General features: G+C 51.1%; 1 non-coding gene across 1 annotated transcript; it reads left to right on the top strand.

Moving 5' to 3' along the window:
* The first annotated feature begins 44,560 nt into the window (after positions 1-44,560).
* On the top strand, positions 44,561-44,631 carry TRNAA-UGC (transfer RNA alanine (anticodon UGC)). Its single transcript has one exon. It is a non-coding gene; the product is annotated as a tRNA-Ala (tRNA).
* Positions 44,632-71,003: the final 26,372 nt, after the last annotated feature.

Below are 71,003 nucleotides of genomic sequence, written 5' to 3'. Positions count from 1 at the left end.
GCACCCCAGGGCCCTCCGTGTGCCCTTGAGTGCGCCCCAGGGCTCCTGAAGGGTTTACATGGCATCAGAGCCACCTGCACATTTTCTCTTCCTTCCCGTAATCAGCGATTGCAATTTTCTGCTCTGAAACAGTGTAGCTAAAAGGTGGAGACTTCAATAATATACAAGTACTTCTGCTTTTATATTTTATTATTATTATTATTATTCAGCTTTCAGAATAAGTGAAGGCAACATTCTCCAATTGATATCAATCCAGCGTGTCTCCTGATGAAGTCTGAACATGTAGGAAAAGCAGTGTCCCAGAGGTCAGGCACTGTATGGACAATCTTCCTCCCCATCTCCCCAACCCTGCCATTTTTCTCACCAGCCACCTGGGACTTATATCACTCTGGTTAAAAGCTACCCTTATTCCACTGACGTCTGAATGTTACAGCTCATCTGCCCCAATTCCCACCTGCTGTACTTAGAAAACTAGCTGCAAACAGACACAGAAGGATTTTCTTTTAGCTTCAAAGAAACAAAAAATAAAGCCTGATATAGTTTCATAAAAAAGAATTACATTCTTTGACTGTATGCTAAGTCCAAGCTGCCTCCAATGAGGTCCACTTTCTGCAAGGGACAGCCTTACTAGAAATCTTTTTGAGAGACAGGAAAGGCTAGATGTAAAGAGAATTAAGGACTTGGCTAAAGGGACACACTACTGAAAGACGGAGCAAGCTTTGAACTCCCTGAAGTGCAAACCAGCAGCTGGGAATGTGAGTGAACAAAGAGTAATGGGAGGAATCACAAAGTCACAAAGTCACAATGTTACAATGTCCAGAGAGTGTGCTGTAAAGGTGATGTTAAAAATTGTCAAATTAGTCAGGGCATATGGAAATGGAAGAGCCATACAGCTCCCGGGGATCCCAGGCTGTGCAGGGGCCATGTTGCTCTCGGGGATCACGGACCAGGCTGTGCTTCTGTACAAAGCATGCAAAAGCCTTGATGGAAGCCCCTAGAGAAGAGGGATTTTCCTAAGTGTTCAGAGCAACCCAGGCACGACTCACGGCATGTCACAAGAAACCCATCCCATCCACATCAAACCCACTGCTCTCCCCGGAGACCTTCCTGGATCCTCAGGTTGGGAGCAGGAGGGGACATGGGGGCACAGCCACATCCCAGACTTGCCTCCATCAGGCCTGCAGCTCCACAACGTGTCATAGCTTCAAGTGAGCTCCCTAAAGCAACACTTCCCATGCCCCTGGTGCGTAGAGAAGGCTTTGGGTGGACATACAGGAGACAGGGGAGAGAAAGGGCAGAGACCCCAGGGTGCAGAACTGGGACTCACAGTGTCTTAGATGGGCTGCCACAGGCTGAATAAGCAACCCAAAGAATTAAACGAGTCCTTCCTTTTGCAGTGACTTGGAAAGCCACATCTCTGACAGTATTCAAGGGGGATGGAGTCTCTCTCTTCTGCAAGATTTGCAGAGCTGCGAGCTGGTCATCTCACAAACTTCTGAACAAGCCAAAATGCAGGTCCTGAGACATTCCACTGTCTTATAGGCTCCACACTGGAACCCAGACAGCAGCACTGCAGTGTTTGGGCATGTCCTGAGAAGCCCAGGGTCAAAAATGTGGGAGATCCAGGGTGCCAGGGCTGCACAGTCCCTGGGGAGAGCCAGGGTCCCAGGAGTATCCAGGGTGCCAGGGACTGTTCCCAGGGGAGAAACACTGCTCTGAGGTGACACTGAAAAGCACAAGGACCAACTGAAGCCCAGAGATGAGAAATGGCTTTCCCAAGCCTCAGTCAGATGGAAAGCTGGGCAAATTTCATGGGAAATGGGAAAAATTCCCCAGGTTTGCTATCAAGCCTGATGCACAGTATTGGAGGCTGGCGGGAACCAGGGTCCTGGAGAAAGCCCTCTGGATGACGTGTGTTAAGGGCATGTACGCTCTTTTCTGGCAGATCATCCCTATCTCAAGCATCACAGACCAAGAAACCTTGCTGAGGGCTTTTAAAAGCAAAGAGCCTGCTTCGGAGCCTAAAGGAGCAAATCTCCATCCTGACCCATATTGTCCTACATCCAACTTCTACAAAAAGAGTGACCCACAGGAGAAATCTGTTTCGAAGATCACCAAAGCATTTCTCAGCCTGTGGCCACATTTTGCACTGTTTCATCCCACATGACTTGGATCCTGTAAAAATGCCAACCCCCAAACCAACCCCCAAACCCCAGATTCCTGCACAGGTCTGCCCAGTGCAGAGACCTGTCGGTGCAGGGGTACAGAAGTGACTTCTCCAGTGCCCCATTTGAGATATTTCACTGCCTTTGACACCATCTGGAGACATTCCTGAAGGATTTATCAGAGAATTATGGAAAATAACTGGGGTGAAGGGAGGTGACTGCTTTCCAGGATGTGAAGAGAAATCTCTCTGCTCTCTCCCTGGCTGTGCCATCTCCATGGCAGTGACCTACTGAGTCCCCAGATGACACCAGCTGAGGTCACAGTGGGATGTGCCACATCACAGGGACGTCTACCTGGTGTTGTGGCGGGTGGCCCTCACTTCCCTGTGAGGCCCGGGTGCTGCTGGGCACTCCTCACATGCTCCCCGCCGCTGCCCTTTGGAGTCATCTGTGGCAAGGAGGGGGGACGGGAGCCATGTTGGGGCCCCTTGCCTACAGGCAGAGGAGCAGCGGTACATCGGAGAGGAGTTTTGGATGACAAGATGGGAAGACAGTCCTTCCTCCTCCCCAGCTGGAGAGGTGAGCTGAGGGTAAGGCGACAAGCGAGATGGAGGAATGATGGACCCATACCATCTGCTCAGACCACAGTTCCTTGTTCCCAGCGCTCCTGCAGCTCTCCACCAAGGGTAAGGGCTTTGGGAGATCCCTCCTGAGGTGTCGCACAGAGACTGTTAACTGCAAAAACTGCTGTGGATCCTGGGCTGTGGCGGTGGCTGGTCAGGGCTGAGGGCTGCAGCAAGAGTCCTGCCTCAGGGTCCCCTCTGGCTTGGGGGACAATGTGGCAGCCAGGACTCCTTTTTCCTATGACTGGGGCTGCCTTGAGCCCCAAGGCTCCTGTTGGGCCAGCTCCATCCCCTTGTGGGGGTGTGTGGGGGGGGGAGGGGGAGGACAGGAGGGGGGAATCCATAGTCAGGTTTTCCTGGGATTGGGTTCTCCACTTTGATCTGGCTCTGAGAGGAAAGCAGTCCTGCATCCCAGAGGCTGGGGTGTCATGCAGCTCCAGAGGGGTTCTCAGGAGCCTGATGGAAATGTCCATATATGATAATGAAACCTTCAGCTTGTAATAACCTCAAGTATTCCATGTTTGGGAAAACCTCTGTTCCTTCTCCCTGCATCCTTTTATGCTTCCAGCTTGGCAGAGCATATTTTGGGCTCACAAATACCATCATCAGATGGCCACAGCCCCTGTCCTCCTGATAATTGGGCTCATATATCTACACCCAAAAGACAGCATGTTTGGGAAAGCATCTTGGAAACAGGTGGGGGACACCATCCCCACTGCACAAGTCCTGGCTGACCCCAAGGATTTTTCTCTGAGCTGTGGTGGGCAGTGCTGGGGTGAGCCCAACACAGCCATCTAACCCAGCCCCCTCATGACCCCACACCACCGCTCCCTAGCCGAGCCCCGGGGCTGCCTTGGGCAGGGGGCCGGGCAGGAGGGGCGAGAGGACACTGCCCTGCCCTGCCCTGCCCTGCCCTGCCCTGGGGGCAGCAGGACGCTGCCCACGGGCTCCAGTGCCCCAGCCAGCCGCAGGGCCCCCACACCGGCACCACGGATGCCACCAGCACACACCCCAGAGCTGCCCCCCCCCTCACCCTGCACGGCCCCCGGGGCGCAGGGCAGCCAGCAGCCCCGCGGGGACCCTGCTGCACAGCCCAGCCACGCCAGGGCAGCGGCCGCACCACGGGGCCCCGCACTGCCCGCCCACACGGCGCCGCGCTACCCCCAGGCCCCGCCGCGCCTCGCGCTGCCACCCACAACATGGCGCCCGACCACAGGGGAGGGGGCGGAGCTGGCCACCAGGGCAGGAGGGCCCAACGTTGCCATGGCATCGCCCCAGTTCAGCCCTCCTATTGGCTGTCAGGAGGAGGGGGGACGGGGACCGATTTCATTGCTGGATCTGTCAGCCAATTGCAGTCCGACATGGGGGGAGGGGGGGAAAAGACGTTGAAAGAGGAGCGGGAGCAAAGCAGGCGAGAAGGGATCGGGAGAGAGAGCAGGTGCGAGTGGGTTTGGTGGGCCTGCGGGCGCATTCAAATGGCGGCGGGTGCCCTCCCACCGGGGCGGGGGCAGCGGTGCTGGCGCCGGGGCTGCTTTGCTGCAGGAGCTGCAGCAGGGGCTGGTGGGGCTGTGAGCAGGGGCCAGAGCAACATGGGCCAGAGGGGGAAGCTGCCCTGCAGCCAGACGTGGCGGCCTGCCCCGAGCAGCTGGGCCGGGGCGGCTCGGTGGGGTTTGGGGGCAGGAACCTTTGCCCCTGCCTTGCGTCAGTCAGGGGTAGTGAGGTCACCACTGTCTATGAGAGCTATGCCAGAAAATCACCAGTGTCAAATCAAGTCTTTGTAAGTAGCTGATAGGCCAGCAGGAGGCACATGGCTCGGCTGTTGATGATGAGGTCACTTCTGCCTGAGTGGTTGATAGGGCAGCAGCAGATCCATGTCTGGGATCTGTGTTTCTGAGATCATTTCTGCCTGAGGAGCAGCTGATAAGGCAGGATTTCTCTCATGGCTGGGGAACTTATAGTGAGGTAATTTCTGTCTCAGAGGCTTCTAGGCCAGTGACAGAGACCTGGCCGTGAAGGTGAGTGTGAGGTGATGTCTTTCTGAGTCCCTGCTAGGCCAGCAGCAGGCAGTTAGGCATGGGCGTTGCTTGTGAGGTCTCTTTTGTCAGAGTAGCTGCTAGGCCAGCAGTAGTTGATGGCTGGGGAAGTTATTTGGAGGAAAGTTCTGTCTCTGAAGCCTGTAGGCCAGCAGCAGGCACCTGGCGGCTTTATGCACTTGTGAGGTCACCTCTATGTGAGCAGCTGAGAGGTGAGGAGAAGACAGATGTCTTGGCTGTTGGTGGTGAGGTCACTTTTCGGTTTGTTGCGTGTGCTCAGAGGAGGGATTGACGACTGCAGAGCTCTACAGCGATACAGAAATGCAATTACTTAATCAAGCAGAAGTCGATGTTCCACACCATCTGACACACATTTTATTCCACTTTGTCATCATGAATTAGTATCACTACATTTCAAATGTGGATGATGTTCTGTGGTGAACATGGAGATGGAGTATGCCTTTCCACTTGTTGCTAAGTAGAAGCTTGCAGCCTCCTCCCAGTCATCTAGGGAGTCCACCTAGACTTTTGTGGCTGCTAAATGAATGTAGTGCTGGTGTGAGCAGTGGTGTTAGTAATCTCTTACTCCCAGCATGTGTGTGCTTTAGAAATTGCCCCTGTCAAAACAGCAGGGAGCTTGTGAGATTTTCCTGCAAGGTCCGAATGCTGTCTCTGTCTTTGAGGTGTCCACCTGCTTTTATGACACATTTGGAGATGTAACCCGTTTGAGGTCTCTGATTTTTCCATTCACGTATGCAGTCATTGTAGAATGGGTGCAAAGGCTGTTGGAGGAGACAGAAGGAATGTCACCCCCCCAAAAAAAAAGGTATGGTCCACATTTTCAAAGAGATTTCTTGTTCAGAGAAGTTGAGGCACAAGCGAGAGGCAGGAGCTGGCCCGATCAGCCCCTGTGAGAGCACTTGCTTTCTGCGTCCTTGAGGTGGGAAGTGAGCAGGCCTCGGGCTGTGAGTGGCTGTTTAGAGGCATTGCCTGTTGCAAGGCTTTGGAGGCCTAGAAGGGAATAGAAGGGCTGGAGAGTTGGGCTTTGTGTGTTTTGGGGCACTTGTGGGTGCCCTGTGTGCTGCCGTGTGTGGTGCTGTGCCCTGTGTGTCGCTGATGCAGAGGCACATGTTCGCTGCCAACCCTCTGTGAGGTGCGGGGGTAGCAGCATGTTTACAGTGCGAGATGCCCTATGGTGGAGCCAGATGTTGGCGCCAGTGTTTTGCTGCTCAGCCTGGGAGTAGGTGGGTGGAGAGAGCAGTGCTCTGCTCCCAGAGCCCAGCCTGCCATCAAAGAGTCCTTCTGGGAGACCTGGATGAGGACTGTTGGTGACCATGTTCCCTCCTTGGAGCATCGTGGTGCGAGGCAGGGATGCTTGCAGTGTGATGGTTTCTGTCAGCTGAGGTTCAGGCTTGCAGTTTGGGAAGGACTTGATGCTTCCGTGAGTCTTTGGGCTTTTACTGACTGCCCTGGAGAAAGTTATCTTCTCCTTCCTTAAAGGCTTTCTATTGAAGCTGGACCCTCATTGCATCTTCCCATCTCAGACGCTAATCCATTCCGATCCCTCAGAGAGATAATCAAAGCAGTCATTGCCATTTCTCGACTTTGTTCCTACGCAGACCCTTGCAGAGAGGGGAGGTGCCCCCTCACAAGAAGTGAGGCCTCTGAGGGCGATGGGTGGCTCTGAGACACCTGTCCTTGGTCAGTGGTGGAGGTGGCATTTCCAAAGCCACTGGTCCCTTTGGCAAGAGTCTCAGAATAGCAGATTCCTTGAGACTGCAATGGGGGAGACATCTGGAGGTAGGGCTCCAACACCCTGCTCAAGGCAGGTGCCAGTAGAGGAGGTATCTTGTGGCCTTTTCCAGTGGAGTTTTGATTATCTCCAAGGATGGAGATGTGAGAACCTCTCTGGATCCCTGTGACACAGCTCGGCCACCCTCACGGAGAAAAAGGTTTCTTCTTAACATCTAAGAAGCATTTCCCATTGTCCAATATGTCCCTGTTTCCTCTCTTGCTCTTAGTGTTCACCTCCAAGAAAATCTGGCTCCATCTTCTCTGTGCCCTCCATAAGGTAGCTGTGCACAGCATGAAGATGCCCCTTGGCCTTCTCTTGTCTAGGCTGAACAAAGCCAGCTCTCCCAGCCTCTCCTTATATGCCCCACAGTCCAGGCCCTGACCATCTTGGTGTCCCTGTGCTGGACTCCCTGCTGTGTGTTAGTGCCTTTGCAGAACTGGAGAGCCCAAACAGGATCCGGAATACAGACATGATCTCACGTTTCCCAAAAAGAGGGGTAGAAGGTCTTGGTGGCCCTGCTGGCTGTGTTCTCACCAATACAGCTCAGCATAGAGGGGAGACATTGGCCCCTGACTGTTGTGACTATGTAAGGCCAGCAGAACTGCCAGTAACACTCCGATTCTTTCTTTCTTTCTTTCTTTCTAGGTTGCTCCATTCATGTATGGATGCAAAGGCTTCCATAAATGTGCCTGGCTTCCGTGGGTGACTTGGGGTGTGGGTTCACCTCCTGATACCTCTGCTGTGCTGCAAATTCCTCCTCCCACAAATGCTGTTACTGCCAGCCCACATGGCAAATGCTATTGTGCCCCCTCCTTTTCCTCGAAGTTTGTGATGCCATATAGGATGAGTCCAAGACCCTTATAATAAATGCCAGCTTGTCTTGAGTGCCTTTGTGTGAGGCCCCAAAGTATCCATAGCTTGACCTGAGGAAGTCTCAGAGTTCTTGGGCTGCTGGCTCTGCGAGGGGTGAAGATGTGCCCAGGGCCAGGTCGCTCAGCCCTCAGTGCTCTGTGAAGACAGCTGTGGCACCTGGACTGCTGGTGCAGAGCCTGCGCAGCCAGGAGAGCTGTCATTTCAGCAGCCGTCCAGTGTGGGGCTGTCTCACTGCTTGGGCTTCACGTTAAAGCCTCTGCACCCTTTTTCCCTCCCCCGGGGCTCCTTGTCCAAGTAACTAAAGGAAAGGAAGCGAGGTTCCTTTGGGCTCGGGAGGCCTTCAGGACTCTCAAATGTTTCTGCATTTTATCTGTAACTTTTGTATTACTACAGAAAATCCCCATGCCCCCATCCCCAGCTGGAGGTTCGTGAGGGGATGGGGGTGGAAAGCAGCAGCCTGCTGTGCCCAAAGAAAGCAGGATCCTTCCCTCTGAAAAGAGCAGCATCACCCAAGGAGGCAGCTCTGTGCCTGATCTTGTGCTGCTCATTTGCACAGGCCTTGTGAGCCTAGAGTGCCTTGGCCACCTTGTGGTGTTACCGCAAGAGCTTGGCTGTGTGTCTGTGCTGAGGAGCCAAGGGAAGGCAGCGAGCAGAGCAGTGGCTGGGGAGTGTGCAAGTGGCGAGTGTCCTGCATGCATCTCTTCTTGCTGGCACTTGGTTGTATTGAGGAGAAGAGCCAGATCTGTGGAGCAGAGACAGTGTGTTTGTAGAGTAGGTGGCAGAGCAGAGGTCTGGCATCAGGTTGATGGCTGGTGCAGTGCAGAGCTGATGTGACAGTGTTGGAAACCCTTTGCAGTGCAGCTGCTGCCTCAGCTGATCTCTGTCCCTAGAAATGCACTAGAAATGGAAGTGGCATGCTGCTGTCATTGTGTAGGTGCTGCAGTGCAAAGGTTGCCAGCTGGGACTTGATGCTACTAAAGGAAAAGCAAGACCAATTGTTCCTTTTGTGATTTGTGCGCAGGGTGCCAGAGTGGAGCTGTCCGATGAGCTGGAGAGAGTCTTGCCAGGAGATGAAAGCCGTTTGCAGAAGACTGTTCTGTATGGAGTGATAACAGCGTAATCGAGGGACATGAGAGTGTCCCAGGCGAGCTTCTCCTCTGTGAAGGTTTGCACTTTTCAGATCCCTTGTGACTCAGTGCCAGATAGGGCAGCAGCAGGCAGGTTGATGCCATTTGTGCTTGTGAGGTGAGTTGTGCCTCTGAAGCTGGTAGGCCAACAGCATGGCCATAGCCTTGGTGATGATGGTGAGGTCTCTTGTGTCTCAACACCTCATAAAAGGGGAGCAGACCCATTGCTGCTGTTTGTGCTTTTGTGGTCAGTTGTGCATCAGTATGTGACTGGCGATCAGCATGCACATTGCTGCTGTTTGTGCTGGTTTAGGGCAATTGTGCCTCAGTGCCTAAGAGGCCAGGAACAGCTATATGGCTTCATGGCTGCCGGTGAGGTCACTTCAGCCTCAGCACCTGACAGTCCAGCTCGCTGCATATTCCTGCTCTTTGTGTTTGTGGAGTCATTTGACCTCACTGTCTGCTAGGCGACCAGCAGCCACATTGCTCTTTTTTGTACTTGTGAGGTGTCTTTTGCTTCAGTATCTGATTAGACAGCATCAAGCACAGTGCTGCTTTTGTGCTTGTGAGGTCACTTGTGGCTCAGTGCCTGATAGGCCAGTGCTGGTCACGTGGCTGCTGTTTGTGGTTGTGAGGTCACTTGTGTCTCAGTGCCTGATAGCCCAGTGCTACTTGCATGGCTGCAGTTTGTGGTTACGAGGTTGTTGGTGCCTCAGTGCCTGATCGGCCAGTGGTGGTCCCAAGGTTGCTGTTTGTTAGAGAATATTGAACTGAAGCTGTCTATAATTAATTGCTTAGCATAACTTACTTAGCAGTGGTAGCTAAATTTGCTGTAGCCTTAGGCCTCAGGCTGTGAACTTTTACTTAGAGAAGTAAAAGGGGGCCCCAGAGCCGGTTCAAGCTGGAGGGATAAAGAAGTTACACGGACAGCAGGAGTAGCCAACCTTGAAGATCAGAAGCAGCCTGCCTAGAGTCAATGAAGGGGCCCAGTGAAGAAGGGGAAGAACCGAGACCTAACTATTACTATTGGTCCAAACTATCGCTTAAGGGGTGGGGCATTTCGATTGTAAGGGTATAATTGCCCAGGGATTTCTTTGTTCAGGGTCCCTCTTTGGAGGCACCCAGCTCGAGCTGTAATTACCGCACGTGTATCATTAAATTTTGTTTCTCTCCAATCTGACTTTGAACTTCTGCCTCAGCAGGAACCTACGGTCGGACCCTGTTATGGAGGTCGGCGAGCCTGATTTTCCATAACAGTTTGGCACCCCAGATGGGACCCTAGGCGACCACCGTCGGGGCCTCTCGTCTCCAAACGATCATCTGGCGCCATCGGGTGAGTTCACCTGGGATCTTTGGCAACGGGAGGCACTAAGAGGGTGAGTCTTAAATTCCTGCCTAAATTCTAAATTCTGGTTTGGTAACAAAGTGCACTGTAAGGGGTACGCAGGCTGATCACCGTAAGGCGTACCAGGTCAGGGAGAGTGGGTTCGAGTCCCACTCCCAGGTTTGGGGTGGGTTCAAGTGCCACTCCCAGGGTTGGAGGGGGTTCGAGTCCCACATCAAGGATTTGAGAGGGTTCGAGTCCCATCTCACTCTGGCCGGAAGGGGGGAGTGCGCAGCCTGATCAGCGTAAGGTGCACCGCAAGACTAACTTAGAGTTACTGTGACTAGTCGAGTGTGGATACCGGTACTGTGACTGGTGTGTGTGTGTGTGTGACCTGGGAACCGAAAGGGGCACCCGTCGGCTGACAGAGCCGCCCACTGCGAAGGGACGGCAGTCCTAGCAGTCAAAGACTCGGGTGGTGTGAGTGCGGTTCCCAGAGAGAGAGAAAGAGAGAGAGAGTGTAAACATGCTGGCTGCAGGGGGTAATGAAAATTTAAATTCTGGTGTTGCTGAGGAAAAAAAAAAAAAAAGTATAAGGAAGTGTGCTGCCTGATCAGCATAAGACGCACTTTTCAGGAACTCAATATGGGAAATAAGTTCGGCATAGAAAAGGGGGAGTTTTAGGGAGATTATATCAAATGCTAGGAACTCATAGAGAACAGAACTATTAAAAACAAGTTAGCACGGGTATGTACACAGGCAAGTCTCAAATGGCCTAATCCCTTAAACTTAGTGCTGTGGGAAATTAGAACAACCCCTAGACAACCGGTAGGATTATGCCCAGCAGAAGTCTTATTTGGGCATCAGTTGGCTATACCAGGAACTTATATCCCGGCTAAGAGCAGCCTGTTGGACAGAGATGAACGGCTAACCCAGTATGTTCTAGGTATGCAAAAAAGGTTTGAAAATCCTAAAAAATATATATTTATTTGTGAGAGTAACACTATCAAAGCTGAAGACATTTGTCTTGACACTGAACAAAATGTCATTTTGAAATACATCCCGATGAAACCCCTGAATGTGTACTTGTATATAGTGGAAAAGGATGTGTTTGTATGAGAACCTTCTGTGATCTTACATTCGTAGATATTCATACTGTAGATACAAGTACTGTAGATACAGGTAATCACTCAAATATGTGTGTTTTGTGATTTGAGTGTTTGTAATTCTACTAAAATTATGGAGAATGTTAGTACGCCTCGAAAGACATCGGGAACCCTGCTTAGCATATTAGCAGGGATGCTTAATAAAAACAAAGGGAGGACTGTTAGAGAATATTGGACTGAAGCTGTCTAGAATTAATCTCCTAGCATAACTTGCTTAGCATTAATAGCTAAATTTGCTGAAGCTTTAGGCCGCAAGCTGTGAACATTCACCTACATATTAAGTAAAAGAAGGCCCCAGAGCCAGTTCAAGTTGGAGAGATAAGGGGGGTGGAGGGGGCTGGAGAGAGAAATAAGCAGTTTAGCATTGATGAGCACAGAAGAAAGAAACAAAGGAACCACAAGACGGATTCCAGAGGGACAAGAAAGGGTGTAAAAGGGCCATCGACACCTATGCAGAAGTGTCATAAGACATAAAGAACACACCTGGAAACTACAGAAAGGACCAACTGGGAGCTGGAAGACCCCGAACTCTAATATTATGATTGGTTCAGAAGTATGGGGTGGATACTAGACTGGAAGGGTATAATTACCCAGGGATTTGTTCAAACGGGGTCCCTCTTCGGAGGCACCCAGCTCAAACTGTAATTACCGCATGTGTGTCATTAAATTTTATTTTGCTCCAATCTGACTTTGAACTTCTGTCTCAGTGGGAACCCAGGGTCAGACCCTGTAATGGTGGCCAGTGAGCCTAATTGTCCATAACAGTAAGGCAGCAGTTGCCATTGTAATGTGACATATGTTTTTGCCCAAATCACAAAGCAGACCTACTAGTTAACTTCTCATATGACTGGAGAAATGATGTCCTATTTTTGCACTGTTTAATGCATCAGGAACACTTGGAGTAACCTTCCATCAACTAGACAATTTTCTCAAACAGAACACCAAGCATCTGTCTGAAATCGGAAAATGCTTAGAAGAAAGAGAAGGAATGATGATCTATTATAAGAATTAATGGATTTGTTTAGCAAAAGTGGAAACCAGCCATGCTGAACATCATGGGTATGATATCTCTAAAGGTTGGTCACCAAAAGCTACCACTGTATTGTGATTGATGTTACATCCTGTGCTCATCCTGTTAATGATCCACATATCGATCCCCACCTCTGCCCAAGCTGGAGATCAATTCCGAGCCAGAGAGTGGGACACTGACCTCCCTCCAGCTCCCTGGACTGCTCCCCCCATTCCCCTTCCCCCTCCTGGGGGGCTGGAACTGTCCCAGCCCAGGGCAGCTGTCCAGCACCAGGGCTGGGACAGGGCATGGGGCAACAGGGAGTGTGGGGGGGTTTCAGGGCAGGGTGAGCAGCCCTGCTCAGGGTTCCCTGCTTCCCAGAGAGCCTTTCCCCGAGTGAGTGTGTGCCTCTGCTGGCCTGGATGGTTGTTCCTTCACCCCTCCCCGGTTCCCCGCAGGGCCCTGGGCTGTCAGCGCTTCTCTGCAGCATGAGCAGGCTGTGGGGCCATGGGGTGACTCTGCACTCTCCATGGCAGAGCCAGCTGGCCCAGCAGCATTGCACCTGACACCCCCCTCCCCAGGGTCTGTGGCTGTGGAAGATGCTCAAAGCAAACGCGGTATTTCAAATGGCTCAGGAGGGGTTCAGATGTGTCCTTGCACCCAGCCCATGGTTTGTAGGTAGGTGACAAGAACCGTCTGGAGTGTCCCTTCCCTGGGTCTGCTGAGTCCCTGCTGGCTCTGCTGAGCTTGCAGAGCCCTCATTCAGTGCATTCTTTGGTTTAGCCCTTTGCTTTGGGTGACAGCACTTACTTTGTGAGTCTCCACTCACTGCCCATCCCAGGCACATGCTGACCCTGGGGATGCCCTGTGCTCCCCTGGTGACTCCATATTCCCTTCCAGAAGAACCGGCATCTGTCACCAGCCCTGTAATATGTGAGACAGTCCCCGGCAGATACCACTCACCCTCTCCAGGGGCACTCGGCACCCACAAGTGAGGGCAGAATCCTGCCCTCATTTCCTAACACATCACCCTATGAGCGCGTCCCCCTTAGCCCATGGAAAACTCATGTGCAGCAAAAGGCCTTTTTGGGTGCAACTCCCTCAGTGCATTCTTGGCACCAGCTTTGGAAGAAGAGCCCAACCTTCAGGCAGTGTACTGAGGAAATCCCCTTTTATTACAGAGATGCTACTTGGGAGGCCAGCTCAGATGCAGTGGTAGGCAGATGGACAGAAGGCCTCTGGGTCAGACAGATGGACTTCGTGCCTCTGGAGATGAATTCCAGCAGTTGTGTACAAACATGAGTGTCACAGGTAGAACACCCAAAGCACATGAATTGTTTGAGAGAGATTGGATATTGGTTGTGACTAGAGATGGGCAGCTTCTTGCTGCTGAAATATCAGCAACTGAATCAGTTTCTTCAGTGCCTCCTTGAGCTCCTTGTTCCTCATGCTGTAGATGAGGGGATTCACTGCTGGAGGCACCACCGCATACAGGACAGCCACCACCAGATCCAGAGCTGGGGAGGAGATGGAGGGGGGCTTCAGGTAGGCAAACCCTGAAGTGCTTTACAAGCAAGGCGACCACAGCCAGGTGAGGGAGGCACATGGAAAAGGCTTTGTGCCTGCCCTGCTCAGAGGGGATCCTCAGCACAGCTGTGAAGATCTGCACATAGGACAGCACAATGAAAACAAAACACCCAAAAGCTAAACAAGCACCAACTACAAGAGCCCCAGCTTCCCGGAGGTAGGCGTCTGAGCAGGAGAGCTTGAGGATCTGGGGAACTTCACAGAAGAACTGCTCCACGACATTGCCTTGGCAGAGTGGTATTGAAAATGTGTTTGCAGTGTGCAGGGCAGCATAGAGAAAACCGCTGCCCCAGGCAGCTGCTACCATTTTGATACAAGCTCTGGTGTCCATGAGTGTGCCGTAGTGCAGGGGTCTGCAGATGGCAACAAAGCGGTCATAGGCCATGAGGGTGAGAAGAGAATACTCTGCTGTCAACAAGAAGAGAAACAGAAAGACCTGGGCAGCACATCCTGAGTAGGAAATGGCCCTGGTGTTCCAGAGGGAATTGGCCATGGATTTGGGGACAGTGGTGGAGATGGTGCCAAGGTCAAGGAGGGAGAGGTTGAGGAGGAAGAAGTACATGGGGGTGTGGAGGTGGAGGTCACAGGCTATGGCTGTGATGATGAGGCTGTTGCCCAGGAGGGCAGCCAGGTAGATGCCCAGGAAGAGTGAGAAGTGCAACAGCTGCAGCTCCCGCATGTCTGCAAATGCCAGGAGGAGGAATTCATTGAGGGAGCTGCTGTTGAACATTTGCTTCCTCTGGGCTGTGGGGGGGTCTGTCTGAGGAGGAAAAGACAGTAAAACGTTAGAGCAGGCTTCTGTGAGCAAATCGCTTTCAACTCCTCATACTACCCCCCCACACACACACACATTTCCTCTGTCCTTCACCTTCTTTCAGAATCCTTGCTTGAGCTCTGTTTGTGCTGGCTGTGTGTGCCACGCTGAGCAGGGACCCCTGCCTGTGGTCTCCAGAAGAGCCCATTCTGCTCTGTCGGGGGTGTAAATGGAGGTATCAAAGAGTCCCAGATATTCAGTGGGATACCTGGAGATTGATGCCATGAGCTCGGCAGAGGGAACTTGGTCCAATGACCCAGTGGGACTATTCTCTATTTGCCATAATGAGAGCTGGATACAGCACTCATGCCAGCTGTGTCTGAAAGAGAAGACCTTCATGAGGGCTTCATCTCCCCCAGCCTTGCCCTCTTGAACAGAGGTGTCTGTATCTGTACCAGTCACACCGTCGCCCACTCTAGCAAGGGAGAGAAGCAGTCAAGTGAAGCCAGGGGGAGACCTCACACTTTCTGGACGTCTCTGTTCCAATGAGTTAGACTCTGTTCTCATGTCAATATACTGTCTGCACCCTTCCTCCAGGCACTGCAGTGGGAATGGGAAGTGACTAGCTCTGATGCACACGTCCTGCAGCAGATTATGTCCACTCCTTATGTGAAAGGGCTGCTCAACATTTTGAAACCCATTTTTTCCAGAAAATGATCTTCAGGGCAGGGGTCAGTTTATATATTTATTTAGTTTTTAGGTGCCTCCATCTTACTGTGGGAGCATTCTCTGCTGGGGTAGAAATCTCTGGCATTTCAGTTGCTCTCAGCATGAGCACTTGTGCATGCCAAGGGGAAATAAAGAGCTCACTGTGACTTTGTACAGAGTCACAGGATCTGGTCTGTCAATAAGTTTTTCCCCTCGCTGTGCTGCACTTGCACCTCCCTCAGCTAAAGGACAATCACACTCACGAGTTCCTCTGAGAAAGAAAGTGGACTGAGCTGAGAGTGGAGGAGTTCAGTTTCACAGTGAAGATTTCCAAATTCTTCTCTCTCAGCCCAGAGATGGAGAGAGTGAAGAGTGTATCTGACTCACATATCACAGAAATGCTAGAGGGAAGCTGTGCTGTGCTGGAGAGCAGCTTCCAAGTTGGCAGGACACCCCAGAGAAACAGTCAAGGGTTCAAAGGTGGATTCTCCTTAAAGGAGAGTCAGCCAACCTGAGTCACCCATAAGGCCTCCCAGATGAGAGAGCAGTGGAGACAGGGTGATACCCCTCTCTTCCACCAAGGAGCTGCTGTGCCAGTCACCCAACCTGATGAAATGCATTGCCAGGAGCCTAACGGGTTGGAAAGGGATTGGTGCTTCTCACTGCCGTGAAGACCACACCATGCAGGACACACAGGGTTGGTGTCTTAACTGCAGCTGAATACCCCCATCATTTTGAGAGATCAAAAGGTCTGAGAGAAACCACAGCAAGTCCCTTCATCTCCACTTCAGCCTACAGACAGCATCAGCAGCAACTTCTCTGGCCTCATGAGGGTTTGTCTGACCAGCTCCTTAGGACCTGCAAGCACAGAGATGCCCCTGGACAGTGCCCTGTCTGTGGGAGCTTTCTGTAGGGCAGAACCAAGTGCACAGAGCATGGGATGGGGTCTGTAAGCACCAACCAGGAAAAAGGCATTGGGACAGAGAAACAGCTCCCAGCAGGGACAGCTCCAGGCATCAGAGCAGTGAATGAGAGGGAACTGCTTCTAGAAACATCATGGCAGGATGGATTTGGGCAAGTCATGGTCAGGCCCTGCAATGCCCACACCTTCCCCAGTGTGCTCACTTCTGCCCTAAAGAAACCTCCCAGCAGCAGGGCACTGTCCAGGGGCATTCCCATTTTTGCAGGTGCTAAGGAGCAGGGCAGATAAACCCTGCTGAGGCCAGCAAAGGGGAAGCTGGTGCTGTCTATACACTAAGGAATGGGTGCAGGGACTTTCAGAAGTTTCTAGCAGACCCATTGAGTGCTCATTGAAACTGTTAAGGGGTTTCAGTCCTTTGTTCAAAGCTGACAGCTCCATTTCCATTTTCCCCTTGCCAGGTGGCAGGAAAGTTAAAGCATCATCTCAGGAAATTGGCTTCTCTTTCAGGAAATCCCTGCCTTCACCTTCCTCTTGAAAAGTTCCCTCTGAAATGTCCTGTGCATGAGCTAGAGCTGTGAGCAGCCCTGACCCATGAAAAACCCTCTCAATGGGAGAATGAACCTGCCCTGCTGGGATCGATCCTCCCCGCAGTGCTGTGGGGAATTCCTGGGGCAGGCTGAGTGCTGACCATCACAGGCAGCAGAGTCACTGCCCCAGGCACACAGCACCCTTGGGTGCAGGGACACTGCTCTCAATTACAGCCCATGCAGTCCTTGGCGCACTCCCAGGCTTCACACCCCTGCATCATCCCTGGGAGAAGGCAGCAGGATGCCCTGTCCCTGTGATGGTGTGGCTGGGAATCCCTGCTCTGAAGAACCTCCTTCTCCTCTGCACTCAAGAAGCCGGGTGGGACATCCTAAAAAAACTATCAGTCATGAGATGAGATGGGTTTAGAAGGCCCCTCCAAGAACTCCAGTAGTATTGCTCTACAGCCAAAGACTCACCATTTCAAGGGCTGTGAAGATTCTCCCACAAAGAGCTCTCCTCTGTCTTCCCACTCCACACTGCCTTTCACATCTCTCTGTCTTGTCTCATCTCACATCAGCAAGAGCAGGCAGTGCCTGGAGCCCTGCTGCTCTTTGCAGAGGAGATGCTCCTGGACAGAGCTGTCTCTCAGCAGTGTTGACCAGTTGCCATGAGCTCCCTCTGTCCCAGGAGCCTGGCCCCACTCGGGAACAGTGGCCCAGCTGAAGGTGTGACTTCATTTCTCCTTTGTACTCCCTCCTCCTGGGGGATGTTCGCTGAGGCAGACTAAAATAATCATGCAGATCTCTACATTGCAAACAGCTGATGTAATTCAGTGCAGACACTGGATTCAGTGACAAAAAATAGCCCAATAGCATCATGTCAGATGCTTGGCATGTCCAGCACAACCACATGTCTCTAGCAGGTGCAGCATGGGACCTACAGGAAAACCATGCCCTTTTGGAGTGGTTGCTGGGCAAGTGCCCCAGGGCACCTCAGGTTTCCTGCCTGTGCCCAAATAAATGAATGCCACCACTACCTTGAGGCAAAGTCCATCACGTCTACATCCAACTGTCCTGCATAGATGGGAGGCACATCACACCAAGGTCTCCACTCTTCAGTGGCACCTTGTCCTTCCTGGAGATCGCTTCACCTCTGTCACGGGCCCCATAGTGCTACAAATCAGCTCAGGCATTAGAGCCCTTTCCTGCCATTTCTGCACAGCCCAGCTCTGTTGGAACCTCATTTCACCATCACATTGCCACCTGCTAGCTATGCCAGCATGCTTCTGCTCTGAAGTGAAGCCATTGCACACATGGTGTCCTTGGCTCTTGGCAGCATGTTTCACCACAATCAGTCTGTGCTCTGTGTCTCCGCTGAGGCTCTGCAGCCCAAATGTACACAAGTGCATGCAGCCTGGGGCACAGACAGGAGCAGATGGAGATGCACAAGCTGTCACAGGACTACAGCACTGCTGGAATAACTGAGATGTGGTGGGATCACTCACACAACTGGAGGGCTGTAAAAGCAGGGTACAAGATCTTCAGGAACATTAGGAGGGAGGATGCCCTTTGTGTAAAGGGCCAGCTCAGATGTATGGAGCTCTTCCCTGGGATGGTCAGGGGTTGAGTGAGCACTTGTGGGTGAGCATGAGAGGAAGGGTGACATTGTGACCACCTGATCGGGGTGAGGAAGTGCACACAGTCTCCCTTAAGCAACCTGAGGAAGTCTGTGCATCACAGGCTTTGGTTCTTATCAGGAGACCTTTTTCTCCCTGACATTCACTGGAAGGCCAAACAGCAGAGTGCTTAAGGAGTCCTGGAGGTTTCTGGAAGGTGTCAGGGACAACCTCTTAGAACAGCTGCACGATGGGCCCATAAGAATGATGTTTTCCTTGATCTGGAAATTGCAACAAGGAGGAACTGATCAGGGATGGGATAGTCAGTGTCAGCCTTGCCTACAGTGACCAAGACAAAGTAGAGTCGCAGATCCTGAAGGGAGTGAGGAAGAACTGTAGCAGAGTATAGACCATGGAGTTCAGAGGAGCAGACTTGGGCCTCTCCAGGGGACTGGTGGGGGGTCCCATGGAAGGCAGTTCTAAAGGGCCCAGGAACTCCGGAAAAGCAGGAGGCCTTCAAGGACAGCACCCACCAAGCACAGGAATGGTTCATAGCAATACTCAGTAAAACTAGTAGACATGTCAGAGGAATACCTTGACTAAACAGGGAACTTGTGCCTGAGCTCCAGGGCAATAAGGCAGCATAGGGGAAGGGGAAGGAGGTAGAGGCTGCAAAGGAAGAATTTAGAAATATTGTCTGGCAAGGTAGGTGTGGTGTTAGGGAAGAGAAAGCTCCCCTAGTATTAACACTTGCAGGGGATGTCAAGGGCATGAAAATGAGCTGCTACTACTTCAGTAACAATCAAAGAAGAAAAAAGAAAGGTGGGCTCACTGCTGAATGGGGCAGGGAATCTAGTAACAGCAGACACAGATAGGTCTGAGGAACTCAACACCTTGTTAGCTTCAGTTTTCACCAAAAGGTCTCCCAGGCTGTTGTGCTTTGGCGTCACAACTCCAGAGGAGAAAAAGAACCAACAGTGGATGAGGGTTAATGAGGGGTTTCTTGTGAGAACTCAAACCATACAAGTCAAGGGGGTTAGATGGGCTGCATATGAGGATGCTGTGAGAGCTGGCCACTGTCATAGCAAGGCCACTCGCTATCATCTTTAAAAGGTTGTGGAGACGGGGCGAGGTCCCAATGACTGGAGAAAGGCAAATGTTACATCCATCTTCAAAAAAGGCCAACAGGACAACCTGGGGAGCTGCAGGCAGTTCAGCCTCACTTTGGTGAGGAGTGTGTCATGAAGTGAATCCTCTTGCATCACATTTCTGAGCACGTGAATAATCGAGGAGCTGGAACACTTGCTCTGTGAAGATACAGGGCTTGTTCAATCCAGAGAAGAAACAGCTTTGGAGGGATCTCCTGGCAGCCTTCAAATGGCTACAAGGAGGTTCACCAAGAAGATGGAGCCAGGCTCTACACAACAGTGCATGATGGGAGGATGTTTATGCAGGAGATAAGGAAAAGCTTTTCTGCTAAGAAGATGGTCAAGCATCAGAACTGGTTGTCCAGAGACGCTGTGCAATCTCCTCCCTTGGAGGTTTCCAAGACCAGACTGGATCAAGCACAGAGCAACCTGGTCTGACCCCAGAGCTGACCCTGCTGTGAGCAAGGAGATTGGGCTAGTCAGCTCCTGAGGTCCCTTCCACCATGATGGAGTCTGTGACTCTTTTCCCTCTGGGTCTTCACTTGTCAATATCACGGAAAACACACGGGTTCCCCATAACAGTGGAAGGAGGTCAGCTTTCTTGTCTTCCTCCAGTCAGAATGGTTCAGATGCAGGGCTTCCTGGCAGGAATCTCCCAAACAGCCCTGATCAATCCTTCGCTTCACTTTTCATTTCCACCTTTTATTTCTCTTCCCTCCTTTAAGTTTCTCTCTTTTGCCATGCTGATCCCCTCCCATACAAACAGCCCACCTCTGCTTACCCTTTCCCCATTGGTACTGTTTTGTGTTGGTTTTGGTCTTGTTTTGTTTTGTTTTGTTTTACACAGAGGAACTTCAGTCCAGAAGGACTTTGAGAAACGTGGGTGATTTGGACAACAGGCACCTCATGAAGATTTACAAGAGAAGTGTCAAGTCCTGTACCTAGGGGGGAATAACCGCACCCATCAGGAAAGGTTGAGGGACCTGCGCTGCTTTGTCCTGCTGAAGTGGAGGTGAAGGGCAGTAGAGTAGTAGCCTGTGAGTGCTTGAAAGGCAGTTTCAGAGATGATGGAAAGTAGGAAACAGTGTGAGAAGGGGAAACACCATAATGAAGTCTGAACATGCAGGAAAAGCAGTATTTTCAATATGAGACCTGTATGGACAACTTCCCTCCTCACCTCCCATTTCTCTCATCAGCCACTGGGGACTTACCTCACTCCTGTTAAAACCTAATGTTTTTCCATTCAAGTCTGTAGCTGAATGTTACAGCTCCTACACACCAATTCCCACCTGCTTTCCTTAGACAACTAACTGCAGGCACAGGAGGATTTTTCTTAATTGCAAACAAGCGAAAATAGAATATGATACAGTTTAATAAAAAGTCAAATACACTCCTCAACTGTATGTTAAATCCAAGCTGCCTCCAGTGAGGGCCACTTTCCACAAGGAATAACCCTCCTTGAACTGTTTCTGACTGATAGATAGGAATGGATAGACAGAAACACAACTAAGGAGTTGTCTAAGGAGACCATCAGACTCCTGAAAGACGAGGCAAGCTTCAGACTCCCTGAAGCTCAGAGCAGCAACTGGAGAGTTGAGAGGTTTCAGATGGATAAAGAGCAAGCGGAGGAGGAAGACTGGAAGATTACAGAAAGTTTTCCAGATAGTCCAGATAGTCTGATATAAAGGAAACTTTATAAATGATCACTTTAATTAGGACAGGTGAAAATACATGAAAGATTAGTGAGATTACATCCACAGCATAATAGACAGAGCAGTGGTAATGCGAAGCCAGGGGCAGGTCACTATTTCTCCTGAGATTCTTACCCTTCCTCAAATTTTCCATTATTTTTTCATGGGAAAATGTTGACATTTTATTAAAAATATTCCACCATTTCAGCTGAGGAAATGGTGCTCCTATTTTTCCTTTAAATGTTGAAAATGGTTCTTCACTTTTTCAGGCAGAGCTCAGGTGTCTAACCACAAGCATCCGGTGGCACCTGGAGAGGCTCTGGTGTATCTGAGATACCTGCCTCGGCCTGGCAGCTCTCACAGGGGACCTGCAGGAGACCAGAACCCCTTGGAGCTGCAGATGGAGACTGGGCAGAGGGGACCAGGGAACCTGGTTACATCCCACACCAATTCTGAAAACTGCTTTGCTTAAAAAAAAAAAAAAGAAAGAAAAAAAAAAGAAAAAAGCTTTCAAAAGACCAGTAATATTTCTGTTACAATCAGGCCTGCACCATTAAAAAAGATATTTCTGTGTCTCACACAGAGTCCAGTGGCCCAAAACCACTCACGGCCCTGGGCTGTCCATGTCACTCCTCACCCTCTGTACAGAGCGAGTGGCACTCACCAGAGACAGGAGTGACCACTAAACCCACATCCTAGCCCTGTGCCTGTTGGTGGCCTGTCAGGTACGCAGGCACACAGGACCTCACAATCTCTTACCCCAGACAGGAGTCAAGGGCTGGCCTGTCAGCTTCACCCATAGAAGTCACCTCACAGCCACTTTCCCATGCATGTGCCTGCTCCTGGTCCATCACCTGCAGAGACAGAAGGGACCTCACTTTCACCTTTATGGTCATGGGCCTCCTACTCTCCTATGAGCTTTTGAGAAAGAACTAATCTCATAAAAATGTCCCCAGCCATCAGCTTCCTGGTGGCCTATCAGCTGATCAGACACAACTGACCTCATAATCACCCACCAAACCAATGGGCCTGCTGCTGGTCTTTCATGTTCCCTAAGGGAAATGACCTCAGCATGGTCTTGGCTTCCATCCAGTCAGGTATTCATGCAGCAATGACCTCACAATCATCGCCTGAGCCATGGGCCTGCTGCTGGCCTATCAGAGGCTGAGACAGAGGTGATCTCACAGTCACCATCCAAGCCATGTAACTGTTTCTGGCCCATCAGCTACTCAGTTCTGAATGACCTCACAATCAGCATCCTAGCCCTGTGCTGCTTGGAGGCCTGTCAGGTCCTCAGGCAGAAGTGACCTCACAAACAATTACCTTAGGCATGAGCCAAAGGCTGACCTATCAGCTGCTCAGATAGAGGTGACCTTACAATCATCTAGCAAGCCCACGTGGCTGCTGATGGCCTTTCCTCTTCTCTGATGGACAAGGCTTGTGTTCTTGCTTGGGAGGTCACTTCTGACTCAGCCTCTGATAGGTTAGCAGCGGCTCATGGCTGGGGCATGTGCATGTGAGGTCACTCCTGCCTTAGCAGCTCATAGACCAGCAGCAAACACATGGCTTGGATGATGATGGTGAGGTCAGTTGTATGTGCTCAGCTGAACACAGGGGTTGAGTTGGCATCCTGGCTGGAGATCCTGGCAAGAACTTCAGAAACTGCAGGCCTCCAACAACCTAGTGACAAAAAGTGCTCAGCTGTGGTGGACACCTGAACTGTCAGGCTAGAAATGACTCCCTTAGGGAAGAGAGGAGCATGTGGGAAAGTGAGGACCATAACACTGAAGGGTCTTGCAGAGTTATTTGCATAAAACCACTTCAGCTTTGCAAGCTGATTCTCAGCTATGACCCTTCATGTATTTCCTGCTGATTTGCAGGAAACCGCTTGAGCATCAGGCAATGATTCTCAGGGTCCAAAAGCAATGTTGTGATTTGCTTCATTTTCAGCACAAAAAAATAAGCTCTGAGCCCTTGAAACATCACTCACTGTAGTATGCGCATCTGGGAGAAGTGGTTGCAAGAGGCCAATTATTTTCTGAAGAAATACTCTGTCTTTGGAAGTTTTCCCTATTTACCTATCTTGAAAGGTAATGACTGTGGCACTGCTGCTCGAAAGAGGACCTCTGAGTGCTCCATCATGGCAAGACCTTTTCCTTGTTAACTATGCCAGAGAAAAAAGTCCCACCATGTCAAAGCTGCTCTCTGAGGCCTCCTCCTGGAAGTCAGCACCTGGATGTCTTGTTTCAGGGCCCGGGGCAGTGTGCGGTGTGCAGGTTGCAGCAGAGATCCCCAAGGAAGGGAGACCTTTGGCAGGAAGAGATTAGGACACCCCCCCCCCCTTAATTCACTGGATTGGGGGGTTACTCGGATGGTTAATTAAGAGCAAAGAGTTTCTAGGATACTGCCATGTTAGAAGAAAAGAGAGTTTGCACCAATTATGCTTATTGCTAGTACCCCCCAATAAGACTATTAGCAGGAGATAGAGGCAGCTACTATGCCTCTAGTCTAAGCAAACTTGGGATTCGACAGATCTCAGAAGTGTTTTCTTCAAGAAACTCCTCCAAAGAAGCCTTTCTGAAAGATGACCTCTTCTAATCCAAATACTCTAAGCTGCATATTTATATGTATTTCACAAGAGATCTGGGATATCTTTGGTTAAGCATGGGACAGGAAAGCCCAAATCAAATAAGGGATGGAAATCATGGAGAATATAAAGAAGAAAAAAAAAAGAAAAGACAGAGTGTTCTGTAAACATTAAAATTATTTCACTTTTCTTTGTATTTCCCAGCACCTGTGAATTACCTTTGATATTAGCTTCCATGGGTTTTCTTTTTCAGATAGATAGCCTGTATTTCAACCGCAGAAGATGGTGCTTCTGAGTCCTTGTTTTTATGCTTTCCAATTTTACTTGTACAAAGAAGTTACCATTAAACAGAAATGCATGGGGTTTTTTTGCTTCATACACTGTCATTCTAAAAGTAGTACAGACTTACATTAACTCTGATTCAGTATACCATAATAATCAGAGATGTAGCTTTTCCATTTTTCATTTCTTTTCGTCCAAAAGGGTGTATTCGATATTATAAAGTGCATTTATGAATACTTGGGAAAATACTCATCTGTTTCCTTTCTGAAGTATATCTGAAAAACTAGAAGTGGTGAATGAATATTTGGGATGGCAATATCTGGGACCCCGATGAACTCCCCAGTTTGGAGTCAGACACTGATCATGAGGGGGAGGCAGCTGCCTGGCTGGTGGCAGAGCAGTGGCTCACCGGACCAAATGCAGCCAGTTTGAAGGGACCACAACTCCTGGCGATTTTAAAGCATTGGAGCTGCAGGATACGCAGCGGCACTACAGGCAGCAGCCCCGCGAAGGGTTGTCAGAGTGGCTGTAAAGGCTGTGGGACGATGGGGCAGATGCAGTTCATTTTACTAGAGAGGAGCTTGGTCGGATGGAGGCTCTGCCCCAGGGTCCCAGGCTGCACAACACTCTCTGCACCCTGCACCAGCAAAACCAAAACGTTTCCCCTCCCTAATAGAGTGGGTGCTAGGTGCGGTTGTTTAACCTGGCCGACTGCCACAGCAATCGATGGTGGGCTCACCGCGTGGACTACTGTCGCAGCAGGGATAAACCAGCTGTGGCAATTAGGAATGTTGTCTGGAATTTATTCCCCCTGAGTTTACGGGACTGGATCAGATCCCCATGAGCAAAACCATCCAGACTAAGATGCTGCAAACTGCCCCTCCCCATTCTGCACAGGACTCCGTCCCACCAAGGAGGCTCAGTAACCATGAGTGGCCTCAGCGGGGACAATGTGCAAGACTCTCCTATGCAATTAAAACTGGCGATGAGCAAAGCAGACCCCATTAGGGTTTTTGCGTTGGTGGTCCTAATCTGAGAGTTTCCTGAATATGTTACATACTTCTGGGGGTTTGACCACAGGTGTGAAACGCTGGTGCTGGCTGACATTCAAGATCTTTTCACGATACAAAAAGCATCAACATTTATTTCATGGCATTGGATATAAACAAAGAGAAAATGAGAATCCCTTGTGCAGTTCTGGTCTCCCACCTCAAGAAGGAAAAGTAGGACTAGGAAAAGGGAAGGGAAAGTTGATGAAGGCAGCAAGACGAATTTCATCACCCATGACATTAGTTACTCCTGTCACACCTTCAACTGACCAGGTTCTGAAATGGATCCTCCCAACCGTACCATAGTGGGAAAATTCTTCCTGAAGGCCTTTTCAGTCACTCCTCAAATGCAAATCCTCTTCTTCACGCTGTCGTGGGTGATTTATCTGCTCACTGCCATGGGCAATATGGTCATGATAGCCATCATTTGGCTCAACCAGTTCCACACCAGCATATCTCTTCCCCAGTAGCCTCTCCTTCCCAGATATTTGGTTCCCTTTGCCTCTAAAAGGTTTGTCGGCCTCATCTTGGAGATTAAGACCATCCCATGGCTGCTTGCTGGTTCCAGACCTTCCTTTCCATCTTCCTGGGCACAGCTGAGTTCAAACTGCTTGTTGTGATGTCTTTTGATTGCTGCAGAGCCATTTGCAAACCATCACACTGTATCATCTTTATGAAGCCCTGGCTGTGCTCCGCACTCATCTTTATCCATTGGGTGATGGCATCTCTATCCTTGCTCAGCCCCACCATCTTATATTCCAAGGTACCCTGTGTCCACAGTAAAGAGACTCTTTCTTCTGTGGCCTCATCCCTTTGAGGAGAGCAACCTGCACGGGCACCAGCTACCTTCAAACATGAGCTTTGCTCTCTCCTCTGCTGTGTTGCTGAGCTCCTTCACACTGACCCCTGTGTCTTATGCCTGCACTAGATGCACTATCCTGAGAATACCCTCTGGGAAAACCGTAAGAAGCCTTCTTCACCTGCATATCTCACACCGCCATAGTCACTATTGCATATGGTAGCTCCATTGTTGGCTACGTGGGGCCTGAATACAGCAAATCCTTTGCACCAACCAAAGCCTGATAAAAGGGCTCAAGAGGGTTACCTCTGTGGTGAGCAGAGAAGCTGCTTTGCTGTAAGCTCTCAGCAGCTTTGCAGGTTCCTCTAAGAAAGCACATTCAGGAGAAGCATGATTTTAGGTGACAGCCAGCAGACTAAGAAAACAGTCTGAGGAGAACCTCTGTTTCACTGCTTAAAACCCATCATCTTCTCCTCTTGCCCTTGCACTCTTGAAGCATCTTATCTGTGGAGTCATCTGCTCCTTTCCTTTATATGTCTAAAACCAAATGCAAAGGTGGAGGGAAAAACATCAGTATTTATTGCTTATGTTTTCTTTGGACTTCCTTCTGTTAGACACGTTCTTTGGTTTGAAAAAGAAATTAGCTACTAAATTAATTAAGAGGGTGGAGACAGAAATAGTGAGTTTCATCGACTTCATTAGAGGTGTCTGTGAGCAGCTGGTGCCTGTACTCGTTTTCCCTTGGTCCCTATATAGTCAACAAAGAGAGAGCTCTAGAGGCTGGGTCCTCCCAGACTGTAATTAACAGGTGAAAGAAGTGTTACCAGTCTCTTCCAGACACTCTTCTCTCTCTCTCTCTCTCTCTCTCTCTCTCTCTCTCTCTCTCTCTCTCTGCACTGACAAGATGGGAGGAAGCTAACTTGGTCAAATAGAAGTGCCCAACTTCTAAAATAGAACCCGGCTTAGTATTTTGTTGTTGTTGTTGTTCCAGACCCTTCCTATTTCAAATAATCAAAAGGACAGCCTTTAAGTTCTTTAAGATGAGAAGATTTCCCCCTTCCCCTAAAGGGAAAGCAAGGCATTTAGGTCAGGACATTTAATAACAATGTTTCCTCAGTGCTTCTGGAGAAACAGAGAGGAAGAAGCTGTGGAAGAAAGCAGGGGATTACAGAAGACATGCTCAGTACTGGCTTGTTTTGAAAGCAACAGCCTCACAGAAGTTCCAAGTCAAAAAAGGCAAGGACTGAAAAGTAGAAGGAATAACTTTCAACATACTTATCTACATGGATGGACTGGCATCTGCAGATACTAGTAAGCACTTTTGCTGGGAGATTAGGTTGGCTTTTGAAACACAGATGTGATGGATGTTTGCAATAGGTCAAAGTGAACAGGGAATTTCCCAGGCATGGCATGAAATAGTTCACAACCTCTTTACAATACTGTGCTCGTGAGAAAGAATCCTTTGTGAGTGGCTGGAAAAGGTAGAAAGAAGACAGTAAAATCTCTGAGGCCTCTCAGTGAAATGTGAAGCAGAGAAATCAGGGTGTGATGCATGGCTGAGAGGAATATTTCTGTCTGTGTTACATAGGAAGCAAGCAAGGGAGCAAAGAAGGAAGGATCTACCCTCCCGTCGAGACTGTGAAATTCTCACACTCGCTTCTTCGTGCTCCTGTCTCAGCAGGACGTACTGAAATTGGGCATGGGAGCAGGAAATGAAACTGTGGTTGCTGAGTTCATCCTGGAGGGTTTCTCAGGGCTTGACCAAAGGCTACAGCTGCTTCTCTCCCTGATCCTTCTAGTCATATACCTGACAACAGTGACGGGGAACACAATGATCATTTTCCTCGTGTGTGTGGCTCACCGCCTGCAAACCCCCATGTACTTTTTCATCAGCAATCTGGCATTCCTGGAAATCTGGTTCACATCCTCCACAACCATCAAACTGTTGGTGATTCTGAGCTCTGGTAGGAGAACAATCCCATTTAGCAGCTGCTTTGCCCAGTCCTATTTCTATTTTGCCCTGGGTTGTACAGAGTTTGCTCTCCTTGTTGTCATGTCTTTTGATCGCTACGTTGCCATCTGCCAACCTTTGCATTATGCTGCCATCATGAAGCAGCAGCTCTGCACCTACCTGGTTGTTGCTGCATGGGTCCTAGGCTTCACACTCTCGAGTTACCACGTGGTCCTGCTCTCAAAGCTGACTTTCTGTGGCCCCAACAAGATCCACCATTTTTTCTGTGACAACTCCCCCTTATTCAAACTGTCCTGCTCTGACACCAGCCTGCTTTGGAAAATAGACTCCGTTTTCCTATCATTTGTATTGCTGGGTTCCTTATGTTTAATCCTGGTGTCCTACATGGGCATCTTCCACTGTATTCTGCACATGCCATCAGCATCTGGGAGGAAGAAAGCTTTTGCTACATGTTCTTCCCATCTCACCAACTTAGCCATTGCATATGGAACCTGCATTGTTCTCTATGCACGGCCCTCAGAAGGGGTTTCCTTGGAGACTAACACAGTTGTAGCTTTGCTGAACACTGTCCTGTACCCCTTCTTAAACCCCTTCATCTACAGTCTCAGAAACAAGACTGTGAAGCTGGCCCTGGAGGAAGCCCTTGGCCATGCAAAGGTTTGGCTTTTCCCCCAGTCATGATGCTTTTCATGACAGCAATTCTAATCATGTATCATGTATTATATCACACACACATATATATAGCTATTAAATACAGGTGCCTCAGAGATTTATTTTCTCGTTAGATTGTAGTGTTGAAAGAAAGGAATGTGAATTGCGAGTCTTGGTTACAGAGGGTTATTATAAACAAAATCTAAAAAATATTAATAAAACATTGAATTCACACAGGACTAGGACATAGACTGCCAGTGCACGCTGACACAAGGAAGTTTTCATAAGTCATCTCAGGGACTTTAGTTGAAAACTCTGGGGACAACGTCCAAGGGGTGTTGAGGAAAGTGCAAAACACCTTCTCTCCCTGAATAACAGAAGATACTAAGCATGAAAATTAAGCTCAGACACTACAATGGGTTCAAATTCATTGGATTCAAATCCATAAAACACTTCTCAGTTTCATTAGTGTGATGAAGACAGCCTCACTGATTTGTCAATGATAGCATGCAGATGATAGTTTTCTTATTCACTTTGGAGGGAGATTTCTTAAAAATGCATATTTTCGTAACATACTGTCAGTTTGTCCACTATTAAAAGCCCTGCTTTATCTCCACTGGTGACTCCAGGATGCATTCTCCTGAAGGAAAAAAAAAAAGAATGTATTTCTTCTTGGATAATTAGGCATTTTCTACCTTCTTTTTCTTTGTTGAAGGAGTATTTCATGATTGAGAATTATTTCAAATAAACTATGTATGCTTCGATCACACTTTTTTCTTCTTGTCCATCAATGAAATTATATATTCCCCCCCTTATTTTACACTTCTGTCTCCATCTATATCTTTACATGGCAAAGGGATGGGCAGAAGCATGTAGTATTGATAAAGGGAAACATATTTTAGAGAAATAATCAGCACACAGAGATCCCTTTTCTCCTTTTATTTTGCAGTCCACAGGGAAAAACAAAGCACAGGGGAAGGGAAAGCATTGCCATTGCTTTACTCCTTTGCAGTTGTTTCTAATCAGCATCTCATTTTGTTAGGGCTTCTGAAGAGCAGAATTACTCTTAACAGCTCTTTTAAATTTTGTGTGTGAGCGTCCCATTTCCAAAGGGAATTCTACAAGGGTGAACTCTTTTTAGGAAAACTGGGTCCAGTTCATCTCTGCAGCCCATCTCCTCACATGGGACCCCAGGGAAGCTATGGCGTTTTGGGTGACCAAAGCTCAGCCCAGCAGAGCACTTGAACACTCTTGGGCAGCTCAGTCATCTTGGTCTGGGCTGGGTCCTTGTGCACCACAGTGAAGGATGTGGTGGCCCTGGGTCTTCCCATCCAGGCCCACAGCTCCACCGGCAACACAGGGTTAGGGGATGCAGGCAGACGCCTAGGCTCTGCCTCGGGGTTGAGATAACTGAACAGGGCGTGAGAAACTAGTGGCTATGAGAAATCATTGGACACTGCAGGTAGCAGAATGAGACCCTGCCAAGTTCCAGACAGCATGGTGAGCGATGGCTGCATTTCAGCGGTGGTTAAGGGAGAGTTATATGAGAAAAGGACAAGCGTCACACATAACTGGCATATTGGGGATCCTCCGGGGAGTAGACTCTTGAAGCACCAGCAGTACTGACGTAATGATATCGGAAGCACCATATGAACCAGGGGTTACCTAGCTAACCATACCAGAAATATTAAACTTGAGTACATAGGCAGTAAAACTGGCACCAATGAAGAAAAAAATACTTAGAGATGGGCTGTTTATTTCAAAGGGGATAAAGCTGGAGAAAGAGAGGGATCAAGCTGCATCATGGAAGAAGCAGCATGGGGAAATGGAGGCAGAGGGAATAAAAGGGGCCAGTCATGTGTAAGCAAGCTGCTGGCAAGGACACTTGTCTGGCCAGGCTGTGTACCTGCTCTCTGCGGTGTAGCCTATCATTGTATTAAATCCTTTTCCTAGCTCTTTTCTGGGTGAGCGTGCTCGCTGTTCTGCGTGAGTGCATGTGTGGAAGGCTTGCAGACGTCAAGGCAGCCAGCTACCAGAGACACCGTACGAGGGTGCCTGTGAGGTCTCCTGCAAGCTTTGAGTCTGATTAGCTGGTGAGAAAGAACAGGACCAGGCCGTTTGTATCGTTCATGTTTATGAGTGCTGCTCATGTCTCCGTGGTGCCTGTAAAGGTACTGTGCCCCTGCCGGAGTTGATTTTTGGGTGGTTGACCATATCCGTACAGAGTGTGTGTATGCCTCTTGGAAGTACATGCCACGTCTCACTGCTGGCAGGACCAGGGAACAGAGAACTGCAGTAGTCTCCCTTCCAGCAGACCAGGAAGGAGGAATCCGTTTATTCAAAAATCCACTGGATCCAGCGTCCTTTAATAGTGCAGGCCCTGGAGGTGCTGCAGCTACTTGGTCTTGATGTCAAGGTCCCGCTTCTCCATCACCTTGTGGTTCCCAAAGGGCACAGAGGCTTAGGCTTTGGGGTTGCAGCATGAAGGACCAGCTTTAGCACATGTCTTTCTAGTTCCCCACTATTAAGTTAAGCAATACAAATACAGAGATTTTATAAATGTTTGGGTCAGTGATCCACTAGAGTCAAAGGGGGTTTTGTTTTGTTTTGTTTTCTGATCAGACTTTCCATCTGCCAAACTTTATCGTAAAAGTGGCTGGGGTTGGACAGGTAGTGCCATATGATCTACCCTCCATTTCTAAACCATCCACAGAAAGTAGCACTATTTAATCAGTCTAAATAGCAGGGGCAATGGCCACTGTTTTGTTGGTGGTGCATAAACAGGACAGTCGTGCTGAGCAAAACTCCATTGTCTGAGGATCTGCTACACATTACTAAACACATCTTCATCGTGTCCAAGGGTAAAAAAAAGCTGGGGGATATTTAAGACAAATAACTATCTCAAATATCCCAAACCTGTTTTCTCCTTTTGCACAACAAACATTACTCTCATGTTAAGGATGGCAGGAAGGTATTTGAGTTGAGAGACTTTTTTGAGCTTTGTCAGGCATTGCACAAACATCTCCATAGCTGCATTATTGACATTTCTGCCTGCTGCGAGACTGCAGATAACATGGGCACAAGAAGAAGGTGCCCTAGCTGCAAGCTGATGTGCAGATCTGGGCCAGCACAAGGCCCTGGCTGTTAGTCTTTAAATGGTTTGTCCAGGATTTTGTGAGAGAGGTGCCCAGTCTGCATGGAAAAGCATCACAAATGTAAAAGCTGGGAATGCAGTTTGTATCGTGAAAAGATCTTGAACGTCAGCCAGCACCAGTGTTTCACACCTGTGGTCGAACCCCAGAAACAGGGAAGGGCTGTATTTGCTGTGATATGTAACATGTGCAGGAAACTGGGACACGTCACATTTCTCTCCTGGAGGTAGCACTGGAAGTAGCGTGGGATGAAGAAGGGGTGGAAAGGAAAGCGCAGTGAGAACAGGAGTTCAGGAGGGTCACGAGTCTCGGGGACTTTCTGGGGTTGGCTCCGCCCGCGCCGGCTCCATGGTCTCTGCAGCAGAAGGACAGTCTGCAAAGCACCACGTCTCATCTCTATGGTCGGCTGGAGGGGCACCCTCCCTACAATCTCTATGGTCAGGTGGCTCCTCTGGGCCGGCCTCCAGCGCTTCTCTATGCTCTCCCGGCAGAGGGACGCTCTGGGATCCCCCCTCCAGCCCCTTTCTTGGACTGCTGATGGAGACAAAATGTCAGGGCCACCCGCTCATGGCAGATAATGCCAAAGGCTGCGATGGCCCCTGGGTTGTTCGCCCACTTCTGACAAAAAGGCCGCGGCCTCCCGGGGCTCCCGTCATGTGTGCGTGCATCCCCTGGCGCAGACTCGCCCAGGCCCCAGGGGCAGAGCGGGGCCCTGTGGCAGCAGCGCCCCGGCAGCAGCGTTTCCCCGCCGACGCTCCCCTGCAGCACAACTTCCGCAGCCCAGGGCCAGCCTAGCGCCACTCCCTCTCGCTCACCACCCTCCGCCCCAGCCAGCAGCAGCTGCCGCAGGCTCTGGCCACACGAGCACACGCCGGGCCGCAGCATCGCTCTGGGCTCCCTGCGCAGCAGCCGCCAACACCCGCTGCTGCCAAAGCTCCTTCTCCGCGGCCTTGAGAGCGGCGCCGCAGTGGGGCCCGGCGGGGGCGGGGCCGGCAGCACCAGGGGCGGTGGCCATGGACACACAGGCCCCGCCCCCACAGGGCCGGAAGTGCCGCCTCCTCCCTCGGAGCATGCGCACTGGCACAGATGAGGGCGGTGAGGGGTGGGGCAGGGGTGGGGCCCGGGCTGCCCGGGCCCTGCGGGGAGGGAGGGAGGGGGCGAGAGGCGGCTGGTGCCGCGCGGGGCAGCGTCTCCCGGCGCGGGGCCGCCTGGAGCCTCGAGCCGCAGCGCCGGGAGGTGCTGTGCCGGGGCCGAGGGCTGAGGGCCGCGCGCTGGGCAGAGCGAGCGGCTGTGTGTGCGGGGGCAGCCGGAGGCGCCGCGGCCCAGTGTGTGCGAGCAGCTGCTGGGGAAGGCCCGGCCCAGCCTGGGCCGCCTCCGGCCCCACGGGAGCCCCCGGCTCTTGCGCCGCTTCTCCTGTCAGGCCAGTGACAGCACCAGCTGGGTTTGGGAGCATAACAGTGGAAACGGAATGATTTTTTGGATAAAAGACCAAAGTACCCTTCCAGTGTCTCCTATTCTTCTTGAAAGGACATAGAAAAAACCCTTAGAAAGTACTTCTGCTCTCTGTTCCTGAAGTAGAAGTTTTCCCAAGACTTTCTCTTTGCCTTAGCTGATCTAATACTTTGCCTCTTGCCTTCTGCTGAGTGGGGAAGTGTGCGGCTGAGAAGTTTTTACAGACCTAGTTGGTGAGCCCTCCTTTAGCGTTAAGTTATTTAAGTGGGTGTATGAGTTGCTTTTCCATCTTTTATTTCCTCACCCACTTAGACATTTCTACCCTAGATTTGAGTGTGTTCAAAGCAGAGGTCTGTGCAACACCTCTGAGTGTCTCTTGTTTCTTGGAGATGGTTCTTGTGGCATCTCTGTGAAATCTTCAGAGCTTGCGTTTAACCTGCTGCCAAGTCCCTGCAGCTGCTGCCTGCCTCTGCGAGGGTCAGCCCCACATCTGGCTTCAGGGTCCCCGCACTCCTCCAGTTCTGCTGGTTTAAGTGTTTGTGGGCTGGTGTGAGGAGGCCAATAGCTGGTGCAGGTGTGAGAGCAGTGCAGGCAGAGCAGTCTGTGATCCCCGTGTGTTTAGTGAGCTGGTGCCTGCAGCTCTGCTGGTGCTGCCTCTTCCCCTGTTCAGTCCCCGTCCACGCCAGGACCTGAGGTGCCGCAGTGACTAGGTCTAAACCACGTCTGCAGGTTAACGGTGCTGAACATTGGTTCCCTGCAAGTTTTCTGGAGAAGCTGAATGGCAAGGGAAGGACCCACTGGTTCAAGCGCGCAGAAGAAGGTTTTGGTCGCTGCCAAGTCATTGCTGGGCGTTTTGGTGCGGTCAGTTGTCCGCGCTTCCTCCCCGGTGGCAGCAGCCACCTGCACTTTGTCGCCATGGGGTGAGTGCGGTGCAGTGCCCGCTGCCCTGCCTCGCAGCCAGGTTTCCCGCATGGGGGCCATGGCCGGGTGAGCACAGCTGCAGTGCCCTGCCCGGCCGGGACCCCCAGCGGGGTTCTCCCTGCGGCCCAGCCTGCGTGGGGGCAGGGGCAGTCCCCGACTGCTCCATGCAGTCCCTGCCCACTGCAGGGCCAGCCCTGGCCAGGGCACTGGGGCGAGGGGGGCCGTGCCCCCTCTGTGACACGGGCTGTGGTCACAGGGGACATCCCATGTCACGGCAACAGCTGCTCTCTCCCGCGCGGCCCTGGCCTCTCCCCACACGTCGCGGCGAGGCCAGGAGAGCCCAGGCGCTGGGGCTGCTCTCAGCACCACTCTGCTGCGAGGAGCCACCAACCCTGAGCGGGAGCTGGCGAGGGGAGGCTGGGGCGGAGCGGGGCTGCGGTGACGTGTGGAGGAGGAGGAGGAGAGGGGCTGTTTCCTCATCACCTCCTACTGCGGGGTAACCCAGGGCAAGGAGGACAAAGATGGAGCTCTGGGACACTGGCCATGGGATGCGGCGTGGGCAGGTGGTGCCAATGCTCCCCACCAACAGTAAGGCCTTCAGGATCTCCTTCCCGGGAGCTGCTGCAGAGACCATTAACTCTGAACATGGCTGTGGAAACCCTGGGCCAGGGGGAGGGTGGACAGGGCTGGGGGCTGCAGCCAGATCCTCCACTGATGGTCCCCTCTGGCTCAGGTGCCAGTGTGGCCGCCAGGACTCCTGGATCCTTGCCCTGATGCTGCCCCTGCTGTCCCAGGGCACCCTGGGCAGAAGTCCCTGCCCCAAGGGTCACTGCTGGCCTCGCAGTGGGCATTGCCCACCCGAGCTCCTGGCGGGGGAAGGAGCTGGAGCTGCTCCGGTGGCTGTGCAGAGCCTGTGTGTGCAGAGATCCCGTAGGGGGAAACTGGCCCTGCAGGGGAGATTCTGGGGGATGCCCTGAGCCCCCAGATTGCCATGGGCACAGCACCATCCTCTCACTGGGTGAAAATCCCTTGCCAGTGTCTATAGGGAGGGGGTTCACCCTGTGAGAGCTGCTTCTGGAAGGAAAGGAGACACTTTCTGCTTTTCCTCAGCTCAGCAAGACTTTCTGTCTGGGACCCCGAGCACTGCCTCTAATTCCTTCCTGCAGGCTTTGAGCTCAGGGACACATTGTGGATGTCCCGTGGTAGGATCTGCATGTCCTAATGCCTCTGTTTCAGCTGCAGACCCTCGTGGGGGCAGATAAAGGTTGTAGCCTCAAGGCAGTGCCCACCTCAGCTGCTGAGCCCCTGTCAGGGATGGGGTATGTTTGGGGAGGGGGATGCAGTTCGAATATGCTTGCACTTGTCATCTCCTTGGCGAGGCATGTGCTGAACAGCTGTGAGCTGGCCCCCCCCAGAGCATGACGTGTCTTTCCCTTATTTTCCAGAGACCCTTGCTGTCTGGGAAGGTGTGTCTGACTACATTGTACAGCAGCTGATGCTGAACCAGGTGGGTCTGCCATCGTGGGCCTGCCCAGGAAAGCCTTCTTCTGGATCTTCTGGATCTGAGGGATGATTTCTCTGCTTTGACTTGTATTTTTGAGAGGGTGAAGGGGAGGGGGATGAAAACATCTGGAAAGTTCTTCAGAAGAACTTCTCCAAGGCTTCTCCAAAGCTTTTCTGAGTGCTTCGTCTGTCCCTTTTGTACAGCAGGATTGGGCAGGGCACTGAGCACCATCCCCATGTGCTGACAAGTTACCAGCCTGTCCACCTACCAGTCTCATAATTCTTCTCTTGCTTTGTGTTTTCAGGGAGTGAGAGTTATTTGTCTTGGGACCTTTGGTGTTGTAACTGAACGAGTTGGTGTTGGGAAGCATGGTTTCCTGGCTGTTCGCAGACCCATGTTCTGTCTTTCGAAGACTATTGCAGAGGTTCACGGCCTCACCTATGATAAGGCCCATGCTCCTGGTAAGAAGACAGGCTGAAACTTTTGCTTTGCCTTAGGACATCTTTGGGGTGTGCATAACTGCTGTTCAGCGGTGACTGTTAGAAACCTAGAATTGCTTCCCCAGGTCCTGAGAACAGCTTCAGTTTTTAATTATCATGTCATCATAATGCGCATTACAATTCTACTCCCTCTCTCCCTGACTTGTTTAACAGCTGGCTGCATGCCAGATGTATTGGGGCTGCTGCTTCTCCTCAAATTGAGTTAAAACCTTTGGTCCATGTTTATGCCACACTGGAGCTTGTAAAGTTGAATACGGGCATTCATGCTGGCTCTTCCATTCTCCTTCTACTTTGAAGTAGGTCAAAGGCAGCTGTAGAGAGCCTTGAAATGGAGATGGGGACAATAGTGTGTATGAAAACCCATCAGAGGCCATCTTTGCTGGGTTTGCTGGTCGTCCCTGTGAGCCCTGCAGCTGTAGTGGACATCGGTGATGCCTGTGGGGCAGCAGGAGCTCCGAGTTGTGTTTGGAGTGGGTCTTTCCTTTCAAAGGACTCCACATGTTCTCTGTGATGTCAACATCAGTCTGGCACTTCTTAGAGCTGAGCCTCTGGCACCAAAAGCAGGGATGTTTGCTGTGCAGTTCTGAGGGTGCTGGGGGTAGCTGGAAGGATCTGAAGGGGTGTAGTGCAATGCTTGTGTTTTCCTTCTTTCTTTCACCATGTGATGTGGCACAGCTAAATGTCTCCCAACCTGGAATGCACGGAGTGTGAGCACAAGTACCTGGCACCCACTCCGCTCTCTTGGGAAATGGCCCCCTTTCTCCTCTCCTTGTTCTGCCATCGTGCCTCATGATCATAGGAGATGGCCAGGCCCTTTCTTTCGATCTCTGTAGGGAAGAAAGCATTGCTGTACACTTGGCACATCCGTTTGCAGAGTACTTTGAACTTCTCCTAGGGAGAGATGACATGAGATTCCTTCAGGAGCTTGACCAGATGTTAAAGAAGACAGCTCTGTAGCAGTGTCTTGCTTGAAGACCTCAAAGCTGCCGACGCTCTGTTTTAGCCTGCTCCGCTAGTGGCTTTGTTCCTCTTTTTCTGCTTCCTAGGTCATAAGCTCTCCGAGCCCCTGAAGTATGCTCGCATAGCCTCGGACATCTCTGTTCCTCGGAAAACAGTGGAGGCTTGCATAGAAGAGACCATGCGTCTTTTCTCCCGCTGCCTGGAGAGTGGGAAGAATGTTGCCCTTGTGTTGAAGGACATTGGCATGCTTGTTATTCAAGGAGTAGATGTGAAAATGAGATTTTACAGAGACTTTCTGAGAAGGCTGAATGGGACGGAGCAGCTGGTAGAAGTTCTTCTTGGGGTAAGTTTTCCATTTCTCCAGCACTACTTGCAGTCCTTTTTTAAATCACAAGTGACTGCAGTTCTATTAGCCTGCCATGACCTGTTTAAGCACATATACGGTCCTGGCCTAGAGTAATGCCAGCTCCCTAGACAGTTTGTCTTGAGCATTCAGAGGATTTGGCAACAAAGACCACCCTGGGAATAACTGTGCTGGGTCCACCCAAAGATTCATCCAGCCCGGGAGCCTGTTTCCATGTGCTGAGGGAAAAAAGTCCAAGGAAAGGGCAGGTCTTGTGTGTTTTTTCCAGGTAGACTTCCCTCCTTCCAGAAAGCCATGGTTTAGTGCCCTTTAGTGATGACATTTGAACCCATGTGTCCTTTGGCTGTGCCTGGGATGGTAAGGCAGTGAGTTCAGCAGTTTCCCCTTAAGCTGTGTAACAATATTTCTGTGCGTCCCTTTGGAAGCTCGGCCTGATCCCTTCATGGGACGCCCTTGAGCTCTGGTGTGGTGAGGAATAGTAATGGATCCCTCCTCCCCTTGCCTGGATCAGTGGGGATGTCAGACATCGCTGTGAAATCTCTGTTGACCTCAGTCCTCTCTCTTTGAAGCTGGAGGGCCTGAGTGTGTTTCATCTCTCCCATATGGCAGCTGGTCAGAATATTTATTGCTCTCATGCTCTTGCTCTGTAGCGTTTCTAGGTCTGTGTCTGTGTAGGTTTGTTTTTGCAGGGATCATTGCTGACCCCACTCTCTGGGCAGGAAGCAGAGGCCCAGGCAGACCAAGGCCCATATGGGACCAGCCCCCTGTTGCTGCTGTTGCTATGTTGGTCTAGTTGTGCTGACCAGCTCTTCCCAGTGCCCTGGAGTGTCACCAGCATGAAGGGGGTCTTTCTGTCCTAATGTGTGCATCTGCACGCTGGCAGTCGTGGCTGCAGCATGTCAAAGTGAGAATCATTTGAGCCCGATGCCCTTCCCCAGGTCTCCAGTGCAGCTCTGTCCTTCATGCTGGTCTCTCAGGTGCATCTGGAAAGGTGAGATGTGAAAGCAGGCTGAGGTGAGCCCCTCGAGGGTTAAGGCAGAGATGTAAGCAGGCTGTAGGCCTGTAGGCTTCCCAGCTCTGTCTCTTCCTTCTGTCCTAGTCCGTGATGTCTTTTCAGTCCATTCTCTGGGCCAGGGCCTTTTCTCCAGCCTTTGTTGCAGTGGGTCCCAGAGCAGCTGCCCCTTGAACACACCTCAGAGGTTTGGCCTTCCCAGTTGTTACCCGCTTTGCCTCTCCATTCCTCCATGCTGCAGAGGCAGTTGTCTGAATGTTAGGAGAGACTGTGGGGTTAACCCCACATCAAGCCGGCAGGGAAAACGCAGCCGCCAGGAACCCCAGCTAGTGCAATGCCTTCTCCTGTGCTTGCCTCCATCAGCTTCTGCATTAGGAAAGACCTAGTCTCCTGACTGAGTCTCTGGATTCTCAGCCTTGCAAAAAGCCTGACAGTGTTCTTACCCTTTCTCATTTATTTCCCTCCGGCTTCTGTGCTGCGTAACTGAGGGACTGTTGAGAGGAGTGGAGAAATTCAGCATTTCAGTGAGGCAGCTTCTTCTCTGAGCAGTGGAAAAGTTTGCTGCCCTTGTGAGCACTGAGATAATTTTCTTGGCATCACCTCACACATGTCTGTCACTTTGCAGATGCCAGAGATGAGGGATTCAGTCCTCTCAGGCACCAAAACCGCTGCTTCTCAGCCCCATTCTGGTCAGGTCATCATCTTTCCTGAGTGAGTATGTTTGCTTCTTAGCCCCTGGGTGGCCAAGCGAGCAGCTTCTCATGGCATGTTTGGTAGCATTGTGTTGCCAGTGCTTGTGAAGGCTGCTCAGAAACTCATCTGAGAGTAACTCTTTGAAATGTGCATCAAAGTGCAGGTCCCTACTAGTTGCTGGCTTGGGACATTTTCATGTCTTCTGTGAGACCTGCATGAATCAAATGTGTCCTGAATGTGTTTCCTTGGGTCAAAAGTTTTTTGTGGGAGGCCTATCTAGGCCAAAGTGAAGGCTGTGCCCAGGGGGGTTTGGCGAGCTTTGTCCTGGCTCCCATCATGCTCAGTGTTTTGTTCCATTACTTGTCTGGGAGATGGAGGTTCCTTTCTACAGATGGATGGACATGAGCTTGGGAGGGCCTGCAAGTGATTTGGAGGGTGAGACAGGAATTAGAAATGGTGCTGGAAAGCTGTAGGAAAGGAGACTGTTGTGTTCTGCCTGGACATGAACATTGAACGGGAGATGGGAGATGATCCCAACAGCAGCAGAGAGGATCTGGGTTAAAATGAGCTTTCTCACAGGAAGGCTAGGAAAGCCCTCGAAGAGCCTGATGAGGAAGCTCATGCCCCTCTAGGTTCTGGAGGTCTTCACGATGTCACTCAGCTTGCTACTGCACTCCTCCAGCATCTGGCGTATTCTTCATATTCTGCTTTGGAAAAAGATGGCCTTCCCAGTAGCTCCCAAACGCCCCTGTGTCCTCATTATTCACCCAAGGGGCAAAGGAAGTGTGGTGCCCTCCCTTTAGACTGGTGTCTTTTTCCTGTTTCCAGGTACAAGTTTGAGAGTACAGCTAGAAAACCACCTGTGGCACCTGTGAAGCCAACCCGGGAAGAAGAGATGGGAAAAGATGAGTCCAGTGTCAAGAAAGGTAATGAAACAGCTGGTTCCTGGCAGGGGTTTGTGTCTTCTCCCTCTGTCCTCTTTGGCAGGGCATTGGAGCCAAGGTGACAGTGGGATGTCTCATGTAGCATGAGGCACTAGAGGTGATGCTGCTTACCCAATATGGGAAATCTCAAGTGACTCCTGAGGGAACAAGACCTCGGGGCAGCCCAACACTCCCACCTGCAGCTGATACCTCCAAGTTAAATTTTCCCCCATTTCCACAGGACTCAGTGCCCTGGCGTGCACTGCAAACTGCTCTTCCATTTGAGGCTTTGGTGCAGAAGGGAGGCAAACTTGAGAACTGTCCTTGGGCAATGTGAATCCTAAATTGTGCCTGGAGCTGTATGTAATGGAGGGGCTGAGCTATTTCATGGAATCAGTGTGTTTTCAAGTGGTGGGAAGAGTCACCTTGAGTAGATGGTACAAAGTCTGGTAACCTATGCCAAGACTTCCTTTCATTTTCAAAACATTGAGTTCTAAGCTTTCTTTCTGAATTTCTCATAAACATCCCCAAAACAGTGCCTTTGGGTTGACTGTGTCAACAGAGGAACTGCAGGCATATGAGATCAGTAGACAGATCCAAGGATGTGCTCCCCTTGTGTGAAATTGTTGCCCCCAGAGAGGCTTTGTTCATTCACCAGTACATCCCAGCAAGCCTCCTTTTTCATAATGTGACTAGGATAGAACATGAAAGAACAGAAAAAAACAGTACCACAGGAAATGATGTTGCACAGTAAAAACGAAAAGAAAGAGAGAAGCCATTGTCCGGAAGGGCCAAAGACCACCCAGGAAACAAGGCTTGAAAGCAATCAGCTGGAGGCCTGACAGTTTTATCACAGGCTTGATCAGATCTGCATATCCTTCCTTTTCAAAAGGTCTCTGCAATTCTATCCTGAGGTGTTTTCTTGTCTCCTGCTTACAGGAAATCTTCCTGCCCAGTGCTTCCTCTTGAGAGGGAGGCATCCTCCACCCAAAATAACAGCTCCGACTATGCAGAAAGGAAAGGGGAAGAAAGCTGAGGGCAAAGCGCCTCATGGCAGGTGAGACCCTTGGAGGAATGGATGAGGGTGACCCTGGACTCTTGTGCTTGTTTGGGTGAGATGCTTCCTCTGGACACCAGGTTCATAGCAGCTCTGAATATCTTTTATCACATGTCGCGGTGACTCCTGATCCCTCGATGGCAAGAATGCCTTTACACCACTTTCTCCTTCTTTGACACTGGGTCTCCAGGAACAATCAGTTTTCCATACCTAAACACACAGCAGCTGAGACCATCGAGCAGTGTTTAATATATTTGCGAGGACGGGGTAACTGTGTCTCTTAGAGGCTGTCTTTATAAAGGACCCTGCTGCTTTCCTTGCCGCATCAAGACAGAGCCTGTATCTGGGCATGCTGAGCATTCCTGCGGGCACATCATGCAGCCCTGGGCGTTTCAGCTGGGGGTGATCTCTGTCTCTGCCCAGCTTGTGAGTACAGGACGGAGACCAAACTCCGCCTGTGCTCACACCACCTCCCCACAATGTGTATTTTCAGCGTGCTGCCAGGCATCCAAGGGAGCTGCTCAAGGAAGGTGGAGCGAGGCAGGAGGAAGGGCAGTGCTGAAGGCATGCCGCCACCTGAGAAACTGGTTACAAGAATCCAGAGGTGGCCAGGAGAGATATGCGCTACTGAGTGAGGTCCTCCTTGTGCCATATGGACTTGTGGAAAAGCGCAGTTCTATGGGCAGTGAGTATGAAAGACCCCTTCCTGCGTGTTCATTTGGCCATTGACCGACCTTGTCAGGCCTTGCTTTAAAAGGTGCAGGGCATGCTCTAGTTTTGCAATGCATTTGTCACTGCTGCATTCTCAGGAAACACCTCAGAAGAACACCTCCCCTTTGACCCTGTTTCTAGAGGGAATGTACCTGCTGGGCCTTTCAGGGATAGAAGATGGACAGTTTCTGTTTAGCTCAGTGATCATTTAGCTCATTGGTCAGATCAAAAATGCGATTTGTGGACCTGCCAGTATTAGCTCAGGGGCATAAGAGCACTGACAGGAAGGCTGAAGACAAGGGGCAGAAGGGAGGATGAGAAATGACCTTTGTGCACTGGAAAATACCAGATGCCAGTGATAATCTTTGCTGTTTCTTTTCTGTGGCCCTCCAGGTGGAATATCACTTCAGAGTAATGGGGGAGGGGATTCTTGTCTTTCCTCTGATCTGAAGCCCTGGGAAGGTTTCCCTTTCCTGTGCCTTTTGCTGAAGAGCAACTCTCTCCAGCCAACAGGTCAGGCCAGGATCAAGCACAAACTGGAGCAGCTGGGGCAGCTCCAGTATCCAGTCCCCGGTGCTGCAGGAATGGGAATGTCCCTGATCCCCGCCACATTCCCAGCCCCAAGGAAGGGAACACTGCCCTTTGCCCTTTGAAGCAAGGCAAGTGAAGAGAGAAGAGCACTTTTGGAGAACTCATGTGAAGAAACCCCAGTGCTTCCTCTGGAGCTGTTTTCCAGAAGCATCCGTAAGAGGCAAGGAACCATGAGGAAGGGGGCTTGTGGTCCAAGCGAAGTCCCAGCGTTATTAAAGTCCCATAGTTGGGCTGTCAGCTGTTGGGGAAGCTCAAGTGAGGCCATGAACACTGATGCTGAGAGTAAAAGCTGAGTTCCTAAGGGGTGTTTGGGGTCATTTGATCTGACCTGCCAAACCTCCCAGTAGGGTTGCATTAAAAGTTCCTGCTCTGCCCATGGCAATTTCTTCCCCTCATTTGCGATGCTATGGGAGATGTCTGACTGAGATGGAGGGGTGAGTAGGCAGGCTGGCCCTTGCCCTCTGAAGGGCAGTGGGCCTGAGAGGCAGAAAGATTGGATTTGTGGAAAAGGATGGGATTTGTATGGCAAGAGACAAAGCAGAGTGCAGAGTGGGGTCTGTCCTTGGCGTCCTGGCCCAGCAGGTGTAGAGGGAGAAGCACTGAATGCGAGTGGCAGGGAGGGGGCTGTTTAACCAGCTGCGCAGGGAGCAGGGACTTCAGTGTGAGGAAGAGCACAGAGGGACCTGTCTGGGACCCCTAATGAACATCCCTCTGCATCAGCTCCTTCCTGCTGAAAGGGCGCAAGGCAGGGCAGAAAGGCAGTGACTCCCCTGGGGTCTAGCAGGAAGGCTAAAAGCTGCCTGTAAAACCATGACTTCACAACAGCCCCAGATCAAAGACTGGCAGTCTGTTTTGCTCTCCAAATTTACTTTATTATTTTTTTAATATCTCCTGAAGATTGCACACAAACTTGCTTTTGTGTTCTCTATCCCCTCAGTACCAGCTCACGGCACAAAAAAAACCCTTTCCTTACCCAAATGTACTCACCCATCAGGCTGCCTTGCCCAGCCCAGCTGCAGCACCTTGCAGCCTCCTGTCCCCACACAGAGGGAGAAGCCCTGCTCCTGCAGCCCCGCATGCTGCATTGGCCGTCTTGGCAGCTCTTGCTGCTTCTGAACCCTGCTGACCCATCAGGAGCTCAGCTGCGACTGCGACCCAGGACATCCCTCTCTGTCTCCAGACTCAGCCTCTCTCCAGCCAAGGAGTCAGTCTAAGGATCAAGCACAGACTGGACAGAGAGTGCTGTCCTCCACCCTGAGGTTTTGCTTGGGGCGGATGAAGGACTGACCCTGCCACAGGGTGGGGGGTCTCTGGCAGAGCTGTCTGCACATCAGGCAGATGTCTGAATCACTCCCATGTACATCCTCCGTGCTGCTCTCTAGCCTCTCTGGCCATCCCCCATGGTCTAGAAAGGATGTCCCACAGCAAGATTCATGTCCCAGCCAGCAGCAGATCTGCTGTCCCAGAGCTGGGACATGGTGACTGTGAGCAAAACCCAGGGTGCTGGGCAGCACAATCCCCCAGGCACCCCACCAACAGGGCAACATCCCTGGGTGGGCTCGAACCACCAACCTTTCAGTTAACAGCCAAATGCACTACCTGCTGCGCCACAGAGACTCCCACCTGGTGCTCTCCTGGGGCAGCTCCAGTGTCCAGTTCCCGGTGCTGAGGTAATGGGAATGTCCCTGGTCCCAGGCACGTTCCCATTCCCAGGGAAGGGGACACTGCCATTTGCCCACTGCCAGGTGCTGGTGGGCAGAGCAGTGCAGAGGGAGGCCTAATACCTAGGTGAGGGGCTGTGGGCAGCTCCCTGCCCAGGATCGGCTCTGCCTGCTTTCATGGCCCTTCCAGTGCACACGCCAGGGGGCAACTGGAGCTGTGGGCACATCACCCTGGGGAGGGCATTTCCCTCACCCCATTTGCTCCTGCTGCTGTCATCGAAGACAGGTGTGACACACACAGCAGTGCTGCATGGGGTGGCAGAGGTGACTCGGGGAAGGGGTTTGCTCCTCTCCATTGACCCTCCCTGGGAGGGCCTGAGCATGGGAGCAGCACCTGCAGCGAGAGTCTCCTCCTGCCCCCATCAGCTGCAGAGATGTTGAAGGGGCAGCACTCCATGATGCAGCCCTGGTGCAGGACCAGCCCCAGCTGAGAGGTGATCTCAACTTCCCCCATCCCAGCCTGTGGCCCAGCAGGAGGGTTCAAATGCTGCTTTCTGCTGAGGCTCTCAGGGCACCAGGGGCCAACAGGGCTGTACTTGTCAGGGGCACATCATGGGAGAAGAGTATGTCCCACCCCTCAGCAGGCTCTTAGGGGATGTAGCTCAGTGAAGAGCACCTGCTTTGCATGCAGGAGGTCCTGGGTTCAATCCCCAGCATCTCCAGGGAAGCTTTTGTCCTGAATCTCCATCCCTCCCCCCCAACAAGGGTGAGAGCTGGGAACAGGATGGATTGCTCCTCTCCAGAAAGTGTAGTCTCGCCTTCTGACAGGGTGTCATGTGGGAAGTGGAGCCTCCCATGTGGGAAGAGCCCAGGCAGATCATCAGAAAGCCTGCCCAGGTGAAATGACATCATTATGTCACTACTATTGCAACAACCTGATTGGCCAGCAGTAGGCAACAGGCAGGAGCTGGGAGGTCATCAAGTGCATCTCAGGAGAGATGGCAGCCCTGTGAGACAAGAGTCAGTAGCATGCATAAAGGTGAGAGGACTGGATGCTGGCTGGGAGGTTATTTCAGCTGCAGCAGCAGGATTGCCCTGGGCAGGCAGACAGGCACTGTGAGGGCATCAGGCTCATCAGATGCACCTGACCATGGGAGGTGAGAGCTCAGCAGGAGGGGAGAGAGGAGGCAGGTGGAGGTGGTCACTGGGATGTCACTGGTGAATCACTGCTGTCCCCGCACCTCCTAGCGAGCAGCAGGTGAGCAGGCACTGGGGTCACCGCAGGCAACAGGAGCTGTGGGCAGGCATGTGAGGTCATCAAGGGTAGGAGATAGCCCCCAAGAGAGAGGAGAGCTCCTGAAGAGGGGAGAGGCAGAGGCGGATAAAGGTGACATGGCTGGGACCTTCTTTGCAAGGTCACTCTATTGCAGCAATCTGATTGGGCAGCAATCTGGCACTGTGAGGTCAGGAATCAGGTCAGAACATTCCCCATGGAGAGGAGATCTCGGGGGAGGGGAGAGGGAGAGGTGGGTCAGGGTGACGTGTCTGGGATGTTGACTGTGGAGTCAATTCCTTGCATCAGCTGGATTGGCCATTAGCCCATAGGTCAGCAGGGAGGTGTAGTGAGGTCATCAAGAACATCAGAAAACTCCCGCCAGCAGAAAGGAGAGCTCAGGGGGAGGGGAGAGGGACAGGCAGGTAAGGAGGGACAATGCTGGAATGAGGATGTCACTTCTTTTGCACTGTGGTAAGATCTTTGGAATTAAAGTTACAGCTATGATACAAGGATGATGTTCAGATTTGTCCAATATAGTCCTATATCAACAGAAATGGATCGTGCATGCTCTGGAGTGGTCACGTAGGACCATGGGCCAGCCAGATTATAAGGATTCACTGGAAAAATCCCATTCAGGGATTCTCACCCAGTTTAGCTGAAGATGCTGTTGCAAGGGCACCTGTGATAGAGACTACCATCAACATCTGGACAGCGACCAGCAATCCTCTTCAAGAGGTTTGGTTTCCGCACATGGGCATCACCCTAAGCAAAAGATCCTGAAGAATTAGACTTCTGTTTTAGACCAACACTCTGACCATGAATGTCTGTGAAGAACATGGATTGTTTTGATCCATCACCTTTTGGTTATGGACCCGGGCTCTTGCGCTGTGCCCCTCTGCTCCTCTTGCAGGCTCTGCATGGAGCATCAGAGCAGGCACACAGTTTCCTATAGCCAAGGCAAGAGATTCGGTTGCGGGTCTGGTCTTGAGCCTGGTAAACATCTCCCAGGGATGCTGAAGACATCATCCTGACGATGGAACAGGGCCACGTCTTCATGTTTTCACTCTTTGTCCATCTCTGGCCCATGTCCACGTGTGTCTGTGTGGTGACATTTCTGCAGCTGAGCAGAGAGGTCCCTGCACCAGATGTTGGGGAGAGCGTGTCCTTCATGTGAGGGATGAGCCCAGCCCCGCATGCCCTTATGGGGAAGGGCACGGCCTGATGCAGCCCCAGGACTGTCTGAGCAGGTGCTAACCCCATGGTGGAGGGGCCATGGGGCTGAGCAAAGCCGGCACCACTTGTCTCCAGCCAGACTGTGGGAAGCCCATGGGAGAAGGGTGTTCACAGAGCAAGACCCCCCCCATGGAGGTGAGTAATGCACGTGGGCGCTGCAAACCCAACCCCCTTCCGCATGGGAAACCCCCACTCCCACTGGACTCAGGCTTGAGCCCTGCATCTCCCACAGGGAGAGAGGGGCCAGGGGCTGGGGAGGGAGGGGGCTGTCTCAGGGCAGGGGCTGCCAGCAGGGAGGCTCCAGGTCCTGGGGACAGAGGTGGTATCTGAGCCCCAGCTCCCCCCAGAGCCCCCAGGGTCACCCCTGCCCTGCCCCACCGCCCTGGGGCTGTGCTGGTGACACCATGGGTGTCCCTGGCAGAGAGCAGTGCATGTGGGGCCAGAGCCAGGCTGAGCAGGGCCGTGTTCCCAGGAAGGGGCAGGAGTGCAGGGCAGACCCTGATCAGGGCCGGCACAGCCCAGCTCTCCTGCAGCACAGCCGAGGGCTGGACATGGCACCAAGCACCAGCTGAGCCCTGCGCTCCTTGCGGCTGTGCAAGTCCCAGAGCCCAGGGCTCATGCAGGACCCCTGCCCAGCCCCGAGGGGAGAGTGGCTGGTCTGGGAGCAGCAAGGGGAAGGAGCAGGATCCGGCCCTTGCACGCACTGCGCTATGGTCGTGAGGTGTAAATCTCCATCTTTGCCACAGCTCGGTGTGGGCAGAACTCCAGGGCAGAAGAGGCTGGTTAGGGGAACCTGGTGCAGGACGAGGTCCCTGCAGAGCGGGTGCTCCAGCACAGAGGTGTCTGCCCCAGAGCAAGAGCCCCTCTGCACCCCAGTGTCCCCCTGCCCTGGCACATGCAGCACTGCTGGGGCTGAGCCCTGAGGCCAGTGGGACAGAGATGTCTGAGACCCCTTGCTGAGCAGTGCTGGTACTTTTCCCTCACACCTACACTGCGGGTCCAGGCTGCTCTCGCGATCCCTTCTCAGCTCTGCACACATGGCCCAGCCATTCTGCAAAGTCCCCAGCACCATGGCTCTGGCCAGGAGAGGAGCCGAGATGTCCCTAGCCCTGGGACATGCTGCTGCCCATGGAGGGTCAGTGCAGGTCCTGGGGCTGGAGGAGCTCCCAGCACGACACGGGGAAACGCTGCCATGGAGAGGGTGCTGGTGACAGCTGCTGGCTCCCTCCTCTCCTGGAGGGCAGGATCCTGCTGTTTGCAGCACTACCGAGCTGTGGCTGTTCCCAGCAAGGAGCCTGGCTTTGCCCTGCCCCAGCTGGGGGGATGGAGGAGGCTCACACAGCCCCACTGCCAGGCTGTGGCTTGGCTGCTGGGGCAGAGGAGAGCTGCCCCTCCTGGGCCCCAGAGCTGAAACCCTCCTGTGAAGCAGAGCCAGCGCTGGGCAGCACTGGGACTGGGGGCATTATCCTCTGCCTCCCCGAGAGAGGCACCAGACCCTGGGCAGAGACGTCTGATTTTGTCTCCCAGCCTGATGGTGCCTGTTGCGGGGTAGAGGCGAGCTGTGCTGGGGCAGCCAGGCAGGGAGAGCTGACGGCAGTGGTGTGGCCCCATGCTTTCCTGTGCCTGCCAAGGCTGAAATCAGTAAATGAGTGGAGGATGGATGCATAAGTGGTGGGGTGGGGGGATGAGAAAAGGAAGGAAAGAGAAAAATGCAAGGGAAAAAGTAAGGAACATAAAATTTCAGTGTAGGAAAGGAAAATTAAAGCAGGCAAAAATGCTACTATCAGAAACTGCCAGTTTAGTCACAGAATCCCAATGTTTTTTACATATAGGTATAGATCATATAGATTCAGACACAGGTGCATTTGGTGACTCCTCCCCATTCCAGGAGATCTCTGCGAGTAGCTCAGGTGTCAGCTCAGTGCAGGAAAGGAAATGAGCCAGGGCAAAGGCGGAGTGTGTTTTTGTGCGCTTGGCCTTAGCCCCACTGCCTGTCAGTGTGTGGCATGGGGAATCCATCAGGAAGAGCCAGCAGGGTGTGGAGACCCCCCCCCGGCTGGAGGAGGGAGGGCAGTTTGGGTGCAGATGCTGCACAGCTGTTGAACCCTCCTCCCCACTCAGCCTCTGCGTGAGAGTTTTCTTGCCTGTGGGCGCTGGGGCGCAGTTGGTTAAAACCCGGCCTAGGACCAGGGATCCTCTCTCAGCTCCCATCGGCACCTGCTTTAGGAGTGGGCATGAAATCTTCTCTCCATGGAAATATGCCCTTGTGAGCATCCTCAGGGATGGGCCTGTCCCAAGGCCGGGGGCTGAACCGTGACTTTGGGCTGGAGCCCGCATATTGTGGTGGTCCCTTCTCCAGCCCACTGCCCTCTCCCTCTTCTGCCTCCCACCCTGCTGAAGGAAATGTCCTCTCCTGTCACTGACTGCTCCCGTCCCCTGCGTCTGCACACAGATATTCCCCTGCACAGACCCAAACTGGTGCCCCAGCTGAGGCGGCTCCTTCTTCTGTGCTTGCAGCCCATCAGTGGGAGGGCAGAGGGGTGGGGGTGGATGGGAGCAGGGGGGCGTCTCAGGGCTTCCCTGAGCCCTGGTGCCTCACAGCCCCTGCCAGGAAGGAGCCAGCTCTGGGCTGTGCCAGGAGTGCTCAGGGGTCCGTGAGGGCCACGGGAGCCAGGAGCAGCCCCTGGAAATGGGAGACCCTGTGGAGCCACAGGAGGGGAAATCCCAGCCCCTGGCACCCAAACCACCTGCTCTGCACTGTGCATGGGTGTTGCCATGCTCTCGCTCGGTCCCATGGCGCCACCAGGGGAGCACTGCAGCCTACTCTACTGCAGGGCCACAAGCACAGACCTCAATGTGAGAGATGCTAAAATGGCGTTTATTGTGAGCTGCGTACAAGCTTACATACCGTTGCACTTCGTTTCCACCCCTAGGCTGCGCGTCACACTGCGTGATCTTCCGCTACGCCTAGTCTACCGCTTCTCATGCAAATATCTTGTCTATGCAGTCTCCCAAGATCCACCACATCTCCCCCCCTTTCTAGAACCTCTTTTTCTGTACCATCCATTGATATACTCTACACTCATGTTTATCAAGCGGTTAAGCCCGTACATGCCGTAAGCAATAATTCAAAATTAGCAAGCCGCAGCATATCGCTATTACTACTGTGAGTGCTACCAAGCCTAGTGTTATAAGCCATTTCTAATCAGACCATGACAAGATCCACGCCCCTGTGTTGACTTGTTCCCCGTCAGGAAGGTCTCTGTCGGCCCCGCCTCGGGGTTGAACGGGATGCAGTAGTGAGCTGCTCTGTGCGCCTGTGCTCATCTCCTCCAGTATGACTCTGCGGTCCCCGGAATCAAGAAGCCAGCGATAAACATCAATGCAACCATGCAGCAGCATCCCCGTCTGGTGTCGCCCTGTTCAGGATGGAATCTCACCAAGAATGATTAGTTACACCCCAGACCCTTCCGTCCACGCATTTAAGTCAGGTCTTACGCACTTCATCGGAACCCATCTTATCTGCTCCTCCCGTTTTACCGCAGCATACCCTCTTCCCTGTGATATCAGTTCCCATCCTGTCTCCCACTCCCCTTCCCCTGGGAAGCGGACCTTCACACTTGGACCCGTCGAGGGTGGTAGGTGCCCCCAATGTCTCCTCACTGGCTCCATGGGGCAATCCCCTCTGCTGTGATGGTTCAGCACATAGAGCGCCCAATGCAGTAGCATCGCCTGTTTCTCAGGAAGGATGCCTCCCCCACAGCCTTCCGCCTCAGCTAGGGATTTTATTTTCCTTTTCAGTGTTTGGTTGGCCCGTTCTACGATTGCCTGGCCTGTGGAGTTATAGGGCAGGCCTCTGAGTAGAGTAATTCCCCACAGCTGTGCCCATTCGGCTGTGCTCTGAGAGACAAAGCAGGGTCCGTTGTCCGTCTTTATCTTCGCTGGTACCCCTAGCCACGCAATGGCTAGGTTCCAGTGGCTCTGTGCCGCTCGGGCCGTCTGGGCTGGAATGACCCCATGCCCATCATTTGGCTATTAACAGCTCTGAGATCGTGAAGAAGTCGAAACTTCCCGGATGCCTTCTTCTTAATTACGAATATGGGAGTGTTCCAGGGGCTGTAGCTCTCTTGTAAGTGTCCTGCTTGTAGCTCATGGTCTACTATTTCTCTGGCGGCTTTCAATTTTTCTTCCGTAAGGGGCCACTGCTCTATCCACACAGGTTCTTCTGTCTTCCAGGTGATCTTCACGCCGCCTCCAGCAGTGGCCCTCATACTAAATTTGTGAGCTTGAGCCTCATTTGTGCCATGGCATCTCAGCCTAACAGCGAGTCAGGGATGTGCGTGACGTATGGCCAGACCCGAGCTATCAGCTCATCGCCGTTGTCGTCCTGCATGCGGATCTCCACCAGCATCACACTCCTGTACGTACTAGCCATTCCTCCAACTCCGGCTATGTAACCAGCATCTATCAAGGGCCAGTTCTCAGGCCACTGGGCATGCGCTATGCATGTCACGTCCGCTCCGGAATCCGCCAGCATGGTTATTATCCTTCTCCCCTCGTCACTGCATCCTCCCAAGCTCAGCGTCGCCCGCACCACCGGGCGATCACCTAATTTTACTGCCAAGGCCACGTTGGGACGTCTTCCTCTTGAACCTCTGCCACTGTCGGGCCAACTCTGGTCACACTCCTGCGCGGGGCCAAGATCTTCGGGAGGGACGCCCCTTTGCGATGTCCCCCCCACCCCCCGTTTCCCGGCAGTTTCCGCTGTTGATTTTGGGGACACTCTCGGGCTACATGCCCGTACTGCCCACAAGCCCAGCATGACCCCCAGCCTTGCCACGAGATCGGTCGGCCTGGCCGCTGACAATGTGCGCTAATATGCCCTAATCTGCCACAAGAGAAGCATCGCTGTGGTCCCTTTCTCATCTGGTCCACCGCCGTGATAAGGGCCTGCGCTGCTGCTGTTCCCTGATTCTGTTTTTCCAGTACCGTGCGGATGACAACTGAAAGTGGTGTTCCTTTAGGGATCGTTTTCAGGATGTCCTGCGTCATGGCATTACTCTGTTGCCAGAGGCACTCCATCATGACCGCACTCTGGGCCTCAGGGGGCAAGTCTGACTCTGCAATGGCCCGTTGGAGCCTGTCACAGAATTCAGTGAAGCTCTCTGCGTGTGTCTGTTTTATCTTTGTCCAGGGTGGCTCTACCTTTACTAGCTTCCCGAGTTCTTCATAGGTGGCCCGCGAAGCCTCTGTTGTGGCCATGACCTCCCGGGCTCTTAGATTTGCCGCTTGCTGGTTTGGGGATGCAAGGTTTGCACCCCGCCCCATCAAGCGATCCAGTGTGGTACCTGCTAGGTGGTGGTTCGGGTTCCCGGCGGCAGCTGCAGCGAGGGCAGCACAGCAGCCTTGCCATGCCTCCTTCCACAGTATCCAATGCGTGGGCGACAGTATCGCCCTTGCCAGCTGCTGTAGGTCGTAAGGCGTGCACGCCTGGGCATGCACACTATCCAACAACATCTGAGTTTGCTGATGTTTCAGCCCGTTCTCTTTCACCGAGGTCATCAGACCCTGTACTATCTTGGGCTCGAGCGCCATCCGCTGGACTCCTCCCCCCGGCACTGCCCTTACAGGACAGACTTGCGGCGCTTGCTTGAACCGTAGCCCCTGAAGGGCACACGAATCGGCTATTAGCTGCCAGTCAGTGAGTGGTATGGACTTGGCAGGGGCCGCTTCCCTTTTAGCTCCACTGAGCAGGTCCCTCTGTTTCTCGACCTCCCGCCTTATTTTCTCTAATGCACGCAATAGAGCGTCGACCGGGGATGTTGTTACTTCCTCTCCGCCTTTCAGCCTCCCTTTCGGCTGCGTCTCTCCTATTACACACCCCCGCAGCCTGCGCGTAACTTCTCGCAAGCCCCCGCCTTCCTCGTCGCTACTATCTTCTCCGCTCTCCTCCTTAACCGGAGATCTCACCCGAACCTTCCTCGCTCCTCTCAAGGTCGAATTCTGGTCTCTCCGCTCTGATTGGCCGTTACCCTTCCTCCTTCGCTGCACTGCCTGACTCTCCCTGCCTACAGCACCCTCCTCTGCCGGGGCCCACGGCAGCAGGGTCCTATCTTCCTCACTAAGCACCTTCCTCAAAACTGCGCCAGGCACGCAATCCTCGGGTTCGGTCCCATCGACCCCCCATGCCTCTCCGTCTTGAGCGAGATCCTGCCAGGGATACACCGGAGGTGGCTCCTGGGATTCCACTGGTAGGATCACTGGAACCTCCCCTCCCCCGCTCTCCCGTTCTTTCGCCCCCCCATCGCTAGACTTCTCCTCCGTTTGCGTCTCAGCCTCCTCCTGGTGAAACAACATGTCGCGGGCAGCCTTCCAAATCTTCCTTTCTTCCCGCGACCGCTTCAGGAGACGGAGTATAATTCCCCACGTCTTGAGATCTTTGGCCGTGTTTGTGGACATAGCTCGCTCCGCCAGCACCGTAGTGCATCGCGGCCAGAATTCCAGCTGCAAGCAGTCCCCCGGCTTACTTATGGCTCCTTCTTTCTGGAGCCGCTCTACACATAGTGTAATATCCTTCGGCTTCACAGAAGCTCCCCATTCCTTAGCTAGTAACGCAACTACCTTTATTAAGGCCTCCATGTCGTCCAGCCGGACTCCCGGCTATCGCCCGCTGCTCGCCGTCACAGCCGCCGCTCTCCCTCAGGAGACGGCTCGCCCCCCCCGGGTCTCACGGCGAGACGTGTCGGTCCTGCCGAATCACGTCGGGGTCACCATTTGTTGCCGCGCTCTCGCTCGGTCCCATGGCGCCACCGGGGGTGCACTGCAGCTCCCCGCTGCAGGGCCACAAAGCACAGACCTCAATGTGAGAGATGCTAAAATGGCGTTTATTGTGAGCTGCGTTCAAGCTTACATACAGTTGCATTTCGTTCCCACCCCTAGTCTGCGCGTCACACTGCGTGATCTTCCGCTACGCCTACTCTACCGCTTCTCATGCAAATATCTTTGTCTACGCAGTTTCCCAAGATCCCTCACAGTGAAGTACAGCCAGGGCTTCATAAAGATGATACAGTGTGATGGGTTGCAAATGGCCCCGCAGCAATCGAAAGACATCACAACAAGCAGGGTGAACTCAGCTGTGCCCAGGAGGATGGAAAGGAAGGTCTGGAACTGGCAAGCAGCCGTGGGATGGTCTTAATCTCCAAGATGAGGCCGACAAACCTTTTAGGGACAAAGGGAACCAAATATCTAAGAAGGAGAAGCTGCTGGGGAAGAGATACGCTAGGTGTGGAACTGGTTGAGCCAAATGATGGCTATCATGACCATATTGCCCATGGCAGTGAGCAGATAAATCACCCATGACAGCATGAAGAAGAGGATTTGCATTTGAGGAGTGACTGAAAAGGCCTTCAGGAAGAATTTGCTCGCTATGGTATGGTTGGGAGGATCCATTTCAGAACGTAGTCAGCTGAAGGTGTGACAAGACTAACTAATGTCATGCGTGGTGAAATTCGTCTTGCTGCCTTCATCAACTTTCCCTTCCCTTTTCCTAGTCCTACTTTTCCTTCTTGAGGTGGGAGACCAGAACTGCACGAGGGATTATCATTTTCTCTTTGTTTATATCCAATGCCATGAAATAAATGTTGATGCTTTTTGTATTGTGAAAAGACCTTGAACATCAGTCAGCCAGCACCAGTGTTTCACACCTGTGGTCAAACCCCCAGAAGTATGTAACATATTCAGGAAACTCTCAGATTAGGACCACCAACGCAAAAACCCTAATGGGGTCTGCTTTGCTCATCGCCAGTTTTAATTGCATAGGCGAGTCTTGCACATTGTCCCCGCTGAGGCCACTCATGGTTACTGAGCCTCCTTGGTGGGACGGAGTCCTGTGCAGAATGGGGAGGGGCAGTTCGCAGCATCTTAGTCTGGATGGTTTTGCTCATGGGGATCTGATCCAGTCCCGTAAACTCAGGGGGAATAAATTCCAGACAACATTCCTAATTGCCACAGCTGGTTTAACCCTGCTGCGACAGTAGTCCACGTGCTGAGCCCACCATCGATGACCATGGCAGTCGGCCAGGTTAAACAACCGCACCTAGCACCCACTCTGTTAGGGAGGGGAAACGTTTTGGTTTGGCTGGTGCAGGGTGCAGAGAGTGTTGTGCAGCCTGGGACCCTGGGGCAGAGCCTCCATCCGACCAAGCTCCTCTCTAGTAAAATGAACTGCATCTGCCCCATCGTCCCACAGCCTTTACAGCCACTCTGACAATCCTTCGCGGGGCTGCTGCCTGTAGCGCCGCTGCGTATCCTGCAGCTCCAATGCTTTAAAATCGCCAGGAGTTGTGGTCCCTTCAAACTGGCTGCATTTGGTGCGGTGAGCCGCTGCTCTGCCACCGGCCAGGCAGCTGCCTCCCCCTCAGGCTCAGTGTCTGACTCTGAACTGGGGAGTTCATCAGGGTCCCAGATATTGCCATCCCAAATATTCATTCACCACTTCTAATTTTTCAGGTATACTTCAGAAAGGAAACAGATGGGTCTTTTCCCAAGTATTCATAAATGCACTTTATAATATCAAATACACCCTTTTGGATGAAAAGAAATGAAAAACGGAAAAGCAACATCTGTGATTACTGTAGTATACTGAACAAGAGTTAATGTAAGTCTGTACTACTTTTAGAATGACAGTGTATGAAGCAAAAAAACTCCATGCATTTCTGTTTAATGGTAACTTCTTTGTACAAGTAAAATTGGAAAGCATAAAAACAAGGGCTCAGAAGCACCATCTTCTGCAGCTGAAATACAGGCTATCTGAGAAAGAAAACCCATGGAAGCTAATATCAAAGGTAATTCACAGGTGCTGGGAAATACAAAGAAAAGTGAAATAATTTTAATGTTTACAGAACACTCTGTCTTTTCTTTTTTTTTTTCTTCTTTATATTCTCCATGATTTCCATCCCTTATTTGATTTGGGCTTTCCTGTCCCATGTTTAACCAAAGATATCCCAGATCTCTTGTGAAATACATATAAATATGCAGCTTAGAGTATTTGGATTATAACAGGTTATCTTTCAGAAAGGCTTCCTTGGAGGAGTTTCTTGAAGATAACACTTCTGAGATCCATCAAATCCCAAGTTTGCTTAGACTAGAGGCATAGTAGTTGCCTCTATCTCCTGCTAATAAAGTCTTACTGGGGGGATACTACCAATAAACATAATTGGTGTGGACTCTCTTTTCTTCTAACATGGCAGTATCCTAGAAACTCTTTGCTCTTAATTAACCATCCGAGTAACCCCCCAATCCAGTGAATTAAGGGGGGGGGGGTGTCCTAATCTCTTCCTGCCAAAGGTCTCCCTTCCTTGGGGATCTCTGCTGCAACCTGCACACCGCACACTGCCCCGGGCCCTGAAACAAGACATCCAGGTGCTGACTTCCAGGAGGAGGCCTCAGAGAGCAGCTTTGACATGGTGGGACTTTTTTCTCTGGCATAGTTAACAAGGAAAAGGTCTTGCCATGATGGAGCACTCAGAGGTCCTCTTTCGAGCAGCAGTGCCACAGTCATTACCTTTTGAAATGGGCAAACAAGGAAAACGTCCAAAGACAGAGTATTTCTTCAGAAAACAATTGGCCTCTTACAACCACTACTCCCAGATGCACATACAACAGTGAGTAGTCTCAAGTACCCAGAGCTTATTTTTTGTGCTGAAAATGATGCAAATCACAACATTGCTTTTGGACCCTGAGAATCATTGCCTGATGCTCAAGCGCTTTCCTGCAAATCAGCAGGAAATACTTGAAGGGTCATAGCTGAGAATCAGCTTGCAAAGTTGAAGTGGTTTTATGCAAATAACTCTACAAGACCCTTCAGTGTTATGGTCCTCACCTTCCCACATGCTCCTCTCTTCCCTAAGGGAGTCATTTCTAGCCTGACAGTTCAGGTGTCCATCTCAGCTGAGCACTTTTTGCAGTGTGTCACTAGGTTGGTTGAGGCCTGCAGTTTCTGAGATTCTTGCCAGGATCTCCAGCCAGGATGCTAACTCAACCCCCGCGTTCAGCTGAGCACATACAACTAACCTCACCATCATCATCCAAGCCATGTGCCTGCTGCTGGTCTATGAGCTGCTAAGGCAGAAGTGACCTCACATACCCATGCCCCAGCCATGAGGCTGCTGCTAGCCTATCAGAGGCTGAGTCAGAAGTGACCTCCCAAGCAAGAACACAAGCCTTGTCCATCAGAGAAGAGGAAAGGCCATCAGCAGGTGTGTGGGTTTGGTAGATGATTGTAAGGTCACCTCTATCTGAGCAGCTGATAAGCCAGCACTTGGCTAATGGTTGGGGCAAATGTTTGTGAGGTCACTTCTGCCTGAGGACCTGATAGGCCTCTAAGCAGCACAGGGCTAGGATGTTGATTGTGAGGTCATTCAGAACTGAGCAGCTGATAGGCCAGAAACAGTTACATGGCTTGGATGGTGACTGTGAGATCACCTCTATCTCAGCCTCTGATAGGCCAGCAGCAGGCCCATGGCTCAGGTGATGATTGTGAGGTCATTGCTGCATGAATACCTGACTGGATGGAAGCCAAGACCATGCTGAGGTCATTTCCATAAGGGCAGGTGAAAGACCAGCAGCAGGCCCATTGGCTTGGTGGGTGATTATGAGGTCAGTTGTGTCTGATCAGCTGATAGGCCACCAGCAAGCTGATGGCTGGGGACATTTTTATGAGATGATTGGTTGTTTCTCAGAAGCTCATAGGAGAGTAGGAGGCCCATGACCATAAAGGTGAAAGTGAGGTCCCTTCTGTCTCTGCAGGTGATGGATCAGGAGCAGGCATATGGGTGGGAAAGTGGCTGTGGGATGACTTCTATGGGTGAAGTTGATAGGTCAGCACTTGACTCCTGTCTGGGGTAAGAAGTTGTGAGGTCCTGTCTGCCCGGGGACCTGATACGCCACCAACAGGCACGGGGCTCGGATGTGGGTTTTGTGGTCACTCCTGTCTCTGGTGAGTGCCACTCGCTCTGTACAGAGGGTGAGGAGTGGCATGGACAGCCCTGGGCCGTGAGTGGTTTTGGGCCACTGGACTCTGTGTGAGACACGGAAATATCTTTTTTAAGGGTGCAGGCCTGATAATACCAGAGATATTTAGAAAATGTCAATAAAAAATGAAAGAAGGGAGAAATTAAGAAAATGATCTAAAGCGGTGAAATGTTTTGTTACACTTTCCAGCTTTTAATTTTTCTGTGTGTGTTCTTTTTGTCTTTCTTTGCTTTGTTTCCTTTTTTTTTTAATACCTTGGTTTTTTTTTTATATTCGGGGGGTTTTTTTTTTGAAAAGGAAAGTGATTTCCAGAATTGGGGTGGGATGCAGTCACAGGGTCACCAACAGCTGGTGCCATTGCAGGTTCCCTGGTCCCCTCTGCCCAGCCTCCATCTGCAGTTCCGAGGGGTTCTGGTCTCCCGCAGGTCCCCTGTGGGAGCTGCCAGGCCCAGGCAGGTACCTCAGATACACCAGGACCTCCCCAAGTGCCACTGGATGCTTGTGGTGAGACGCCTGAGCTCTGCCTGAGAAGGTGAAGAACCGTTTTCAACATTTAAAGGAAAAATAGGAGCACCTCTTCCTCAGCTGAAGTGGTGGAATATTTTTAATAAAATGTCAACATTTTCCCATGAAAAAATAATGGAAAATTTCAGGAAGGGTATGAATCTCAGGAGAAATAGTGACCTGCCCCTGGCTTTGCATTACCACTGCTCTGTCTATTATGCTGCGGATGTAATCTCACTAACCTTTCACATATTTTCATCTGTCCTCTTTAAAGTGATCATTTATAAAGTTTCCTTTATATCAGACTATCTGGAAAACTTTCTGGAATTTTCCAGTCTTCCTCCTCCGCTTGCTCTTTATCCATCCAATACCTCTCAACTCTCCAGTTGCTGCTCTGAGCTTCAGGGAGTCTGAAGCTTGCCTCATCTTTCAGGAGTCTCATTGTCTCTTTAGACAGGTCCTTAGTTGTTTTTCTATCTATTTGTTCCTATCTATCAGTCAAAAACAGTTCAAAGAAGGTTATTCCTTGTGGAAAGTGGCCCTCACTGGAGGCAGCTTGGATTTAACATACAGTTGAGGAGTGTATTTGACTTTTTATTAAACTGTATCATATTCTATTTTTGCTTGTTTGCAATTAAGAAAAATCCTCCTGTGTCTGCAAGTAGTTGTCTAAGGAAAGCAGGTGGGAATCGGTGCATAGGAGCTGTAACATTCAGCTACAGACTCAAGTGGAAAAAGGTTAAGTTTTAACAGGAGTGATGTAAGTCTCCAGTGGCTGATGAGAGAAATGGCAGGGTTGGGGAGGTGAGGAGGAAAGTTGGCCATAAAGGTCTCATATTGGAACTACTGCTTTTCCTGCATGTTCAGACTTCATTATGGTAGAGACCCTCTGGGTCAGTATGAATTGGAGAATGTGGATGTCACTTATTCTGTAAACTGAAAAATAAAGAAAGCTTAAAAAGCAGAAATCCTTTCTTTTCAGGTGCTCACTGAAATCTTGCTCTTGTAAATACACCCCTGAATCCTCTCCAATTAGCCACACAAGAATTGAAGAACTGAAGAAAATTAGGGGGAGTGAGATTGGTTGTTAGGGCTTTCTGCATTTTTATGGTGCCTCTGGTGTATTTGGTGCTGAGTCTGTGAACCTCAGATACTGGGAGGAGACTGAACAAGCCTCTCAGGAAGCTAAAGTCAGAAGCAAATGCCAAAGTTTCTTGGAGTGTTAATGGGTCCCACTGAGGGTCATTACTCACAAAGCCTCCCCAGAGGCTGATTACAACACAAAGTTGGAGGCACTATTTGAAAGTAGGCAAAGGGATCATGCAGGTGACTCTGATGCCACGTAAACCTGGATGAATTTTGTCAAGCAGAATGGCCAGGCACTGACAGCCAGCCCCTGAGTAGAGTGATCCTTGCCCTCACGCTGTGCTCAGGGCTCTTCCTGGGGCAGTGTGAATGTGGGGGTGTGCACTCCCACCCCAGGATCTCCCTGCCTTTACTGATGTCTCTCTGCCCTCACTTGCTTTTCCTTGAGACACAAAGCCAGGGGATGATCACAGACTCCCTCTGGGTGACCTGTAGCACCACAGCTCTACCCTTCAAGTGACACTTCCTTTTCCTGAAGTCACATCCGAACCCCACAAGCTGCAGTTTGTGGCTGTTTCCCCTTCTCACGCTGTTTCCCACTTTCCATCATCTCTGAAACCACCCTTCAAGCACTCACAGGCTCCTACTCTACTGCCCTTCACCTCCACTTCAGCAGGACAAAGCAGCCCAGGTCCCTCAACCTCTCCTCCTAGACACGATTATTCCCCCCTAGGTGCAGGACTGGATACTTTTCTTGTAAATCTTCATGAGGTGCCTGTTGTCCAGATCACACAAGTTTCCTCCAAGGGAGGAGACTGCACAGCCTACTTGGACAGCCAGTTCCGATGTTTGACCATCTTCTTAGCAGAAAAGCTTTTCCTTATCTCCTGCATAAACATCTTCCCCTCATGCACTCTGGTGTAGAGCCTGGCTCCATCTTCTTGATGACCTCCTTGTAGCCATTCAAAAGCTGCCATGAGATCCCTCCAAAGCCATCTCTTCTCTGGATTGAACAAGCCCTGTATCTTCACAGAGCAAGTGTTCCAGCTCCTCGATTATTCATGTGCTCAGAAATGTGACACAAGAGGATTCACTTCATGACACACCCCTCACCAAAGTGAGGCTGAACTGCCTGCAGCTCCCCAGGTTGTCCTGTTGGCCTTTTTTGAAGATGGATGTAACATTTGCCTTTCTCCAGTCATTGGGACCTTGCCCCGTCTCCACAACCTTTTAAAGATGATAGCGAGTGGCCTTGCTGTGACAGCAGTCAGCTCTCACAGCATCCTCATACGCAGCCCATCTAACCCTCTTGCCTTGTATGGTTTGAGTTCTCACAAGTAACCCCTCATTAACCCTCATCCTCAAACCTCATCCACTGTTGGTTGTTTTTCTCCTCTGGAGTTGTGACACCAAAGCACAACAGCCTGGGAGACCTTGTCTGTGAAAACTGAAGCTAACAAGGAACTGAGTTCCTCAGACCTATCTGTGTCTGCTGTTACTAGATTCCCTGCCCCATTCAGCAGTGAGACCAACCTTTCCTTTTCTTCTTGATTGTTACTGAAGCAGTAGCAGCTCATTTCCATGCCCTTCACATCCCCTGCAAGGGTAAGTCCTAGGAGAGCTTTTGGTTCCCTAACACCATGCCTATGTTGCTGGACAATATTTCTAATTTCCTCCTTAGCAGCCTCTCCCTCCTTCCCACTCCCATTCGCTGCCTTATTGCCCTGGAGTTCAGGCGAGTTCCCTGTTTAGCCAAGCTGGTCCCCGACATGTCTGCTAGCTTTACTGAGTATCAGGATGGACCATTCTTGCATTTGGCGGGTGCTGTCCTTAAAGGCCTGCTGGCTTTCCTGGGCTCTTCAGAGCTGCCTCCCATGGGATTCTCTACCAGGCCCCTGAGGAGGCCCAAGTCTGCTCCTCTGAAGTCCAGGGTCTGTACTCTGCTACTGTCCTTCCTCAATCCCTTCAGGATCTGGGACTTCACTATTGGTCACTGTAGGCAAGGCTGACACTGACTATCCCAACCGTGATCCAGTTCCTCTTTATTTGCAATTTCCACATCCAGGAAAGCATCACCATTATTGAGCAGTCTTAGCTGTGCTAAGAAGTTGTCCCTGACACCCTGCAGAAACCACTGGTCTCCTTGCACTCTGTTGTTTTCCCTTCCAGTGAATGTCAGGGCCATTAAGGTCTCCCCATAAGGACCAGGGCCTGTGATCCACAGACTTCCTCAGGTTGCTTAAAGGAGGTTGCATCCACCTCCTCATCCTGATCATGTGGTCTGTGACTCCAGTCACAATGTCGCCCTTCCTCTCATGCTCACCCACAAGGTCTCATCCAGCCCCTTTTTCATCCCAGGGAAGAGCTCCATACATCTGAGCTGCCCCTTCATACAAAAGGCATCCTCCCTCCTCATCTCCCTTGGTGGTCTCTCCCGAAGAGCTTGCACCCTGCGAACACAGCCCTCTAGCTATGTGAGTGGTGCCACCACATCTCAGTTATTCCAACCATGTGGCAGTCCTGTGACAGCTTGTGCATCTCCATCTGCTATTGTCTGTGCCCCAGGCTGCATGCATTTGCACATATTTAGGTTGCAGAACCTCAGCTGTGGCACAGAGCGCAGACTGATCATGGTGAACCATGTTACCAAGAGTCAAGGACACCGTACATGCAATGGCCCCACTGCAGAACAGAGATGTGCTGGCATAGATAGGAGGTGGCAAGGTAATGGTGAAAGGAGGTTCCCACTGAGAGAGCAAACCCTGCAGTATCTGAGGCCAAGGAGAAACAGAGCTGGGCTGTGCAGAAATGGCAGGAGAGGTGTTTGCTGCCTGAACTGACTTTGTAGCACCACAGGGGCTGTGACAGAGGTGAACTGATCTCCAAGAAGGACAAGGTGCCACTGAAGAAGTCCCTGGGCCTGGACAGCCGGTGATGCAGCCATCCTGTGGAGATCATTAGCACAGTCCCTTTCCATATCATCTGGGAGTGAGAAAAGGTTTAGGAGGAAGAGAGTTAGAAGGCTTTGAGAGTGCAAGGACATAAGTGGAGACCTTGGTGTGATGTGCCTCCCATTTATGCAGCTGCTTGGATGTAGACGGGATGGACTTTGCCTAAAGGCAGTGGTGGCATTCAGTTATTTGGGCACAGGTAGGAAACCGGAGAGGCCCTGAGCTGTTTGCCCAGCAACCACTCCAAAAGGACATGGTTTTCCTGTAGGTCCCATGCTGTATTTGCTGGAGATGTGTGCTTGTGCTAGACACCCCAGGCATCTGACATGGCCCTGCCTATGGGCCTGTTTTTATGTCATTAAATCAAGGGTCTGCACTGAATTACATTAAATGTCTGCAATGTAGAGATGTACATGAGTCTCAGCTTCCTAGTGAGTGGACCTCTAGGAGCAGTGGTAGGCATCGAGTGTCATTTCAGATGGCCAAGAAAATTCCCCACCTGGCCCCAACCTCATGCTCTAGAAGGACGCAGGTCTCCTAGTTGCTCCATCAGAGCAAGCAGACCCTGGCACATGCCTTGCACCACCTCTGTCTCTTCAAATGTCGCCAGGTGTTTGTATGTGAGCAACTGACTCCCATCCTCCATCTCCACTGATTACAATGGGAGCTTAGACAAGGTGCTCGCATGCAGACATCTCTGTTGTGCTCACTTCAGCTTTGGCAAGGGCAATCCCACCTCCTGTGTGTTTGTGGAATTCATGGGAGGGATCTGAATCCCACTCCAGCCCAGGGGTATCTAACCCAGCATGAGATGTCCAGACTGACCCATCTGAATTAACACCTGAACCATGGTTAAATGAACTCTCTTCTTGTCCCTGTATAGGTGTCCTGCCTAGTAAAGAGGTGGGAATAGGATCTTCCAGAGTGGGATGTTTCCATCTCTCATAGATAATCATCTTCTGACGAGACAAATTGCAATGCTGGGACCAGTCTCTCTTCACTGTGTTGAGACAGACCATCAGTGATTGTTTTAGTCTACCTCAGTGAACATTTCCCAAGAGGAGGGAGTACAAAGGAGAAATGAAGTCACACCTTCAGCTAGGCCACTGTTCCCGAATGGGGCCAGTCTACTGGGACAGAGGGAGCTCATGGCACCCGGTCAGCACTGCCAAGAGACAGCTCTGTGCAAGAGCATCTCCTCTGCAAAGAGCAGCAGGGCTCCAGGCACTGCCTGTTCTTGCTGACATGAGCTGAGACAAGACGGAGAGAAGCAAAAGGCAGTGTGGAGACATAGGAGAGCTCACTGTAGAAGAAATCTTCACAGCCCCTGACACAGTAAGTCTCTGGCTGCAGGGCAATGCTACTGAGGTTTCTGGACAGGTCCTCTAAACCCAGTCCATGACTGACAGGATTTTTAAGGATCGCTCTCGTGGCTTCTCCAGTGCAGAGGAGAAGGAGATGCTTCCAAGCTGTGATTCCCTGCCACACTGTCAGAGGGACAGGTCATGCTGCTACCTTCTCCCAAAGATGCTGCAGGGGTGTGAAGCCAGGGAGTGCACCCAGGCCTGCCCAGGGCTGTAGTTCAGAGCAGTATCCCTGCACCCCAGGGTGCTGTGTGCCTGGGGCACTGACTCTTCTGCCTGCGAGGGTCAGCACTCAGCCTGCCTGGGGAACTCCCCTTGGTGCTGAGAGGAGATGTTCCTGGTGAGAGGACTGACCTCTGGCAGGGCAGGTTCATTATCCTGTTGAGATGGTTCTGCATGGGTCAGGGCTGCTTGCAGTTCTAGCTCATGCACAGGACATTTCAGAGGGAACTTTTCAAGAGGAAGGCAAAGATGGGGATTTCCTGAAAGAGAAGCCAATTTCATGAGTTGGTGCTTTAACTTTCCTGCCACCTGGCAAGGGGAAAATGGAGATGGAGCTGTCAGCTTTGAACAAAGGACTATAACTCCTTAACAGTTTCAATGAGCACTCAATGCGTCTGCTAGAAACTTCTGAAAGTCTCTGCACCCATTCCTTTAGTCTATAGACAGCACCAGCTTCCCCTTTGCTGGCCTCATCAGCATTTATCAGACCTGCTCCTTAGCACCTCCAAAAATGGGAATGCCCCTGCACAGTGCCCTGCTGCTGGGAGGTTTCTTTAGGGTAGAAGTGAGCACACTGGGGAAGGTGTGGGCATTGCAGGGACTGACCATGACTTGCCCAAATCCATCCTCCCATGATGTTTCTAGAAGCAGTTCCCTCTCATTCACTGCCCAGCTCTGATGCCTGGAGCTGTCCCTGCTGGGAGCTGTTTCTCTGTCCCAATGCCTTTTCCTGGTTGGTGCTTACAGACCCCATCCCATGCTCTCTGCACTCGGTTCTGCCCTACAGAAACCTCCCACAGGCAGGGCACTGTCCAGGGGCATCTCTGTGCTTGCAGGTCCTAAGGAGCAGGTCAGACAAACCCTCATAAGGCCGGAGAAGGCGATGCTGGTGCTGTCTGTAGGCTGAGGTGGAAATGAAGGGACTTGCTGTGGTTTCTCTCAGACCTTTTGATCTCTCAAAATGATGGGAGTGCTCAGCTGCAGTTAAGACACCGACTCTGTGTGTCTTGGGTGGTGTGGTCTTCATGGTAGTGAGAAGCGCCAGTCCCTTTCCAACCTGTGAGGCTCCTGGCAATGCATTTCATCAGGTTGGGTAATCAGCTGACTCTCCTTTAAGGAGAGTCCACCTTTGGACCCTTGACTGTTTCTCTGGGGTGTCCTGCCAACCTGGAAGCTGCCCTCCAGCAGAACACAGCTTCCCAGTAGCATTTCTGTGATATGTGAGAGTCTGGTCATGTGAGTGGTCAGATACCCTGGCACACTCCACTCTCTCCATCTCTGGGCTGAGAGAAAAGAATTTGGAAATCTTCACTGTGAAACTGAACTCCTCCACTCTCAGCTCAGTCCACTTTCTTTCTTAGAGGAACTTGTGAGTGTGATTGTCCTTTAGCTGAGGGAGGGGCAAGTGCAGCACAGCGAGGGGAAAAACTTATTGACAGACCAGATCCTGTGACTCTGTACAAAGTCACAGCGAGCTCTTTATTTCCTCTTAGCATGCACAAGTGCTCATGCTGAGAGCAATTGAAATGCCAAAGATTTCTACCCCATCAGAGAATGCTCCCACAGTAAGATGGAGGCACCTAAAAACTAAATAAATATATAAACTGACACCTCCCAGAAGATCATTTTCTGGAGAAAATGGGTTTCAAAATGTTGAGCAGCCCTTTCACATAAGGAGTGGACGTAATCTGCTGCAGGATGTGCACATCAGAGCTAGTCACTTCCCATTCCCACTGCACTGCCTGGAGGAAGGGTGCAGATGGTAAATTGACATGAGGACAGAGTCTATCTCATTGGAACAGAGACGTCCAGGAAGTGTGAGGTCACCCCCTGCCTTCACTTGGCTGCTTCTCTCCCTTGCTAGAGTGGGCAACGGTGTGACTGGTTCAGCTACAGACACCTCTGTTCAAGAGGGCAAGGCTGGGGGAGATGAAGCCCTCATGAGGGTCTTCTCTTTCAGACACAGCTGGCATGAGTGCTGTATTCACCTCTCATTATGGCAAATAGAGAATAGTCCCACTGGGTCATTGGACCAAGTTCCCTCTGCCGAGCTCACGGCACCGATCCCCAGGTATCCCACCGAATAACTGGCACTGTTTGACACCTCCATTTACACCCCTGGCAGAGCAGAATGGGCTCTTCTGGAGACCATGGGCAGGGGTCCCTGCTCAGCGTGGCACACACAGCCAGCACAAACAGAGCTCAAGCAAGCATTCTGAAAGAAGGTGAAGGACAGAGGAAATGTGGGGGCACTATGAGAAATGGAAGGGTTTGGCTCGGAGAAGCCTGCTCTAACGTTTTACTGTCTTTTCCTCCTCAGACAGACACCCATGCCCAGGGGGAGCAAATGTTCAACAGCAGCTCCCCAAACGAGTTCCTCCTCCTGGCATTTGCAGACATGCGGGAGCTGCAGCTCTTGCACTTCTCCCTCTTCCTGGGCATCTACCTGGCTGCCCTCCTTGCCAACGGCCTCATCATCACAGCTGTGGCCTGTGACCACCACCTCCACACCCCCATGTACTTCTTCCTCCTCAACCTCTCCCTCCTCGACCTTGGCACCATCTCCACCACTGTCCCCAAATCCATGGCCAGTTCTCTGTGGGACACCAGGGTCATTTCCTACTCAGGATGTGCTGCCCAGGTCTTTCTGTTTGTCTTTTTCATTTCAGCAGAGTTTTCTCTTCTCACTGTCATGGCCTATGACCGCTACATTGCCATCTGCAAACCCTTGCATTATGGCACACTCATGGATGGCAGAGCTTGTGCCAAAATGGCAGCAGCTGCCTGGGCCAGTGGTTTTCTCTATGCTGCCCTGCACACTGGAAACACATTTTCACTAACATTCTGCCAAGGCAATGCCCTGGGCCAATTCTTCTGTGAAATTCCCCAGATCCTCAAGCTCTCCTGCTCAGAATCCTACCTCAGGGAAGTTGGGGTTATTGTGGTTGGTGCCTGTTTAGGCTTTGGGTGTTTCATTTTCATTGTGCTGTCCTATGTGCAGATCTTCACAGCTGTGCTGAGGATCCCCTCTGAGCAGGGCAGGCACAAAGCCTTTTCCATGTGCCTCCCTCACCTGGCTGTGGTCGCCTTGCTTATAAGCACCTCATTTTTTGCCTACCTGAAGCCCCCCTCCATCTCCTCCCCAGCTCTCGATCTGGTGGTGGCTGTCCTGTATGTGGTAGTGCCTCCAGCAGTGAATCCCCTCATCTACAGCATGAGGAACAAGGAGCTCAAGGAGGCACTGAAGAAATTGATTCAGTTGCTACTATTTTAGCAGCAAGAAGCTGTCCATCTCTAGTCACAAGCAATATCCAATCTCTCTCAGGCAACTTGTGTGCTGTGGGCGTTCTATCTGTGACACTCATGTTTGTACACAACTGCTGGAATTCATCTCCAGAGGCACAAAGTCCATCTGTCTGACCCAGAGGCCTTCTGTCCATCTGTCTACCACGGCATCAGAGCTGGCCTCCCAAGTAGCATCTCTGTAATAAAAGGGGATTTCCTCAGTACACTGCCTGAAGGTTGGGCTCTTCTTCCAAAGCTGGTGCTGAATGGCACTGAATGAGGGCTCTGCAAGCTCAGCAGAGCCAGCAGGGACTCAGCAGGCCCAGGGAAGGGACACTCCAGAGTGGTTCTTGTCATCTACCTACAAACCACGGGCTGGGTGCAAGGACACATCTGAACCCATCCTGAGCCATTTGAAATACTGTGTTTGCTTTGAGCATCTTCCACAGCCACAGACCCTGGGGAGGGGGATGTCGGGTGCAATGCTGCTGGGCCAGCTGGCTCTGCCATGGCCAGTGCAGAGTCACCCCATGGCCCCACAGCCTGCTCGTGCTGCAGAGTAGCACTGACAGCCCAGGGCCCTGCGGGGAGCCGGGGAGGGGTGAAGGAACAGTCAGCCAGGCCAGCACAGGCACATTCACCTGGGGAAAGGCTCTCTGGGAAGCTGGGAGCCCTGAGCGGGGCTGTTCACCCTGCCCTGAAACTCCCCACACTCCCTGTCCCCCCGTGCCCTGTCCCAGCCCTGGTGCTGGCCAGCTGCCCTGGGCTGGGGCAGCTCCAGCTCCCCAGGAGGGGGAAGGGGCATGGGGGGAGCAGTCCAGGGAGCTGGTGGGAGGTCAGCATCCCACTCTCTGGCTGGGAATGGAGCCCCAGCTTGGGCAGAGGTGGGGATCGATACATGGATCATTAACAGGATGAGCACAGGATGTAACATTGATCACGATACTGTGGCGTTTGCTGACCAACCTTTAGAGATATCATACCCATGATGTTCAGTAAGGCTGGTTTCCACTTTTGCTAAACAAATCCATGAACTCTTATAACAGATCGTCATTCCTTCTCTTTCTTCTAAGCATTTTCCAATTTCAGACAGATGCTTGGTGTTCTGTTTGAGAAAACTGTCTAGTTGATGGAAGGTTACTCCAAGTGTTCCTGATGCTTTAAACAGTGCAAAAATAAGACATCATTTGTTCAGTCATATGAGAAGTTAACTAGTAGGTCTGCTTTGTGATTTGGGCAAAAACATACATCACATTACAATGGCAACTGCTGCCTTACTGTTATGGACAATTAGGCTCACCAGCCACCATAACAGGGTCCGACCCTAGGTTCCCACTGAGACAGAAGTTCGAATTCAGATTGGAGCAAAATAAATTTTAATGACAGACGTGCGGTAATTACAGTTCAAGCTGGGTGCCTCCAAAGAGGGATCCTGTTTGAATAAATCCCTGGGTAATTATATCCATTCCAGTCTAGTATCCACCCCATAGATGTGAACCAATCATATTATTAGAGTTCGGGGTCCTAAGGCTCCCGGTTGGTCCTTTCTGTAGTTTCCAGGTGTGTTCTTTACTTCTTATTGCACTTCTGCATAGGTGTCGATGGCTCTTTTACTCCCTTATCTTGTCCCTCAGAACCAGTCTTTGGGGTTACTTCTTTCTTGCATAGTTGTCTGGCTCTTCTACTTCCTTATCTTGTCCTCCAGAATCAGTCTTGTGGTTCCTTTTTTCCTTCCTTCTGTGTCCTAGGTAAAAGTCCATCTCCCTGCTGCTGCTCATTAATGTTAAACTGCTTGTTTCTCTCTACAGTCCCCCCTCCTGCCCTTATCTCTCCGACTTGAACCTGCTTTGGGGCCTTCTTTTACTTAACTAGCTAAAAGTTCAACATATCTAGCTGAATGGTCATAGCTTGCGGCCTCTGGCTTCAGCAAATTTAGCTACTAATGCTAAGCAAGTTATGCTAAGTGATCAACTCTAGACAGCTTCAGTCCAATATTCTCTAACAGGCCTCCCTTTGTTTTTATTAAGCATCCCTGCTAACATGTTAAGCAGAGTTCTTGAAGCCTTCTGAGGCGTACTGTCACTTTCCATAATTTTATGTACAGTATGGTTGTAGGTAATAGGCATAACACGGTTAAACTTCACACAACTACCACTGGGTGCAACATGTGATTATAGATGCCTGTTGTGGTTGGTGACCATCCCAGAAGAGTCTCCCAGCAATCATATTCTCCATCCTTCTTCACTCTTTCCAAGATGTGCTGTATCTCTTCTGTATCATGATGAACGGTGATTAGAGTTTTTTGTCCGTTGTTTCGGATGCATTTTAGCAGTTGACACAGGTCATCATGTTGTAGCAGTTTCTTTACCAATGTAAGATTCATTCCGATGGGGGTAGGCAATAAATCTTGATGTAAGGAATAATTAAACTGTAATAATTGATAAGGCACAATAGGAGCTGAATAATTAAAGGCACATCCCATAATTTTAGTAAAACTACAAATACAAATATTTGAGTGATAACTTGTGTTTACAGTAATGTTATCTATGAATATAAGATCACAGAGGGTTCCCATACAAACACATCCTTTTCCAATATATACAAGTACAGTTTCAGGGGTTTCATCGGGATGTATTTCAAAATGACAAACATTTTGTTCAGTATCAAGACAAAAGTCTTGAGCTTTGATGGTATTACTCGCACAAATAAATCCTTGTTGTTCCCGTACAACGCATGCGTTAACATCAACAGTTTGCCATTTGTTTCTGTTTTGTTGGGCCCACACTCTATGTTCTATCAGATTCAGTACAGCTCCATTATGGTTTAATCCCAGCACAATGATTGGGTATATGGTGTATACCGAAGCATTGAGTATTGTTAAGACAAAAGTTATAGCCTTATTGTTGATGGGGTCATAAGTAAAATTGACTAGATGCCACCAAGAGTGCAATTCCTTTTCAAATTTAGTTGCATTATCCCAAATTACCTTTCGAATTTCAGTGGGTAAGGTGCCCTCTTCACCTTCTCTAATAATTGCTGCTACCACAGATTGCATCCACAGCTGAGCTTGGATACAACTAAGAGCTAGAGAAACATTATACTGGGCTACACCAAGTGCATTTACAATTAAGTGGTGGTCTCTTTCATTAATTCTTTCCCATTGAGGTAATGTATCAGGTAAGAGCCGTTGGTTAGTTCCTAATGCTAATAAAGAGGAACGCAATGGATGTTCTAATTTGTGCAAATCACTTGTCGCTGTACTTAGTTTATTCACGAGCACTTTGGCATCTATACTATCTAAAACTCCTAATCCTGCCCCTATCATACCAGTCGCATCCCTCCTTGTTTGTTTTGGAGAGGTGAGGGTTTGCCTATGCAACCGTGCTGACCATCCTGCATAGGAGGTACTTAGAAATGGTGAACAGGCTGGTTTGATTGTAGAGATATTAATTTGCATCAATAGTTCTACCCATTTAAGAGACCAAGATGGGTTAAATAACACTTGTTGTTGGCCTGTATTTCTAGCTACGTATGGTCCTGCCTTTACTGTTATGGGAGACATTTTACTCGAGGGAGTCATTCTGGATTGATCCAGGGGGGTCAGTTTGGATTGATCCGAGCTAACACAGGAGACCCGGGCTTCTATTTCTCTCTTGGCGGATACAGATATACAACACTTTTGGTCAGTTTTACACTTTTTTTTTTTACAGAATTTGCTTTTAGTTTCTGACAATACTGTTTCATGTAAATTTGCTGACATACAACAAAAGGTTAAACTGAATTCACTCACTCCTAGCCCCAAATAATTAAACCAAATCTGGTTTCCTTTGGTATTGTTTTCAGAATACCTTTGTGCATCATAATTATCTCATCTTATTAACTGTATACTTATCCATCTGGAACTTGTGGTTAGAAACAATATCAGGCACATCCAGGGAGCATGTGTGGTTGTCTTCATTGCTCCGTAGTGACACCTGCCGTACTCGCTTCTTGGTCCGCTGTTCGTTTCACATGTGAGTGGTGAATCCAATTCTCTTTTCCTAAAACTTTAACAGCAAAATAAGAACTTAACAATACAGTGTAGGGTCCTTCCCATTTTGGTTCCAACTTAGTTTTTCGTGAGAATACTTTTACCAATACTT

Source organism: Apteryx mantelli, chromosome 20 (genome assembly GCF_036417845.1).
Source record: "Apteryx mantelli isolate bAptMan1 chromosome 20, bAptMan1.hap1, whole genome shotgun sequence".
In the NCBI taxonomy this organism is placed as follows: Eukaryota; Metazoa; Chordata; class Aves; order Apterygiformes; family Apterygidae; genus Apteryx; species Apteryx mantelli.
The sequence above is the reverse complement of the archived record's forward strand: the minus strand, read 5'-3'. Positions and strand labels throughout refer to the sequence as shown.